At 46.6% G+C, this 72,089-nt stretch overlaps 3 protein-coding genes across 4 annotated transcripts; 1 reads left to right on the plus strand and 2 right to left on the minus strand.

Moving 5' to 3' along the window:
- The first annotated feature begins 25,946 nt into the window (after window positions 1-25,946).
- Window positions 25,947-34,821, plus strand: LOC123121936 (peroxisomal (S)-2-hydroxy-acid oxidase GLO4). 2 transcript variants are annotated; one of them, XM_044542035.1, is made up of 12 exons: window positions 25,953-26,665; window positions 27,060-27,207; window positions 27,299-27,423; window positions 27,510-27,556; window positions 27,643-27,720; window positions 27,807-27,931; window positions 28,181-28,241; window positions 28,404-28,466; window positions 28,807-28,876; window positions 29,000-29,100; window positions 34,084-34,188; window positions 34,427-34,821. In XM_044542035.1, exons 2-12 carry the CDS (start codon window positions 27,062-27,064, stop codon window positions 34,604-34,606), a joined length of 1,101 nt encoding a protein of 366 aa, XP_044397970.1. In that variant the 5' UTR covers window positions 25,953-26,665; window positions 27,060-27,061; the 3' UTR covers window positions 34,607-34,821. The 2 variants fall into 2 exon arrangements, with proteins under 2 accessions (XP_044397971.1, XP_044397970.1); XM_044542036.1 differs by lacking the exon at window positions 34,084-34,188 and having other exon boundaries at window positions 25,947-26,665.
- Window positions 34,822-35,019: 198 nt separating this feature from the next.
- LOC123121935 (neurofilament heavy polypeptide) lies at window positions 35,020-38,145 on the minus strand. The gene is made up of 3 exons (XM_044542034.1): window positions 37,594-38,145; window positions 37,062-37,416; window positions 35,020-36,208 (listed from the first exon to the last, which is right to left on the minus strand). Exons 1-3 carry the CDS (start codon window positions 37,962-37,964, stop codon window positions 35,207-35,209), a joined length of 1,728 nt encoding a protein of 575 aa, XP_044397969.1. The 5' UTR covers window positions 37,965-38,145; the 3' UTR covers window positions 35,020-35,206.
- Window positions 38,146-39,215: 1,070 nt separating this feature from the next.
- LOC123121937 (uncharacterized) lies at window positions 39,216-40,876 on the minus strand. The gene has a single exon (XM_044542037.1). It carries the CDS (start codon window positions 40,603-40,605, stop codon window positions 39,529-39,531), a length of 1,077 nt encoding a protein of 358 aa, XP_044397972.1. The 5' UTR covers window positions 40,606-40,876; the 3' UTR covers window positions 39,216-39,528.
- Window positions 40,877-72,089: the final 31,213 nt, after the last annotated feature.

The raw sequence follows: 72,089 nt of genomic DNA on the forward strand, positions 1-72,089 counted from the left end.
GTGTAGCTATTCGGTCGTGGTCATCGAGGGTGATTCCGCCTTAACCACTTCCGATACGACTCTGTCGTGCAACCCCTCAAGTGTGAACCTCGGGGGTGGTTCCTCTTACGTTCACCTTGATGATTACATCGAGTGGAATTCACCGGGGGTGATTCCTCGGGTTTTCCCCTTGATGTTTGGACACACAGTTACTATGGTTACTATGACTTTACACTGAACCCTGTTACTAAGACGGGTCGGCCCCGAGGGGTACCCGCGCGAGCATATTTGCGAGTGATGTGGAGACGGGTTGACCTGGAGGGTGCCCGCGAGATAATTACGAGGCGTGGCCGGGCATTCCTAGCCCTTGCCGCAAGTCCTCGAGATGGGGCGACGGGGTCACATCTTTCGTGAGTCTCTGCTTGTTACCGCGCGTTCCTAATCCACTACGATTTGGATATTTGATTCGAGGGGCCTCTGGCCTGATAGCACTAACCATCACGTGGGCATAGTATGGGCGTTCTGCGTCGTATGCATCAGCCGAAGCTTATTAGACGTCAGCGACAGAGCGGCGCGCGCCGGGTTGGTCTGTGTAAGCACCTGCCTTGTTGAAGGAGGTAGCTAGGTCTGCTCACCGGCCACGTACACAACGTGGAGGAGTTCCCGGGGAGATGGCCCATGACCCCTGGGGGCATAGGTTTAGTCCGGCGTGCTGACCTCTCTATTAAGCCTAGGTCGGGTTGCGGCATATTGTTTGGCCGAGGCTGGGCATGACCCAGGAAAGTGTGTCCGGCCGGAGTTAATCGAGCGTGGTAGGTAAGTTGGTGCACCCCTGCAGGGAAGAAAACATCTATCGATAGCCTGTCCTACGGTAACGGACACTTGGAGTTGTATCCCGATCGATACAACTAGAACTAGATAGTTGAGATGAGACTTGGATATGAGGTGATAAATGGATAGTATGGCTCTGGGATTGCTTTCTCGCAGGGAGTCGAGAAAGGATCTCTGGCCGAGGTTGATAACACTACTACTACTTTACTTTATGCTACTCTACTCCCTCCTGTTGCTGCAAGATGGTGATTTCCAGAAGATGCTAGTCTTTGATAGGACTAGGCCTTCTCTCTATTCTGGCATTTTTGCAGCCCAGTCCACATATACAACCTTCCTTTGATAATGTTGCATATGTAGTGTAGATCCTTGCTTGCGAGTACTTTGTATGAGTACTCACGGTTGCTTTGCCTCCCCTTTTCCCCCTTTCTTCTTCTTTCCGGTTGATGCAACCAGATGGTGGAGCCCAGGATCCAGATGACACCACCGATGACTACTACTACCCCCGAGGTTGCCTACTACTACGTGGAGACCGCCGACGATCAGGAGTAGTTAGGAGGCTCCCAGGCAGAAGGCCTTGCCTTTTCGATGGATGCTACTTTTGTGCTAGCCTTCTTAAGGCAGACTGGTCTAACTTATGTCTGTACTCAGATATTGTTGCTTCCGCTGGCTCTTGTGTATTCAAGCTTATGTATTCGAGCCCTCGAGGCCCCTGGCTTGTAATATAAAGCTTGTATTATTTTAATTTGTGTCTAGAGTTGTGTTGTGATATCTTCCCGTGAGTCCTTGACCTTGATCATACACATTTGCCTGTATGATTAGTGTACGATTGAATCGAGGGCGTCACAAGAGGTATCTCTGGGCCCTCTCGGTAATGCACATCATAATAAGCCTTGCAAGCAATGTGACTAATGAGTTAGTTGCGGGATGATGCATTACGGAACGAGTAAAGAGACTTGCCGGTAACGAGATTGAACTAGGTATGAAGATACTGACGATCGAATCTCGGGCAAGTAACATATCGATGACAAAGGGAATAACATACGTTGTCATTACGGTACGACTGATAAAGATCTTCGTAGAATATGTGGGAACCAATATGAGCATCCAGGTTCCACTGTTGGTTATTGACCGGAGAGGTGTCTCTGTCATGTCTACATAGTTCTCGAACCCGTAGGGTCCGCACGCTTAACATTCGATGACGATTTGTATTATATGAGTTATGTGATTTGGTGACCGAATGTTGTTCAGAGTCTTGGATGAGATCACGGACATGACGAGGAGTCTCAAAATGGTCGAGAGGTAAAGATTGATATATTGGATGATACTATTAGGACACCAGAAGTGTTCCGGAATGTGTCGGGTACATATCGGAGTGCCGGGGGGTTACCGGAACCCCCCGGGGGAAGATATGGGCCATAGGAGGGAGGCACACCCACCCACAAAGCCCCCGGGGGAAGATATGGGCCATAGGAGAGAGGCACACCCACCCACAAAGGGGTGGCGCACCCCCACAGGGAAGGAGGACGAATTGGACTAGGGGAGGGGGTGGCGTCCCCCTTTCCTTCTCCCCCCTCTCTCTTTCCCCCTTTCCCCCTCCGGTAAAAGGGAAGGGGAGGAATCCAACTAGGAGCCCAAGTAGGATTCCTCCTGCTTGGGTGCGCCTAGGGCCGGCCTCCTCCCCCTCCCTCCTTTATATACGTGGGGGCGCCTACAAGACACATCAAACATTGTTAGCTGTGTGCGGCGCCCCCCTCCACAGTTTACGCCTCCGGTCATATTCACATAGTGCTTAGGTGAAGCCCTACATGGATCACTTCACCATCACCATCACCATGCCATCCTGCTGATGGAACTCTCCCTCGACACTTTGTTGGATCAAGAGTTTGAGAGACGTCATCGAGCTGAACGTGTGCAGAACTCGGAGGTGCCGTACGTTCGATGCTTGATCGGTCGGAACAAGAAGAAGTTTGACTACATCAACCGCGTTAACAAACGCTTCCGCTTTCGGTCTACGAGGGTATGTGGACACACTCTCCCCCTCTCGTTGTTATGCATCTCCTGGATAGATCTTGCATGAGCGTAGGAAATTTTTGAAATTGCATGCTACGTTCCCCAACACATACCCTAAGGTGGCAATAATTGGGATTCTTTCCAGTGATTACCGTAGTTTGAGGAGTTCATGTATTCACTATGTGTTAATGCTTTGTTCTGGTTCTCTATTAAAAGGAGGCCTTAATATCCCTTAGTTTCCTTACGAACCCCGCTGCCACGGGAGGGTAGGACAAAACATGTCATGTAAGTTCTTTTCCATAAGCACATATGACTATTTGCGGAATACATGCCTACATTATATTGATGAATTGGAGCTACTTCTGTGTCGCCCTAGGTTATGACTGTTATATGATGAATATTATCCAACGTTATCACCGATCCAATGCCTACAAGTCTTTCACATATAGTTCTTGCTAAGTTACTACTGTTGTTACTACTGTTACAAGTGTTACAAACTACTGTGATTGTTGTTACTGTTACCATTGCTATCGTTACCACTACTATCGAATTGCCAACTGTGCTACTGATCATGCTATTGCAGATATTTAGTCTCCAGGTGTGGTTGAATTGACAACTCAACTGCTAATACTTACAAATATTCTTTGGCTCCCTTTGTGTCCAATCAAAAAATTTGAGTTGAATACTCTACCCTCGAAAACTGTTGCAATCCCCTATACTTGTGGGTTATCACCCTCCCTTGCTCAGTTGATGCAGTAGAACATGGCATGGAATCTTGGTCCCGGATGGGGAATTTTTTCCATGGGTGTTGGAGTTACAATAGTCACTTTTACTCTACTCCCAGGATTTGTATCCATCATAGTTTGAGCATAGTCTCTAAGCCTGGCGTATTGCTTCTTGTGTTCTCCTAATACTATATCAATAGCTAGTTTTTGTGCCCTATATGCCATGGCCTTGGGCACACACTAGTACGCGTCGGAGCTATACAAACGGTTTTTAACCCCTTTCCGCGACGGCTTTTGGAACCGTCGCCTAGTGAGTGTCGGCGATAGGGGGGTCCTTCCCACACGACCCAGAAACCGTCGGGGGTATGTCCTCCTGGCACACACGCTCGGCAAAATGAGGTCGTGTGCGACCGGCGAGCGACCAAATACGGAAATACGTACAGTAGAGCTAAAAATACAATTATGCATGCGAAATCATTTCCGGTCGTAAGTACATCCCACACAGTCAGTCACCGCTAAACGTTTCTGTTCGTATATACATCCCACACAGTCGCTCCAAGGAAAACGTTTCCGTTCACAGGTACATCACACACAATTTTTCCTGTTAAATCGTTTGTGATAGCGTTGCCATTGCACACGATATTAACAATTTTATCTTTTGCGTTATTGAATGCATCACACACGGTGCGTAGAAGAAACTGTGTGTCAAGGGCTGTCCATCACACACAGTTTTTATGTGGTAAACGTTTGCGCAAGGTGGCCTAACGCAAACAGTTTTCAAGAGGATGTCGTGTGTGATTGTTCATTAATCTAACATGGTTTATTCGTAGAAACTGTGTGCATTATTGAATGCATCGCACACGGTGTTTTCTCAATAACCGTTTGCAATAGAAAAACCCAATTAGCAGGCTAATTATCCGATTATTAATAATCCATTTATTAATCTAATTGATATTTCATATTAAGCACACAATATATTTCATTTTCATAATTGAAATACATCAGAGTACAACATCATATAGCTTCAGCACTCAGCTACCCCATTACACAACTACACCAGCACCAAGTTTCACATGCAACATCTATAACCTTTCGAAATTAGCATCATAGACGGTACATAGACAGATGTATCTCATCTGGAAAACTGCTGAAGCAGAAGGCGAATATTGAGCCTTCATTGATGTTGAAGGTCTTTGTAACTTTAGGCCAGTGCCTGTGGATGATTGACCGTCCATCCTTCGTCTTCTTCAGGAACACTTCAATATTGAACCGTGGGTGTTGTATGAATACCTTCCTCGCCTCCTGACCATACAGGTGGTTTGAGAGGTAATCATCAGTGAACTGCTTTGGAAAGGCATGAAAACAAGGATGTGCATAAATATCTTCTCTATATTGGAAAAGGGGCAAAGGAATAAAACAGGCAAGGTATAATAGTTAGTACCATCCTGTAGTGAACTGATGTCTTCTTCATTGTGCAGACAAAGATCTTGTTGTTTTTTGTCGCTAATTTCTTTATCCTAACAATCTTCCTGGGTTTCTTGACTTGACTAATATTCATGGACAACTCATTTCCCCATATGCAAAAAGAGTCGAACAGTTGGTCAAAACCTCTGACAGCAGGACCTACATGTGCAAGACCAAATTGTTAAAAACCTAAATATTAGAATGGTTCCTACAATTGCATAATAATGTGCTATTAGACAACGGACCATGCACATGCTAACCTCGATTGTAAACCTCTGTGCTTCCCATTGTTTCCCTGCAACACATATAAGGTAGTTAGTCATCAGGTTAAGTAAGGGTTCGCATGCTATCAGTAAAATATGTTGATGAAAAATAAGCACATTGCAGATTCAACAGATTAATTCAAGCCACATGGAAAACTCATTTATTCAAACCAAGCATGATTAAGAACTAGGAAATATAGCACTTGTATATGTTTCTCATGTATTAAGTGCAGCCATATTCGGTTTATTCCTCACATGCACAACAATACAAAATTCTACCCACGACAATTGGACATCGCATTGCAGAATTGAACCAAGCAGTTAACTAAACACCACAACAAATGAACCAAACATTAACTGAGCACCACATTGCACAATATAACATACTCCTAATAGAAGATCAGGCAGTTAACCAAACCAAGCATGCTTAACAACTTGGAAATATAGCAATTGTATTTGTTTCTCATGTATTTACTACAGCCAAATTCAATTTATTTCTCACATGGTACACAATAACAGAATGCACCCACAACTATTGGACATCGCATTGCAGAATTGAACCAAACAGTTAACTAAACACCACAACACAGAACCAAACATTAACTGAGCACCACATTGCACAATATATAACCAAACCAAGCATGCTTGACAACTTGGAAATATAGCAATTGTATTCGTTTCTCATGTATTTTGTAAAGATAAATTCGATTTATTTCCCACATGGAAGTCAATACAAAATTGCAGCTTGAAGAATTGAACATCACATTTGCATATATGAACCAAACAGTAAACTGAAGACGACAACTAATTAACAAAACAATTAATAAGTGAGCACCACACTGCACGACATAGAGAACGTATACACTAGAGCAACAGATTGCATGGTAAAATTAGATAGCATAATTCACTAGAATTTGTGAAGGAAAAGCAGGAGCAGCACACGCAATGGGTAAACCAAGCATGCTTAACCGGCGTAGCTAGCAAATGGCAAGGTGCTCCTCCAAGATCTGGGGTCGGCACGAATGGCAGCCATCGCGACCTCATCCACGCGTGCGGCCGCGATTTGCTTCTCCGCTGCCAAATGCTCCTTGCGAACCTGCCTATACTGCATGCACCATGGCTTAGGGCGGCGCTTATTTGGTGGAGGGGTCGGTGATTTGGGTGGAAGGTGTCGCGCTCGCTGATACGTCTCCAACGTATCTATAATTTATGAAGTATTCATGCTATTATATTATCCATCTTGGATGTTTAATGGGCGTTATTATACACTTTTATATTATTTTTGGGACTAACTTATTAACCCAGAGCCTAGTGCCAGTTTCTGTTTTTCTCCTTGTTTCAGTGTTTCGCAGAAAAGGAATATCAAACGGAGTCCAAACAGAATGAAACCTTCGGGAAAGTTATTTTTGGAACGGAAGCAATCCAGAAGACTTGGAGTATACATAAGGGAAGCAACGAGGAAGGCACGAGGCAGGGGGCGCGCCCTCCACCCTCGTGGGCCCCTCGTGGCTCCCCTGATGTATTTCTTCCACCTCCATATACCATAAAACCACCGGGGAACAGAATAGATCGGGAGTTCCGCCGCCGCAAGCCTCTGTAGCCATCAAAAACTAATCGGGACCCTTTTCTGGCACCCTGCCGGAGGGGGGATCCCTCACCGGTGGCCATCTTCATCATCCCGGCGCTCCCCATGACAAGGAGGGAGTAGTTCACCCTCGTGGCTGAGGGTATGTACCAGTAGATATGTGTTTGATCTCTCTCTCTCTCGTGTTCTTGATTTGGCACGATCTTGATGTACCGCGAGCTTTGCTATTATAGTTGGATCTTATGATGTTTCTCCCCCCTCTACTCTCTTGTAATGGATTGAGTTTTCCCTTAGAAGTTATCTTATCGGATTGAGTCTTTAAGGATTTGAGAACACTTGATGTATGTCTTGCCGTGCTTATCTATGGTGACAATGGGATATCCCATGATCCACTTGATGTATGTTTTGGTGATCAACTTGCGGGTTCCGCCCATGAACCTATGCATAGGGGTTGGCACACGTTTTCGTCTTGACTCTCCGGTAGAAACTTTGGGGCACTCTTTGAAGTACTTTGTGTTGGTTGAATAGATGAATCTGAGATTGTGTGATGCATATCGTATAATCATACCCACGGATACTTGAGGTGACATTGGAGTATCTAGGTGACATTAGGGTTTTGGTTGATTTGTGTCTTAAGGTGTTATTCTAGTACGAACTCTATGATAGATCGAACGGAAAGAATAGCTTCGTGTTATTTTACTACGGACTCTTGAATAGATCGATCAGAAAGGATAACTTTGAGGTGGTTTCGTACCCTACCATAATCTCTTCGTTTGTTCTCCGCTATTAGTGACTTTGGAGTGACTCTTTGTTGCATGTTGAGGGATAGTTATATGATCCAATTATGTTATTATTGTTGAGAGAACTTGCACTAGTGAAAGTATGAACCCTAGGCCTTGTTTCCTAGCATTGCAATACCGTTTACGCTCACTTTTATCACTTGTTACCTTGCTGTTTTTATATTTTCAGATTACAAAAACCTATATCTACCATCCATATTGCACTTGTATCACCATCTCTTCGCCGAACTAGTGCACCTATACAATTTACCATTGTATTGGGTGTGTTGGGGACACAAGAGACTCTTTGTTATTTGGTTGCAGGGTTGTTTGAGAGAGACCATCTTCATCCTACACCTCCCACGGATTGATAAACCTTAGGTCATCCCCTTGAGGGAAATTTGCTACTGTCCTACAAACCTCTGCACTTGGAGGCCCAACAACGTCTACAAGAAGAAGGTTGCGTAGTAGACATCAAGCTCTTTTCTGGCGCCGTTGCCGGGGAGGTGAGTGCTTGAAGGTATATATTTAGATCTTGAAACCGAATCTTTTTGTTTCTTGTTTTATCACTAGTTTAGTCTATAAAAGCAAACTACAAAAAAATGGAATTGAGTTTGCCTCATACGCTTCATCTTTTTAATATCTTTCGTGAGTATGATGGAAAGGAAAATTGTGCCAAAGTGTTAGAATAAGAATGCATTAAAATGTTTGGCACTAAATCTTTGAATGATGAGCATGATTGCAATGTTGTTAGTATGAACTCTTTGAATATCCATAGTACTAATGATGATTGCACTAGTCATGATGAACATGTCTCTTAGAAGCATGTTTATTTTTGTGGAGTGCATAGAGTTTGCAAATACATACCAAAAAGGGAAGATAGATTTTGCAAGAGGCATAAGTACTTAGAAACTAAATGGTTGCAAGAAAGGCTAGATGTTTGTGCTGAAAATTTAAATTTTCTCTGCCGTACTTGTGAACTTTGCAATGAACGTGGTCATTTAACTATCCGATGCAAATTGTTTCATGATCTAATCGTTTCCAAAAATTGTGATGACTTGATTTCCCTTGCACATCATAATGAACTTAGTTTGCTTATGGGTTATGAAGAAATGAAACGTATAACTAACTATCTTCCAGTATTTGCCCGTGATAAACTTCTTGATTTTGATCTAGAGGAAATTTATATGTATTGTGCAGTGAATTGCATTGAAAATCCTTATATTGCCAATTACATAAAGAAAAGAAAGCAAATAGAAGATGAAGAGAACACTAATGAAAGGGAAGAGACTTCCCAATATCCTCCTATTATTTCTTATGATGAATCAGGTAACGAGGAGGAGCTTTCTATTCAACCAATCTCATCAATAAGGAGCTGAAAAAAGAGGGATAAACCCGCACATGATGTGAAGAAGAAAAAGAAAAAACGGAGAAGCAAAGGTAAAAAGGTATCCCTCCCAAATGATGTTGCTCCTACTACTCATTGTGATGATGATAATTGCTATACTATTGGTGCTATCCATACTATTAATAATGGGAGTGATTATGCTTATGATATGAAAAGGCCCAAGCTTGGGGATGCTATGTTTGATGAGGATGACATATTTGAGAATATATTTGCTGAAATTAATGTTTGTCCCAAGCTTGGGGATGCTACTAATGAAGATGATATTTTTAGCCTCCCAAGTTTTGATATGCAAAGTTGTTATGATGATAGCATGCCTTCTACCTATGATGATTATATTGATGAAAGTGGGTTTGGAAGAGTGTCAACTTTAGGAAGTAATGATCCCACTATTTTGGAGGATGTTGAATCTTATAATATTTATGAAAGTGGATTTGGAGAGGTCATGACTTTATTTAGTGATGAGTGCACTATCTTGTAAGAGGTTTCAATTGATTATGATGAGAACAAAGTTGCTACTTATGATGATTATTGTGATGAAACTTATGCTATAAAAAGTAGTGATGATTATATTTATAAAACTTGTCATGATTATGATTACCCTTTTTCTGAACATTACTCTTTTAATGTGGAAAAAATTTATAGTATTCAAGTCTCTTATGATACTCCCACTATTCCGAACGAGAAGAATTTTGCTTATGTGGAGAGTAGTAAATTTCTATGCAAGTAGATCATGAAAAGAATGCTTTAGGTGCTGGTTATATTGTTGAATTAATTCATGATGCTACTGAAAATTATTATGAGGGAGGAATATATGCTTGTAGGAATTGCAATAATACAAGTTTCCTCTCTATGTGCTAAATTTAAGTTATGCTTGTTTTGCCTTCCTATGCTAGTTGATTATTGTTCCCATAAGTTGTTTGCTCACAAAATACCTATGCATAGGAAGTGGGTTAGACTTAAATGTGCTAGTCATATTCTTCATGATGCTCTCTTTATGTTTCAATTCTTATCTTTTATGTGAGCATCATTGAAATCATCATGCCTAGCTAGGGGCGTTAAACGTTAGCGCTGGTTGGGAGGCAACCCAATTTTTTATTTTTGTTCTTTCTTTTTGGTTCTGTTTAGTAATAAATATTTGATCTAGCCTCTGGTTAAGATGTGGTTTTATGTTTTAATTAGTGTTTGTGCCAAGTAAGATCTATAGGATCTTCTTGGATGATAGTTATTTGATCTTGCTGAAAATTCCAGAAACTTTCTGTTCACGAAAACAATTGTTTAAAATCACCAGAACGTGATAAAATACTGATTCCAATTTCAAAAGATCAATAATAAAATTATCTAGGCCGTCCTATTTTGGTAGAATTGTTTGAGTTCCAGAAGTTTGCGCTAGTTACAGATTACTACAGATTGTTCTGTTTTTGACAGATTCTGTTTTTCGTGTGTTGTTTGCTTATTTTGATGAATCTATGGCTAGTAAAATAGTTTATAAACCATATAGAAGTTGGAATACAGTAGGTTTAACACCAATACAAATAAAGAATGAGTTTATTACAGTAGCTTGAAGTGGTGTTTTGTTTTGTTTCGCTAACGGAGCTCACGAGTTTTCTGTTGAGTTTTGTGTTGTGAAGTTTTCAAGTTTAGGGTAAAGATTCGATGGACTATGGAATAAGGAGTGGCAAGAGCTTAAGCTTGGGGATGCCCAAGGCACACCAAGGTAATATTCAAGGACAACCAAGAGCCTAAGCTTGGGGATGCCCCGGATGGCATCCCATCTTTCATCTTCGTTCATCGGTAACTTTACTTGGAGCTATATTTTTATTCACCACATGATATGTGTTTTGCTTGGAGCATCATTTTATTTTCTTTAGCTTTGCTTGCTGTTTGAATAAAATACCAAGATCTGAAATTCTTAAATGAGAGAGAGTCTTCACATAGCTACATAATTATTTAACTACTCATTGATCTTCACTTATATCTTTTTGGAGTAGTTTGTCATTTACTCGTGTGCTTCACTTATATCCTATGAGTAAATGGTTGAATGAATTGAATATCATAAATCTGAAATTATATATGTTTCATATGCTTATCCCATGGGGAGTAATGACTTTACATATAAGAAGTAGAGGTGGTAAATTTATTGAAGGTTAGCAAACATTGTATTGGTCACTTGAACAATTCATGAAAGAATATTGAAGGAAGAGAGATTTCACATATAAATATACTATCTTGGACATCTTTTGTAATTGTGAGCACTCATTAAAATATGACATGCTAAAAGGTTGATGTTGGACAAGGAAGACAACGTAATGGGTTATGTTTTCTTATATCCGAAATAAAGTATATTGTCATGGATCGCCCAACACGTTGAGCTTGCCTTTCCCCCTCATGCTAGCCAAATTCCTTGCACCAAGTAGAGATACTACTTGTGCTTCCAAACATCCCTTAAACCAGTATTGCCATGAGAGTCCACCATACCTACCTATGGATTGAGTAAGATCCTTCAAGTAAGTTGTCATCGGTGCATGCAATAAAAATTGCTCTCTAAATATGTATGATCTTTTAGTGTGGAGAAAATAAGCTTTATACGATCTTGTGATATGGAAGAAATAAAAGCGACGGACTGCATAATAAAGGTCCCTATCACAAGTGGCAATATAAAGTGACGTTCCCTCGCATTAAGATTTTGTGCATCCAACTATAAAAGCGCATGGCAACCTCTGCTTCCCTCTGCGAAGGGCCTATCTTTTATTCTTGTCTTTTACCTTATGCAAGAGTCATGGTGATCTTCACCTTTCCTTTTTACATTTTATCCTTTGGCAAGCACATTGTGTTGGAAAGATTCTGATATATATATATCCAATTGGATGTAAGGCATCATGAACTATTATTGTTGACATTACCCTTGAGGTAAAAGGTTGGGAGGCGAATCTATAAGCCCCTATCTTTCTCTGTGTCTGATTAAAACTTTGAACCCATAAATATCGCGTGAGTGTTAGCAATTGTGAAAGACTAAATGATAGTTGAGTATGTGGAGTTTGCTAAATCAAAGCTCTGACATAGACTCTTCCTGAAAATAAGATGAATTGTAATAGTTTGATGACTAATAACACGGTTTGTTAGTTTTCAAGAAACTTTATGATCTATACTTTAACATGTGAATAGCTTGTTACTTGATCATGAGAAGCTTTATGAGATGAGCTACCATTATGATGATGCTAGAAAAGGTGATTGAAATTATCATTGATCAAACTTGTGCACCTGCTAGCATTCACACTTCATAAATTATTTCTTTTATCATTTACCTACTCGAGGACGAGCAAGAATTAAGCTTGGGGATGCTGATACGTCTCCAACGTATCTATAATTTATGAAGTATTCATGCTATTATATTATCCATCTTGGATGTTTAATGGGCTTTATTATACACTTTTATATTATTTTTGGGACTAACTTATTAACCCAGAGCCCACTGCCAGTTTCTGTTTTTCTCCTTTTTCAGTGTTTCGCAGAAAAGGAATATCAAACGGAGTCCAAACGGAATGAAACCTTCGGGAAAGTTATTTTTGGAACGGAAGGAATCCAGAAGACTTGGAGTATACGTAAGGGAAGCAACGAGGAAGGCACGAGGCAGGGGGCGCACCCTCCACCCTCATGGGCCCCTCGTGGCTCCCCTGATATATTTCTTCCTCCTATACATGTCCATATACCCTAAAAACATCGGGGAATAGAATAGATCGGGAGTTCCGCCGCCGCAAGCCTATGTAGCCATCAAAAACCAATCGGGACCCTGTTCCGGCACCCTGCCGGAGGGGGGATCCCTCACCGGTGGCCATCTTCATCATTCCGGCGCTCTCCATGACGAGGAGGGAGTAGTTCACCCTCGGGGCTGAGGGTATGTACCAGTAGCTATGTGTTTGATCTCTCTCTCTCTCTCTCGTGTTCTTGATTTGGCACGATCTTGATGTACCGCGAGCTTTGCTATTATAGTTGGATCTTATGATGTTTCTCCCCCTCTACTCTCTTGTAATGGATTGAGTTTTCCCTTTGAAGTTATCTTATCGGATTGAGTCTTTAAGGATTTGAGAACACTTGATGTATGTCTTGCCGTGCTTATCTGTGGTGACAATGGGATATCACGTGATCCACTTGATGTACGTTTTGGTGATCAACTTGCGGGTTCCGCCCATGAACCTATGCATAGGGGTTGGCACACGTTTTCGTCTTGACTCTCCGGTAAAAACTTTGGGGCACTCTTTGAAGTACTTTGTGTTGGTTTGAATAGATGAATCTGAGATTGTGTGATGCATATCGTATAATCATACCCACGGATACTTGAGGTGACATTGGAGTATCTAGGTGACATTAGGGTTTTGGTTGATTTGTGTCTTAAGGTGTTATTCTAGTACGAACTCTATGATAGATCGAACGGAAAGAATAGCTACGTGTTATTTTACTACGGACTCTTGAATAGATCGATTAGAAAGGATAACTTTGAGGTGGTTTCGTACCCTACCATAATCTCTTCGTTTGTTCTCCGCTATTAGTGACTTTGGAGTGACTCTTTGTTGCATGTTGAGGGATAGTTATATGATCCAATTATGTTATTATTGTTGAGAGAACTTGCACTAGTGAAAGTATGAACCCTAGGTCTTGTTTCCTAGCATTGCAATACCATTTACGCTCACTTTTATTACTTGTTACCTTGATGTTTTATATTTTCAGATTACAAAAACCTATATCTACCATCCATATTGCACTTGTATCACCATCTCTTCACCGAACTAGTGCACCTATACAATTTACCATTGTATTGGGTGTGTTGGGGACACAAGAGACTCTTTGTTATTTGGTTGCAGGGTTGTTTGAGAGAGACCATCTTCATCCTACACCTCCCACGGATTGATAAACCTTAGGTCATCCACTTGAGGGAAATTTGCTACTGTCCTACAAACCTCTGCACTTGGAGGCCCAACAACGTCTACAAGAAGAAGGTTGCGTAGTAGACATCACTCGCGCCGGCGGTCGGGGCATGTGGGATTTGGAAGGAGGAGGAGGATGGGGGTCGGGTGTGGATTACCTGCCTGGATAGGCGAGGCCAAGCAGCGTGAAGGAGGGTCGCCGACAAGGAGGCGGCGCTGCAAGCAAGGAGTGAAGGTATCAACTTGGAAAGGAAGGTGAAAACAGGGGAAATATGGCTTTTGGTAAGGGGGAGGGGGCGGGGAGGTAGATATTTCCGCGGAAGCCAAAAATTTGGAGTCGCTTCAGCGAAAAAACTGGCGCGCAAAGTTTCATCAAACACGGTCCCTTATTCAAAACTGTGTACGATGTGTGAACATCACAAACGATTCAGATAGCTTAACCCGTGTGATGAGTTTGAACGTCAAAAATTTTGGTTCGAATTTCGATGGTTACAGTGGCCATCCACGTCATTGCATAATTTGGGTACACAAAGGAGATTACAGCACACCCACACTTCTTAATCGAGCAAGTTCAGCAATTAAACAGAGCTAGTTGACCTAAACATTACTCTAACAAATTAAAGACCGGCGCTCTTAATTAAACAAAATAAAGAGTACTACTACGGCTGGTGCTCGTTGATCTCCGCCATCGCCTCCATGTCCAGCTCGCGCCCGACGGTCTCCTGGGGAAGGGGCCCCATGGCATCATTGCACCATACTCCGCAAGCATCTCACCATCCGTGTCCGCCATATATTTGGAATAGACCGCCATGAGCTGGGCGTGGGCGGCCGCGATCTGGGCTTTGGCGGGCTCCGTCGTGGCAAGGTATGCCGCGCAGGAACGGACGGCTGCTCGAACTCTCTCGGCGATTGCCAACTCTTCGGTCGTGGGTTGCCGATCATTGTCGGAGAAGCTTCGTTCAATTTGTGCGGTGACCGCCATGAGCTGGGCGTGGATGGCTCGACATGGTCGTGGGCGGCCTCCATCAGGGCTAAGACCACCGTTGCGGAACGGACAACTGTTGTGCCGCTCTCGCCAGTTGCTATCCCCGAGGCAGATGCTGCTGCCGCCGCCTGAGAAGCAACAACGACCATTTGGGCTGCCTTGGCCGCCCGGACGCAGATTGCGGTCGCCCTCACGAAGCTTGTTAGCACGCGCCTGGCGGCTGCGACCGCACTCTCGCCAAAGTGGGCCACCGAAGCTGCCCTCACGACGCGGGTCCATGTCCCCATCCTTTCACCGGCGATGATTGAACAGTGAAATGATATTTTAAGAGCGGGCTAGTGTGCTTGACACTTCGGCGGTGCTCCAAGATATTTTGTGCTGCATCTCACACGGTTGGTGATAATAAACTGTGTGCGATCTACTTGATTTTTCGTCTTGATTTGAATTACGTAATGGGGTCACAGCTGCAAAGGATGGTGTTTGAATTGCTAGAACTTTTATCTGCAGTGAACATGCAACTATAGGTGTGTCGTCAAAAAAATTGGAATTATTCAGGGTTCGTTTGGATGTTTTTATACATTAACTTGGTTTTGTAGGCATTTCATGTGCATAATTCAAATTTGAACTACATGCACATGCTCCAGTGCATATAAACGGGTTGAAAAATCAAATTTGTGTCCTTGGTTGCATGCTTAGGTCCCATGCAAGAAATGGGAATGAATGTCAAACACCCTACCACCGTCACTCGGACGCAAACATTGAGATACTTGGTTTTTAAATTCTAGTAAATCCAAAACTCATCTGAAATTCATGAAACTTGGTACGCTATCATGGAGCGACATCAACATGCCGTGGTAAATTTTTTGTCCCATTTGGGGCAGGTTTGGGTATAAGCGTCTCACAAACCAGAGCTTCTCACAACAAGCGTGATGGTTTCGGTAGGGAACGTGCCACCACCTTTGGGGACGAAACGATATCCGTTGCCTCTTATTGCTTTCAAAAAAATTCTAGTGTCAACATAGAACAAAAGGAGTGTTGTGTTTAATTTTTGAATTTTTGGGGTTCGTTGGGACATTTTTATACATTAACTTGGTTTTGTAGGCATTTCAGGTGCATAATTCAAATTTTAACTACATGCACATGCTCCAGTGCATATAAAATGGTTGAAAAACCAAATCCGTGTCCTTGGTTGCATGCTTAGGTCCCATGCAAGAAATGGGAATGAATTTCAAACACCCTGCCACCGTCACTCGACCGCAAACATTGAGATACCTGGTTTTTAAATTCTAGTAAATCCAAAACTCGTCTGAAATTCATGAAACTTGGCATGCTATCATGGAGCGGCATCAACATGCCGTGGTAAAAAATTTGTCCCATTTGGGGCAAGTTTGGGTATAAGCGTCTCACAAACCGGAGCTTCTCACAACAAGCGTGATGGTTTCGGTAGGGAATGTGCCATCTTTGGGGACGAAACAATATCCTTTGCCTCTTATTGCTTTCAAAAAATTTATAATGTCAACATAGAACAACAGGAGTGTTGTGTTTAATTTTTGAATTTTTCGGGGTTTGTTTGGACATTTTTATACATTAACTTGGTTTTGTAGGCATTTCAGGTGCATAATTAAAATTTCAACTACATGCACATGCTCCAGTGCATATAAAATGGTTGAAAATCAAATCTGTGTCCTTGGTTCCATGCTTAGGTCACATGCAAGAAATGGGAATGAATTTCAAACACCCTGCCACCGTCACTCGACCGCAAACATTGAGATACTTGGTTTTTAAATTCTAGTAAATCCAAAACTTGTCTGAAATTCATGAAACTTGGCATGCTATCATGGAGCGGCATCAACTTGCCGTGGTAAATTTTTTGTCCCATTTGGGGCAGGTTTGGGTATAAGCGCCTCACAAACCAGAGCTTCTCAGAACAAGCGTGATGGTTTCGGTAGGGAACTTGCCACCTTTGGGGACAAAACGATATTTGTTGCCTCTTATTTCTTTCAAAAAAAATTCTAGTGTCAACATAGAACAACAGGAGTGTTGTGTTTAATTTTTGAATTTTTGGGGTTCGTTTGGACATTTTCATACATTAACTTGGTTTTGTAGGCATTTCAGGTGCATAATTCAAATTTTAACTACATGCACATGCTCCAGTGCATATAAACTGGTTAAAAAACCAAATCTGTGTCCTTGGTTGCATGCTTAGGTCCGATGCAAGAAATGGGAATGAATTTCAAACACCCTGCCACCGTCACTCGGCCGCAAACATTGAGATACCTGGTTGTTAAATTCTAGTAAATCCAAAACTCGTCTGAAATTCATGAAACTTGGCATGCTATCATGGAGCGGCATCAACATGCCGTGGTAAAAAATTTCTCCCATTTGGGGCAGGTTTGGGTATAAGCGTCTCACAAACCAGAGCTTCTCAGAACAAGCGTGACGGTTTCGGTAGGGAACGTGCCACCTTTGGGGACGAAACGATATTTGGTGCCTCTTATTGCTTTCAAAAATTTTCTAGTGTCAACATAGAACAACAGGTGTTTTGTTTAATTTTTGAATTTTTCGGGGTTCATTTGGACATTTTTATACATTAACTTGGTTTTGTAGGCATTTCAGATGCATAATTCATATTTGAACTACATGCACATGCTCCAGTGCATATAAACTGGTTGAAAAATCAAATCTGTGTCCTTGGTTCCATGCTTAGGTCCCATGCAAGAAATGGGAATGAATTTCAAACACCCTGCCACCGTCACTCGGCCGCAAACATTGAGGTACTTGGTTTTTAAATTCTAGTAAACCAAAACTCGTCTGAAATTCATTAAACTCGGCATGCTATCATGGAGCGGCATCAACATGCCGTGGTAAAAAAATTATCCCATTTGGGGCAAGTTTGGGTATAAGCATCTCACAACGAGAGCTTCTCAGAACAAGCGTGATCGTTTCGGTAGGGAACGTGCCACCTTTGGGGACGAAACGATATCTGTTGCCTCTAATTGCTTTCAAAAAATTTCTAGTGTCAACATAGAACAACAGGTGTGTTGTGTTTAATTTTTGAATTTTTTGGGGTTCGTTTGGACATTTTTATACATTAACTTGGTTTTGTAGGCATTTGAGGTGCATAATTCAAATTTGAACTACATGCACATGCTCTAGTGCATATACACTGGTTGAAAAACCAAATATGTGTCCATGGTTGCATGCTTAGGTCCCATGCAAGAAATGGGAATGAATTTCAAACACCCTACCACCGTCACTCGGCCACAAACATTGAGATAGCTGGTTTTTAAATTCAAGTAAATCCAAAACTCGTCTGAAATTCATGAAACTTGGCATGCTATCATGGAGCGGCATCAGCATGCCGTGGTAAAAATTTTGTCCCATTTGGGGAAGGTTTGGGTATAAGCGTCTCACAAACCAGAGTTTCTCACCACAAGCGTGATGGTTTCGGTAGGGAACGTGCCACGTTTGGGGACGAAACGATATCCGTTGCCTCTTATTGCTTTCAAAAATTTTCTAGTGTCAACATAGAACAACAGGAGTGTTTTGTTTAATTTTGGAATTTTTCGGGGTTCGTTCATTTTTATACATTAACTGGGTTTTCTAGGCATTTTATGTGCATAATTCAAATTTGAACTACATGCGCGTGCTCCGGTGCATATAAATTGTGTGCGTTCTGTTAACCATTCACGTGACGCCATGCCTCACTCTTTTAATGGCTAGGAGGTGCCGTGCAGACAGGTGCCAAGGGAAAATGTGCCTAGCAGGATTTGTGCAGCTCTTGATCGCAAACGTTTTAGTTAGAACACTTGTATGCAAACTGACAGCTTCCCCAGGAAGCCAAGAGAAAATGTGCCGAGCAGGATTTCTGCAGCTCTTGATCACAAATGTTTTAGATAGAACACCCGTATGCAAAGTGAGAGCTATGTCTTGCCCCTTAAGTCGAGGAAAAATTCGCAGCGCAGGATTTGTGCGTCCTTTCAACGCAAACGGTTGTTTTGGATGACCCGTGTGCAACCACGTACAAACAATTTGGTAAGATTTGCATCTATCATATTGGGTATGTTGCCATTTGTCAAACTGGAAAGATTGACATTTGTTGATCTAATAACATTGCCATTTGTCAATCCTTGTAACACTGTGATTTGTCAAAATATGCAGCTAAAGATCACTAGCACCATCTAATTTTTGCAACTAAAATTCAGTAATTAAGCATAGATTTCATTCATAGATTAAGGAGTCGTTCTTAATTTATACAAACAGTTCAACTCGACAGCTGAACCGACCAAACTTTTCCCCAATTGTTGCCAACCACGTACTGAAATAGCTAGTTCAACTATATATACTAGCTAATTTTAAGTACGTTGTACAGTTCCACCACACATCTATAGTCAGATGAATTGAACAAAATAGCCCCTAAATACTACTACTACGGAGGGGCTTTGTGCTACTTCCGACAGCCTCTCCTCTGCCGAGCGCGCTCAGTAAGAGGCAGAGGAGGAGGAGGAGCCTACCGACGAGATGGAAAAATGCGATACGGTGCCTGCCTCTGCTGCATGTTCAGCGACGCTCGCCAGCTCGAACGCCTACTGCCGCTCCAGACGATCCCTCTCGAAGCGGCCGGACTGCTCGTAGATCTCCTGATTCCTTGCCTGTGCGTCGGCGTGTGCTGCGACCACGGCTGCGGTAAGGCTCTTTGCGTGCTCAGCGAGGTGCTCCTCCTCCTCCCGCAGGAACTCGATGTAGCGTGCAAGGTCACTGACGCACGTGCGGGCCTCCACCTCCGCCTCCCTCCTTCGGGCGACGGTGGCGGAGGGGTGATGATCCCGGCGGTCGACGGTGGGCTGGTAGCCACCGCGGTCGACGATAGGGTGGCGGCCACCACCACCACCTCCCGCCTTCGGGCCGCGGTGGCGGAGCGGGTGATGGCCCTGGCTTTCTATGGTGGTGTGGTGGCAATGGCGACCGGCAACAGCTGCCGACGGGCAGCGGCGGCGGAGCGTGTGGTGGGTGTTCCGCGCACACCCAACAGGGACGCCATGCGCACTACACTACGTCGGAGACTGCGCCGCCCCCGCGGTGTAGGCTCCCAGCTGGAGCTGTCCTCTGATGACGGCGGAGTGGCTGAGCGACGATGGCGGACCGGTGCCATTGGCGATTGTGGGAGAAGCAGACGAGATAAGCTACAGGGAGGGAGGGGAAAATGCGACGCAGGACTCGCCGGCCGTGAGGGTTTATATAGCAGGCCGGTAAGCATTGGGATTTTGGGGGATTTCACCGAGTCGAGCGGGAAGCATGCGCGGGAACCTGCAAGGTTGCGCGGGAACGGGCTCACCGACGATTCATTGGCGCCACCGTTTGGCCAAAAGAACGCCCCCATGCGCTGCGCAAGCTTGCGTTGTAAGCCGTCTGCGGCAGCGGGGTGACAAGACGTGCGAGAGGAGGACGAAAGGACACGTACACATACGGTTAATAAAAAAACGTTTGCGATTTAATTACCTACTATACCCCCGTCCTGGTTTATAAGTAGGATTTAACTAATAAAATACGAATGCATGTCGCCAAAGATTATATCGTTGGAGTCGTATTTGAACATAGTTTTCAGCTATACAATTTTTGTAACATGCATTAACACGTTTTTGCTTAAATTTAAGGTTATATACCAGCAAGCGTTTGCCCGCAACACACACGATTTATTCCATCACAAATAGCTCGGATGGATCAACTGTATGCCACGTATCGCACACGCAACTCTAATCTGATTCGTGCTTGATGTCTCCGACATCGCTCGCATAGTTCATCTTATTTGCCACCTATCACTGTGCTGGCCTCTGCTCGCCGTTAGGCGCCGCAGCGCGCTGTGCTCGCCGTTAGGCGCCGCGGCGCACTCTGCTCGCGTCCGTCGACGCGCTGGGCTTGTGGCCGTTGAGGCAACCGCGGAGCGCTCTGCTCGCGTCCCTCCGTTCGTGCTCTGCCAGCGGTTGGGCGTGCGCACGATCACGTCAGGGGCCCCATATGCATGCGGATGCACCGCGCGTGTTGCCACACGATGCAGTAACGTGCGGCATGGTGGAGTTACGCGCTGCAAATTAGAACTGCCATCAGGGCCTGCCGATATTCCTGGCCGTCCGACTTCCCCTTTAATTCCCGCGGCCATTATAACCTTAGTCTCTTCAACCTTTCGATCGTGCCCCACAACACAACAAGCACACCCACGACGACACATAGAGAGGGGATGTCTAGCGGCGCTCCAATGGAGTTCGGCGAGCATAGAGTGGAGACCCAGGCGAGGGAGACAGATCTCTCGGTGGTGTACACCATCGGCCCGGCCGTGGTGGACGACTACATCAACAGCGTTGAGCAGTTGCTTGCTCGAGACAAGTAAAGGTGGTTGGCATCGACCTCCAGTACACCGCCGGTCGTCCCGGCATAGATCAGAAGGTTGCCGTCGCCCAGTTGTGCGTGCGCCATCATGTCCTCATCTACCACTACTGCATGGCCACAGAGCCTTGCGACCGTTTCAATAGGTTTGTCAACAGCACCGACTACAAGTTCGCCATGGTGGAAACCACCGACGATGTAAAAGCGCTCAGTGTTACGGGCTTGGACTGCAAGAACCTTGTCGAAATTCGTGACCACTACAGGGTCTGGGGCAGCACAAAGAAGGACTCCCTAGTCGAACTCGCCTCGGCCATCATCGACCCCTACTACGAAAAGATGAAGCAGGATGCCAGAGAACCAGTACCGTATCCTGGCACAGGGCCTGGATGCGGCAACTGGATGAACCTCACCTCAGGTTCATGGCCAAGAGCGTGTACACATGCTACGAGATGCACAGGCGGATCGTTGACATGAGGAAGTGCCTCGTTACCCAAATCGATGAGCCCGGATCGAGCCACAAGCAGAGCAAGCGTCACAAGAAGTAGATGATGATCAGATGATCGTTTATGCTAGTTAATCATGCATGTAATATATAGTTTACTTTATTGGTGTGTGAAAATGTCATGTGTGTAGTAGCCACCTATGTAATTATGCATGTAATAGTTTACTTTGGTGTGTGGAAATGCCATGGTTGTAGTAGCCACCTATGTAAGTGGATGTTTAATTTGGTTATGTAACCATGTCCTTATAAGTATTATATAATGTTGTTTATGTATGCAATCCCATCGCACAACACACACGTCTTATTAGCAGCAACCGTCTGTGTTATTATCGGTCTTCGCACACATTTCTGATTACAGACCTGTTTGCCGCATATCACACACATCTTGTTATATTGAACCGTTTCTGTTCTCTTGCCTCAACACAAACAGTTCATCCGAGTGAACCGCATGCCGTATATAGCACACACCTTGATCTGGCTGACCGTTTCTTTTGTGTTGCCTAATTACAAACAATTCATCCGAGTGAACCGTATGTTGTATATCGCACACACCTTCATCTGGCTGCCCGTTTCTTTTGTTCCTCCTCATCGCAAACAGTTAATTGAACTGAACCGTATGCCCTGCATCGCACATGCAACTAAAATCTGAACCATGTTTGATGCATCCTCCATCGCAAATGTTTTGCACCTTTTTTGACGGGTTTTTTACACCACCGTTTGCGATTATGGCATCGCACACAGTTTCGTCGAAGGGTCTCTGATCGTAGTGTCGCGTTAGCAGCATCCTGCAGTAGTGACATCTACACCATACTTTTCCAAGCATGCATCAATCAAAGTCTGAATGCTAGTAGTTGGATCAGATCTGAACAGTAACTCGTAGTTCTTTGTCAGCCACTTGGCACCGATCCTGGTTGTCTCTGTACTACTAGGGAAAGTGTGGTTTATTCTCAACTTCTTAATTACAAATTTTTTTCCCCTTATATAACTGCTGCCACAATAAAGAACTTGCAATGTTCTGCTCTACACTAAACAATTATCCTTTGACCTGAGTGATATATAAGATCAACAAAGCATCTCTAAATTGACGTTGATCCCTGAAACACATGCAGACGTAGTTGCTGATGTGGTTGCTCCATTTTCTCATCGTATCATTTTCTAGCTGGCCTCTTTTTTCCCAGCCTTCCTTTTCTTTGGTAGGACAAATGGTAGTGGCTCAAACCCATCACCACCACTCTCCTTCAGCAAACCATTCTCTTATTCATCTGGTGAAGGTTTAAAATCAGGTTCCTCTTCTTCTAATACACAAGAATGTGACCTTGTTGTTGGTCATGTCCTAACTGGCAACTTTTGCTTCTTGTGTGCAGGTACAACTATAGTTTCTTCTTCTACTGAACAAAATTTGTCATCTTCTTCCAGCTCAAACAGTTTCTCAACCTCCATGTCACTCTCATAATGTAGCACTTCCTCTTTTGATTCTTCATCATCTGTTTATTTCTCTTCTAGTCCTTGCTCTCTCTGTCTCTTTCCCTCTTCTATCTCCATGTCTTCAGCAACAGTCATATAATAAGGGTTATTGTCACTGCCATATTCACCTTGAAAATCAGAGTCAGAAGCATCACTGCCAGCATATCCCTTTTCTTCTTCTTCTTGCACAACAACTTTTAACTTGGCATTTACATTCCCGATTTCTTGTGTGCAAATAGCAGGACCATGAGTTGCATTGGAGCTGCCACACTGGCTTTCAAAGACAACACCTTGTTGATCAACAACTAAAATAGTAGGCCCACCAAGATAATAAACAACAGGCTCTTGATACACAATTGGGAATAATTCTTGCCTCCGAAATTCACTCACAGGTGGTGGACATGCCCTAACTAACAAATTAAGCACTAGAGTCTCCTTATTCTGCCTCTTTATCATTTTTAATTGAGCATTACTCTCTACCAATGCTAGCCCTTGCTCTCCTAAGCCTGGAGTCTCAATGTAATACAATGAATCATATAATCCTTTGGTTTCCATCAGTGCAACTAAATTCAGAAATGTTACATCTGAACTGCATAGCTTCCTCTCCAATTTTTCCTGACATCAAAATGTATCCTAACCTCCCAAATGTCATCATACAAACTACAAATCAAAGAAAATTTCAAGTAATTAGTAGGCCTAATCCACAATTTGTCTTAACAGAACACAAGAGAATGAACAGTTAACCCTAATCCACAATTTGAATGAACAGTTAGGCCTAATCCACAATTTGAGTTGACATGCAAGGAAGAACAGTGATGCCTAACCCTAATCCCCATTTGGAGTTAACAGAAAAAAGAAGAAAGTAAACCTAACCCCCAATCCCCATTTTCAGTTAGCAAAGGAGGAAAGGATAACTTACAACACACTGCTGATTCCATGCGTCCAGTAATGGCGAGTGCTAGGGTTCACCACCCAAATATGCGCCATCCGCACCCGCTACTCCATGGACAACACCGGCTCTAAAAAATTGTCGTCGTCGTTGGAGTACGCAGAGCTAGAGTAGCCGCCGGCACCATCGATTCCTCCTGCCGTGGTGCTACCTAAGCCGGGAAGGTCTCCACCGCCATCGCCGCAGAGCAGCTGTGCGAGAGAGGTAGGGGGCGACTGGCCGAACTGGTTCGAACGAGCCAGGTTAAGAATGACCGAGTTGTACTCGTCCTAGTCAGCACGCGGGCACGCGCCGATTGGCCATCGTGGCACCTGACTGGAATTTGGAGAGCCCCACCGGTCAGTTTCAGCGTCTATACATGTTTATACGGCGTTTAGATCGTCATGTCGCCGTGCGCCCCAATATTTGTATTGACATGTAAAGATTACGTAAAGTGGTTCCAATCCTCACCCAATGCCCCAATTGTGGTTCCTCCATGCAGTGGCGGAGCTACGTGCACTGCTGCAGGTGCCGTGCCCCCCCCCCCCCCCCCCCCCGGGCCTTGGACAAAATTAGGAAGAATTTTTTTAGGGGCTGATTAGATTAGAAAAATTATAGTCTTTGGCCCCCTCAAGCATCCATGTTTTATGTTGGCCAAATCAAAGAAAATTTTAAGTAATTAGTAGGCCTAATCCACAATTTGTCTTAACAGAACACAAGAGAATGAACAGTTAACCCTAATCCATAATTTGAATGAACAGTTAGGCCTAATCCACAATTTGAGTTGACATGCAAGGAAGAACAGTGATGCCTAACCCTAATCCCCATTTGGAGTTAACAGAAAAAAGAAGAAAGTAAACCTAACCCCAATCCCCATTTTCAGTTAGCAGAGGAGGAAAGGATAACTTACAACACACTGCTGATTCCATGCGTCCAGTAATGGCTAGTGCTAGGGTTCACCACCCAAATATGCGCCATCCGCACCCGCTACTCCATGGACAACGCCGGCTCTAAAAAAAATCGTCGTCGTTGGAGTATGCAGAGCTGGAGTAGCCGCCGCCGTCGTCGATTCCTCCTGCCGTGGTGCTACCTAAGCTGGGAAGGTCTCCACCGCCATCGCCGCCTACCGGAGTCGCCAACGCCATCGCCGCAGAGCAGCCGCGCGAGAGAGGTAGGGGGCGACTGGCCGGGTTCGAACGAGCCAGGTTAAGAACGACCGAGTTGTACTCGTCCTAGTCAGCACGCGGGACGCGCCGATTGGCCATCGTGGCACCTGGCTAGAATTTGGAGGGCCCCACCGGTCAGTTTCAGCATCAATACATGTTTATACGGCGTTTAGATCGTCATGTTGCCGTGCACCCCCAATATTTGTATTGACATGTAAAGATTACGTAAAGTGGTTCCAATCCTCACCCAATGCCCCAATTGTGGTACCTCCATGCAGTGGCGGAGCTACGTGCACTGCTGCAGGTGCCGTGCCCCCCCCCCCCCCCCCCCCCCCCCAGCCTTGGACAAAATTAGGAAGAATTTTTTTAGGGGCTGATTAGATTAGAAAAATTATAGTCTTTGGCCCCCTCAAGCATCCATGTTTTATGTTTGGTCCCCCCTAGTATCTTGTCTAGCTCCGCCAGTGCCTCCATGTAATTAACTCGGTTATATGATTTTTTTTCCCCCATGATTTAAGCAAAGAGCAAAATGGGCTTAGCTCCGTTTTATTTTATTTTCATAGTTATTGACGGAGCCGCCGCTGAAATCCGCCATCGACGTGTTCAATACTGTTTGAAATTGGCATGTCCCGCTTTGTCTTGATTCTTGGTTATCTTATCCGCTCCCAGCCAGCAGCCAGCAATCATTGGTCATTTCATCCTCCAGGCATCTCCATTGCTGCCCATTCCCCCCTAAACTAATCTCTAGATCTATGTTGCTTGCTTGATTGCTGCTCCACGCCCTCCTTCAGTTGGCTGTCTCATACGGCCGCTCCGCTCTCGGTTTGCTGTATTTCTCCAGCTCTCTTTGCGTCTAGATTTCTGTTAGTGCAGATTTGTTGTAGCCACTGCTACCAGCGCTACAGGTAATACACCAGAGAGCACCGGTCTCGCTGATCTGAACATAGCTGCGTATTTTGTATTTCTGCCAGTGAAGTTTCAGATGTGTTTTGCGGTTTCTGAGCGTCGAATTTCTCTATGAATTGGTGCTAAGCCGTACCTCTGTTTATCCATTTTGGGGATGTGGTAGAGGAGTAGTTTTTTTTCGAAAAGGATGTGGTAGAGGAGTAGTACCTTTGAACAATAGGCCGACTCGCATCATTGTGTGCAGTCATGGGGCTTTGTACTTGAGTAGTTTGAGATCCTGAGTCATCCCAATTTGCATTGGTACATGCTACAGCTACAACTACATCATCTAAAACCACGCTGGAGAAGAATCCATTGCCGGTTTACCCTTGTAAGTTTTTTCTCCATCTTTGTGTGTGTACTTCTAATGGTAAACGATGCGCATTTCGCCTCATGTTCGAAAGAGAAACAAATTGGCTAAAAAAAATCAGGCAACATAAGCAGTAGGTTGTCTACTAAAAAAGAAAAGGGCAGCTCCGAAAGGCGGTTACTACTGTATTTTATAGCTCTTTCTGAAGTATAAAGAGAGATTTTCTTTGCAAGGGGGAATATAGGGACATCAATTGAAGCTCTGTATATGTTTAAAAGATGTAATGATGGGGTTCTAGCACTGAAAAGTATGCAGCTTAGTTGGTCATGTGTTAAAATTATATTCCGGGCCGATGTATGGTTGAATAGATATTTGCATCAGCTGGATGACCTATAACCACTATATGTACCAGCAGAAATGGAGAACAATCTACCAGTCAACATTCGTGAGTATCAAGAACTGGCCAAAAAAGCACTGTCAAAGATGCACTATGATTACATCAACGGAGGAGCGGAGGATGAACACACATTGAGGGACAATATCGCGGCATATGGAAGAATTTTGTACTTTCCTATAGACTTGAATCTTATAGGTAAAATCTTCATTGACCTGAAGAGTTTAGACTTGAAGATTTTCTTGGTGTGTATTCTGCAGGTTACGACCTCGGGTTCTTGTAGATGTCAGCAACATAGACATGTCGACAAGCTTGTTGGGATATAACATGCCCTCTCCCATAATTGTTGCACCAACGGGGTCACACAAAGTAGCAAACCCAGAAGGTCCCAAAATTCTAAAGTTATTTCAGAATGTTAAAATGTGGCATCTAAGCTCTGGTAATATCCCTACATCTCAATGCTTATTTCAGGGGAGGTGGCTACAGCAAAAGCTGCAGCATCATGTAATAGCCTAATGGTTGGTGACATCTGATAACAAGATCTTTCGCTCGACTTTTATTTCTGCTGTGGATTTCTATACATGTTTGTATTTTTCAAGTACAGGTGCTATCCTTCTCATCCAATTGCAGAATCGAGGAGGTTGCCGCCAGTTGTGATGCGATTCGTTTTTATCAGTTATATGTATGACATCTAGACTTCAAGCTCCAGTTATATAATTCCTTTCATGATGATGTGATTTCTGATTTTATTTTTTACTAACATCATAGGTGTTTAAGAAGAGAGCTGTTTCAGCAACATTGGTACGGCGGGCGGAGAGCAGTGGATTCAAGGCAATTGTTTTGACAGTTGATAATCCAATGCTCGGTCGTCGTGAACGTGATATTAGAAATAAGTAAAGTTATATTTTAAAATTTCTTTGTACAACATTATGTTATTTTTAGTCTACATATACTAACCCACTAAAATGACCATATGGGAATTTCAACCTTAATCTGGTAGTTCTTTTAGTACTACCTTAGATTCTTAATAATATGAGATACAATTATACCTAAAAGATATTCATGTGGCATTTCAAGATCTTAAACAATCACCATGGTGCAGACTTCTTATGTTCAGTTTGCTGATGTGATTGCTCATGCAGGATGGTTGCTCCTGACAAGCCAAACCTCGAAGGTTTAATTTCATTGGAGAATCTTGATACTGTGAGTCAATGTCTGTTCGGTAGAATTACCTAGAGTATATTTACTTGAAAATAATAATTTGTTCGTTCTGGAAAAAAATAGTTTATGATACTCAGATACTGCATGAACTCATTTTCCTTTCTGAAAGACTCAAGCACAAACTCATATATTTCGCATTTGCAGACAGACGGCTCGCAGCTTGCGAAATACGTGCGGGATACGATGGATCCATCCTTATCATGGAAGGTATTGAAAATCGGCACCTATATGCAAACTAAAATTTTAGATACTACAGTGTATGCTTCAGTATTTCATAAGTATATTCTTTTTTTTTGCGGGGTGTGGACATTTCACAAGTATATTCAACTGTAGTTTCAAGCACAATTAGGCACACTCAGTAGTAGGACATGCTGATATAACATGTAGTCCTGCCCTGTATGTATATATAGGGAGACAGTAACCTTGAACTGCTCCAGTACTAACTAGGCTGCTGCACTGATGTCTGAAAACGAGGCAATCATCCAGGAGTATATTGGAAATTGGCACATGGATTCTGACATTCTGTCTCCGGTAACCCTCTGTGCAGGATGTGGAGTGGCTGAAATCCATAACCAGCCTGCCGATTCTAGTGAAGGGCATCCTCACGGCTGAGGACGGTAAGTCTGTGGCCACTGTAAAACATCCTCACTGTAATTGAGAGGATAAATTTGTGTTAATCTTGCAACTTGTTAATCATCATTTATTTCTGCGTGACACTGAACGCCGTGGGGAACAAACAGCTAGAAAAGCAGTGGAGGCTGGGGCGGCCGGTGTGATCGTCTCCAACCACGGCGGTCGGCAGCTTGACTATGCGCCTGCCACCATATCCGTGCTCGAAGAGGTATACTGAAGCGTGCTCATCGTTCTTCTCGTCTTCCATTTTGATCAGCAGAGACAATCAAGTAGATTTTATGTCATATTCCCTCCGTTCTAAATATTTGTCTTTCTAGAGATTTCAACAAGTGACTACATACGGAGCAAAATGAGTGAATCTACACTTTAAAATATGTCTAAATACATCCATATGTGGTAGTCCATTTAAAATCTCTAAAAAGACAAATATAAAGGAACGGAAGGAGTATATCCTTAAAAAGGGGTGTGCATTAGTCCATGCAAAGGGCCAGAGAGGCAATGAAGCTTTCCTATACATAAAAGACATTCTTAAGGCGGCGCATCTACCAGCGCGGCCGTCCCCATGCTGACAAGGATTGCGCCTTGCAAGAGGACGACGCAACCTAAAGTTACACTTTTGATCTAGAGTGTGGTGTCGTTATTTATATGGGCCATGTTGGGATGGGAGTGGGTGAGCTGTTAAGGCCCGTGGTACACTCGTCCAAATCTGGTAGCGAATTAATGAACATTGAATCCTCTCCTCCTCTGTTCTTCTTCCTCCTTTCCTGCTCTTTCATGATCCCCGGTTCTCTCCAAGATCCCATTGTATCGTGATTGCTTGGAGTTCAGGATATCACAAGTTGGTACCAGAGCCAGTGTTGATGTGGCATACTTCATATCATTGCGATCGTACTAGTAAATTCTTAGGAATGTTGTTGGAGGCCTTAGGGCCCGATCTGCGTAAATCCCGAATCGGGTTGGATGATTTAGAGCTGAAATTGCGACGGGTCGTCCAAGGCTAGCGTGCAGTGTGTTGAGTTTTCTCGACAATAGAAGCGCTCAAGACCAGGGTGATGTCCGAATTGGACAAATTAGAATGGATATGAGAGAAATAGGGAAAAATCAATTTTATTTTTGCTCATCTGGATGAACTAGGTCAGGCGTTTGGGGAGCAAGTTGAATGGATCGATCTGATTTACATTGAAGCCAATTTATCCATTATGTCGCTAGGCATGTGCGCTAGGAGGCGGCAATCGCCGCGCCATGAAGGGCATGCAGACCCTCTTGCCGCCATCTAAGGAGGGCAGCATCCTGCGACCACCACTGCAGCCAAATTTCCTAACTCCACACTAGTGACTGGTGTCCATGGATGCCCAAGATGAACTCCCCGCGTTCGACGTCACTGATGTACGAACCTAGTTGGATGGGTAAACATCTTACTTCGCTTTGTATTTCCTTGACGGGTTCGAGGCCACATCGTCTGCACGACATATGATTGGCAATGTGGCTCACTAGTACCATGTCAAAAGACAAGTCATCGTGGCCAATGTGGGCTCAATTTCAGGAGGCGGTGCTGTAGGAATTCGATCATAATATACACCAAGACAATATATGCACGTTAATAGTGCTCATGTGGACCAGCTCCATGGGGGGATACAAAACGGAGTTCTAACAGTTTGTGTAGCAGTTGCATTTGTATGAATGTGGTAAGTGACACATTCTTGTGACACGTTTTGTGTTAGCGTTTGAAGGATGAACAAAAGGGCATTTTCAAAATTCTGTTACGTGCAATGGCTAGCGAGATAGAGGCTTGCAACAGTTCAAGAGGACATCCTGAGCATAGCGAAACCATCATGTGATCCATTGCACAAGCGTGTCTATGAGAAGTCTGATGCTAAATCAACAACAACACATCATAGCAATATGTGGAAGGCCAGGAAACTAAAAGACTGCATGTGTGTGCAGGGTGTAGGATCGATTAAGTACGTATAGAGGGGGGTGACTACTAAGCCAAAAGGGGACTCTTTTTCCCAAATTTTAGTTCCATTGGAAATTTTAGGCTTTTCTAGCAATCTATCAAGCACCGTACACATGCAAGTTTATGAAAGTATGAGCTGCAGAAAGTAAAGACATGCAAGTGAAAGTAACAGGTAGAATTAGAGATATGCAAACACGAACTAGATCAGTGAAGATTTTTCGTGTGGTTCGGATAGTTGCGCTATTTTACATCCACGTTGATGGAGTCTTCAATCCACAAGGACCTAAGATCACAAGGATAACGATTGCGAGATCCCACTAAGGTACATTCCACGTAGGGAACTCACCCACGAAGGGTCCATGAAGGAGCAACCAACTTATTCCACCATGTCGTACGCCCACAAAGGACTAGCCTCACTAAAGGTAGATCTTCACCAAGTAGGCGATCTCCAAGCCCTTACAAACTTCTTGGTTTCTTCACAACTTCAAGGCTTCCAAGCACCTAGCTGATCTAGGAGGTGCACACCCTCCAAAACCTCGAAAAGTGATTGGTGATGAATCCCTTGCTCTTGTGCTTCAAAAGATAATCTCATCAACACTCAAACTCTCTCAAGATTTGGCTTTTGGATTTGAGAAATAGGAGTGGAAAGCAAGAGGGGATTAGGTCTCAAAGGATTATCTTGGATTGTTGGAGTAGACAGCCCTTTAAAATCATCACAAGGAGGTGGAGTTCTCCCTTAGAACATATTACGGGTTTGGAATTTGTTTCGAGTGAACAGGTGGGATAGGTGAGAGTATAAATAGGAGATACTAGAAATCTTGCTGTTACCAACTTTATTGCACAACTAGGAAGCTCTGGAGTGATCAGCTCGGAGACTCCACGTGAATAAAAGAGGTGACTTTCAAATGACTCAAACGGTTCGACCAGGGATCATTCGGAGGCTCCCAAGGGAACACTTCAGTAGTTGCACACTCTTGTTGTTGCTTCAAAAATTCTGAAAAGGCAACAAGTTAAAAGGTTTGCCAAGAGCTTCGGTGATTCTGAATGGAATGATTAGCAGCTCCGAATTAGAAGGGGTTTTGCAACGGCATATATCTGGTGTATTGCTCGGCGGTTCCGACTGGAAGAGCTCGACAACTCTGAAGTGTGAAAGTTGGGTAGATATAGTGGAGGAACTTTGAAGGATTTTGAGGGCTCTGGAGTTTGATCATTAAGCGCATGGGGAAAGAAACTCATCACAGGATCCTCATCCCCTTTTGATAGTAATGCCATGCTTATGGACTCAATGTGATCTTACATCACTAGAATAAAAAAGAAGAACCCTTTGGCTTGACCACCACTTGTCTTCATGTAAATTTGTGGGGGGTCACCTTCCATTCCTTTGTTGCACCCAAAGGAACTTTCTTGAAATAATCTTGCAGTAGGCATTAATTCCTTGAGATCTTGGACTCACTACCAAAATTCACCAAGGGGATTAGATGCAGTTTCACACGACCTTTATTTTAGTTGTGGAGAGAAAGTAGGCCCAAGGCATGCTTCTAGAAAACGATAACCTGCTTAGCTATAAGCCATGGAGACAGGTGAGCTTCTTTTTGATGAAATGCTAGATGCTATGGTTTCTCAAGAAGCATCAGTGGATGAGCTTCAACTTCAGTTAATGCACAATCAGGAGGTGATCAAGCTCTCATTAGTAGTCAAGTGGTACTCATTCTTCTTGACTCGGGTAGTTCACATGGTTTATTTGATTCAGCTTTGTTGCCCAAATTTGTAGTTGAACCACAATCTCTACCGAGCTTGATAGTAGACAATAGTGAAGTACTCTCTTGTATACCGAAGTTCAGAACCTTAGCTAGTGAGCCCAAGATCGCACACTCACTTTCTCGGCAAAGGTGGTGGGCTTAGGAGGCTATTACATGACCTTAGGCATAGATTGTCTGCAGTAGTGGGTGGCTCTGACCTAAAATGGGCGCAATTTCCTCATACTGGTGTTTTGATCACTCTACATGGAGTGAACAACGAATCTCCTTCTGAAATTCATGTGTTATTCCTAGAACAAGTATTTTGGTGGAGTATACAACAAAAGATTCACATATGATGATTCAACCTCTTCTATAGCATTGTGTTGACATTTTCAAGAACCAACTACATTGCCTCCATTGATTGTTCTTGATGATGATATACATCTACTTCCTGGTGTCTTTCATATCAATTCAAGACCATACATGTATTCTCCTTTATAAAAGGATGAAACATAACGACATGTAGCTTAGATCATCATTGCAAGCATCATTACACCCAGTCTTAGTCCATTTGCTTCACCCGTATGCTAGTTAACAAGATGGCTCTTGAAGGTTTTGTGTAAATTACAGGAACTTAAACAACATCACGGTTAAAAATAAGTTTTCTATGGTAACATTAGATGAATTGGTTAGCACTAGTTGGTTTTCTCAACTGGATCTACAAGCTCGGTATCACCAAATAAGAATGGCTCCCCTAGATGAAATGAAACAACTTTTAAGACACACCTGGGCCTTTCTAGTTCAGGGCGATGCCCTTTTGGGCTTGCCAATGCTCCTTTAATATTAAAGTGCCCAATGAATTCCTATTTGATCATATTAGTTTGTCTTAATTTTTATGGGTGATATATTAGTGTACAACAAAAACATGGAACCGCACTTAGAACATCTGCAAACAAGGTTCACGATTTTGGGGAAACGCCAATTGTTTGGCAGTAGAAGTAAGTGCACGTTTGCTTAGCCTGACAGCCTAAACTTGAACACTTGAGCCACATTATCTCTGATTACGGTGTGGCAACTGATCCTAAGAACACCATAGCGATGCTTTATTAAATTGGGAGGATTGGGCCTCACCTCTATTATAGGGAATTTTTAGAAGTAAACCTGAAGTTACGCCTTCAACAGTGTGTAGTGTGCATTATTTATATGGGCAATGTTGGAGCGGGAGTGGACCGACCGTTTTGGCCCGTGGTGCCTTGTTATAACATGTCAGTTCGAATCCCCCTAAAAAAAGAACCCCCCTTCCGCTAAAAAAAAGAACCCCCCTAAAAAAACATGTCAGTTCGAAGGTGGTAAACTTATGGCTAATGAAAGAGAGCACGGCTGTCATACCCCTTCCTCCTCTCCTGCTCTTCCCGGTACCCAATTCTCTCCAACTCCCAGTTGTATATTGTGAACTCTCGGAGTCCAGGACATCACGGTGCCGTCGTGTGTGCAGGTAGTAAAGGCGGTGGCGGGGGCGGTGCCGGTGCTGGTGGACGGTGGAATCCAGCGGGGGACCGACGTGCTCAAGGCGCTGGCGCTCGGTGCCCGGGCAGTCATGGTACGTACGTATTCCCTCTATTTCTAAATATTTGTCTTTCTAGTCATTTCAAATGAACTACCACATACGGATGTATGTAGACATTTTAGAATGTAGATTCACTCATTTTGCTTCGTATGTAGTCACTTGTTGAAATATCTAAAAAGATAAATATTTAGGAACGGAGGGAGTACATACGCATCGTGCATGCAGAACCGAAAAGGTTTTGAATTCAAGTGTTGTGTGCGTGTGGTTTCAGGTGGGGAGGCCGGTGATGTACGGGCTGGCGGCGCGGGGCGAGGCCGGGGCCAAGCACGTGATCGAGATGCTGAACCGGGAGCTGGAGCTGGCCATGACGCTCTGCGGCTGCCGGAGCGTCGCCGAGATCACCCGGGACCGTGTCCAGACCGAGGGCGACCGGATGAGGTCGCTGCTGTGAGCCATTCGTGCGTGCTGGTATGTGGCAAGGGCGAGTTGTTACCTCCCAGACGTGCCCTTTGTATTCGCGCTTGAAAAATAAGGAGCTTGGTGAATCCCGGCTATGCCATTTCTCATTGGATACACCTCACACCAGTGGGGACGAACGAGTGTGAGGTTTTGTAGTAGTAGTAGAACTAAAACATGAGATGATTTATTTATGTTTGATCCACTGGATGACCGGCCTTGCTCTTTGCGTGTCGCGGAGTAGCGTGACGTCGCCAAACTACGTTTCTTCACTAGACTAGAAGAAAAAAAAGAGTTGCGTTTGCTTATTTCAGAGGTCGTCGCGTGAACCATCCGCTCTATCCTTTGCTCCTGACCCGGCGCCGTTACCGGATGCAGCTCGCCGCTCACCGTCACTTCGCCCGCATCTTCTGCGCTATGCACGACATTCGATCTGTTAGTCCGATTACAACATGTCGTCAGTTCAGTGGTGAGTGTCTAGGACGCCCTAACAGTGCAAGCACACTACATGATTTACACACAGCTATCACTTCCTCCTAATGCTAGTACACGTAAATCTCTACCGGCTACATCTACTAAGCTACTCCAATGGCGACTACTTCCTCCCTCCTCGCCTCGACGACGAGGAGGACCTCTCCGACCTGTTCACCTTGGCCCTCTTTGCCGGCGGCGGAGTCGCCGGAGCAGCGCCCCGTTTCTGTGGCCGCCCGACACTTTTCTTCGTCGCGCTAGACTTGGCTCCTGCCTTGGAGCCACCGCGGCCGGTGTTCTTCCTGCCTGGCCCCCTCCTGGCCTTGGGCTGCTGCTCCTCCTCCTCCTCCGGCGCCGGCGCCGACCGCTTCCGCTTCGTCAGCGGCGACCCTCTCTTCTTCGGGGGCGACGACTTGCCCTGGTTCAGCCGCTTCAGGAAGTCCACGGCGATCCGCTTCTTGGGCAGCCCACCGGCGGCCGCCCCGTCGGAGTCCCCGTTGTCCTTCTTCTCAGCCGCCGCCGAAGCCGCTTCTTCCGCAGCTGCCGCCGCCTTCTTGCGGCTCAGAGCCGAGTTCTTGCCGGGGCCGCGGGTCTTCTTCGTCCCCGTACCCCACGCCTTGCCCTTGGCCGCCGCGGCCACGGCGGCCTTCTTCTCGCCGTCGCTCTCAGCCTCCTCCTCAACGTCCCGCTTCTCCGCGGCCTCCTCCTTCCTAGCGACGGCCGCCGCCGCGGCAGCCTTGGCGATGGAGCTCCTCTTGCGGCAGAAGATGAGCGGCTTGGCAGCTTTCTGGATGAGCGGCCCGACGATGTCGGCCTCGGCCCTCCGAGGGTCCAGCCCCACCGCCGGCGCCGGTGGGGGGTTGGCGCCGCTCGGCGGCTCCCGCTTGGTCGGGGACTCGCGGAGCGAGGCGGAGACCTGCGCGGAGACGAGGCGGAGGGCGTTGAGCGCGGCGGCGGCGTGGTCGGGCGCGTGGCGCGGGAGGTAGACGGCGGCGTTGGCGCAGAGCAGCAGCAGGTCGCGGTAGAGCTCGGCGCTGCTGGCGTAGCCCGCCGCGCCGTCCAGCTTCCGGCGCATGGCCTCCAGGTCCACGTGCCGCCTGATCGTGCCCCGGTACGACTCGCTCTCCTGCACAGCAGACCAAAGCAAAGCGGACCCACCAGCACGTGAATAAACAGCGAAAAATAATTAAAAAATCACAAATGAAAGCGTAGACGAAAAAAAAATCTGCCAAGCATCTCGGGTCCTCGATCGAGTGCTGTTGAGGCGGCATGCACCCACGGACGGCCGCCCATGTGGTGGTGACCGCAACGCGGCACCCGACTGGCCCGTGCGACAAGGAATCGAATCGCCGGATGGATCATCATCCGACCCGCAGAAAGCAGCAACTTTTCTCTCTTCTCTTGCGCGAGAGACACGAGCTCGAACGAACAGGCGTTAGCGCTCGGCTAGAGATGACACTCGATGGCTTGAACGGCAAAGAATTTCTCCCGCATCATCACCCAACCCGTTCGGCCGGCGATGGTCCATGACCATACGCAGCACTGCAGCAGCTGCTACACACCCACCTGGCCACCTACCACTACCACAGCAACAAACATGGGGTCCGTCCGTCATGGGTGCCGAGGCGTGCGTGCGGGCACCGCGATGACGCGCTGGCTTTGCTCCGGTCACGTAGATCGGGCGGCCGGCCGGCCGGTCAGTGCTCCTAATCGCAGGCCATCATGCCGCGTGCGTGCGTGCGTGCGTGCGCGCCAGCCTAACCATATCCGTATCATGAGACGGACGAACACCTAGCATCTGACATGCTTCGTGCTCTTTGGTTTCCACCGTGTACGTCTACGTTCTCTCCTCGTTTTTACCCCTAGTAACAGTAAACAGAAAGTTTTGACATGGCGGGTAGCGGCCGACGGCGAAGGGAAGGGAAGGGACAGGACGGGCAGCGCAGGGCGGGGGCGGTAACTCTGATGGAGATTTTTACCTGGCTCTCCTGCAGCTGCTCGAACACGGGGCCGAACCTGGCGGCGACCCTGTCGAGCAGGGCGGCCAGCGGCTCGTCGGCCTCCTCCTCGGCGCTCGCCTTCCGCCGCCGGCACTGCAGGCTCACGGCGCTCTCCTTGGACTCCCCGGACAGCTCCTCCTTGGCCGCCTCCTCAGCCGCCTTGGCGGCGGCGCCGGGGCGCTTCAGATCTGTGGAGTTGGACTCCCGGCACGACCGCCCGGGCTCCTCGCTCGACACGTTCTCGTCGCCGGTCACCCCCTCCGGCTTCGCCTCGCCGCTCGACAGGCTCCGCTCCCGCTCCTCCTTCATCAGCTCCACCTTGCTCTGCAACGTCCTGCGACAAGTAAAAACAAAACGAACAAGTAAATAAATAAACATCGTGCTCTGCAAAAATGGCGGCCGCAGGATTCGCCATCGGACGGGCCACGAGGCGCGCGGTGAAAGGTTTTCCTTCAATTCAAACGGTGGTTTTATCGGTTCGGATATACAGTACTACTATAATCGTTTTTACCCGATGGAGAGATCGCATCGCTCGACCTCGCGCCGGAGCTCGGCGACGCGGAGGCGCCGGAGCTCGTCCAGCCACCCGTCGGCGGCGGAGGCCTCGGCCTCAGGGCCGACCTCCCCATCCTCCTGCTCCTCCTCCTCCGCCCCGCCGCCGGCGGAGAAGCGTCGGTGGAGCTGGTGGAAGCGGAGGCGGCAGCTGCCGGGCGTGAGGCGGGGGCGGGCGGCCAGCGGGCACCGCGCCTGCACCTCCGTGGCCACCGAGTCCCAGCTGGCCGTGCCGTGCCGGCACACGGCGAACGCCAGCAGCAGCTCCTCCAGCGTGCCCCAGATCTCGCCGCCGGCCGGCACGTCGGTGCCGTCTGATCCGCCCGCCATGCGCCGCCTCAGCCCTCTCCGTGCCGTGCCGTGCTCTCTCCGCCGGTAGTGGTGGTGCCGTCTCAGGCTGGTAGGTTCCCTCCCCCTCGCCCTCCTCCGTCAATTTTTTTCCCGTCGTCAGCCTTTTCCTTTTCCTCCTCGTCCCTCCCTCGCCTCCGATTTGATTTTTATCGGAAGGACGGATACGGCCCAGAGTTCATAGCCGCGCGCGCGGGCAATTTCTCCGTTCCACAGGGGCGTTTTCGCCATTTGGGCAAATAGAAAAGAGGTGGGTGGAGCCGTAGAGGGAGGGCCATTTTCAAACCGGGGCCCACCACGGGCCAATTCCTGCGTGATGCCCATACTGCCCCCCTGATCACTGATCGGCCTACGGCACTACCGTTAGCCTGACGTGCGAAAGCGCGCAAGGTTACAAAGCACAGTTGAACTGTTGCAGCGCGTCACTGAGCTAAACTGTCTAAAAATTTCAGCGTCATGGCTAGATCCAAAGCAGTAGTATCTGACCATCGGAACGCCTGAGGCTCAGAGTATGGAAACTATTTGAATTTGGCAAGCGGTGTCTCTTTGGTTAGCTGACTGACAGGTGGGGCCTGACTGGGTTGCAACCTCCTGTTTTATGGCCAATGAATCTACGAATGTGCATATCTACGGTCAATCTTTGTTCTGGGTGAAGGAGTGAAGACGAAATTGTATTTTTTTCGTAAGTAGTGAATTCAGGATTCTAGTACACCGAGTTTTAAACCAACTGTTCCTAAAATCAAAAGTTTTAAACCAGCCGCCCATGTCAGACCAATATTTGCATCAATTTTATATTTCAGGAGGAACCTTCATTACTGGAGGAACTCTTTGGATGCCGGATGCAAAGGTTAGCTTCAGATTTTACCAGCAAGCAGACGAAGGCGACAGGAGCATCGACTCCTTAAATACTGCAGGTATCTAGTGAGTATTTGATCAAAGCATAGCAGCACACAAAGAAGCATCTTACTGTGTTGATTAAAGACTGGTACATATTCTACCTTCTACTGTACCTCTGAGGACCATTCCTTATGTAATTAAAAGGTTATTTACGGAATTTAATATATGCGGAGTCAGATCATTCATTTTCCCTGTTCTCGCTTTCAGGGTCCATGATTCCTGCACTTTCTGAGGCAAATGCAAAAGTTGGCCCCAGATTTAACTGCAACTAGGCACACTTGCACATAGATACCGCATCAAGATTACCAAAATGCCTCCACTTGCACAAAGCAATCATAGCAACCAGGTTTACCAAAATGCCTCCAGAATAGCATCTGGCCAACAGAAGAATTTTGAACATCACAACAGAAGTTGAAACTTCTACTACTAACAGGAACTTGCAAAGACGAAAACGCAGGTTTATACATAATGACATATCCTAACACGACGATCGACATGGAAAACATGGAAAATTACTGAATCACCTTATGAGAATGTCGTTTGCTTCCACTCAAGGACGCAAACTGCCTACCAACCTATATTATTAAGCACAGAATAGATGTAAAATTGCAGAGCTTGCAATGTCAGCAAGCACTAATGCGGTAATGGCTCACTTCCTCCGGGCCTCGAGTGCCTTCTTCAGCTCCTCGCTGGCATCATTCGGTCCACTGGCCACCAGCTCCTTCCCATTTCCATGGAGATCAGGCTTCACGGGGAAAGGATTTTGCAGAGGCGGCGACGTTGCCGGCATCCTTCGAGCGTCGCCCTTGCTGGGAACTGAGATAGCTCGGCTGACCCCGATCTCAGCGCGCAGGCCCTCCACAGTGTGCCGCAGCATGATGCTCTCATCGTTCAGGGCCTCCAGCTGCCTCTTCATCAATGAGAATTCCTCTCCCTGGGCTACAGGCGCGCTCTTCCCCTTCTTGTCCTCTTCAGACTTGGGATGCCGGCGTGGTGTGTGCTCAATTGTGATCTTGTTCATGACGAGCAGCGGCAGCTTGCTGACAGCCAGGCTCCCCGCCTTCCGCCCGTATCCATCGTCAGCGAGCGCGGCCTTCAGCTCTGGTGGCACACGCAGCCCCCACTGGAACCTCAGGCTCGCCCTGTTCCACAGCGGCAGCATGCTCCTGGTCGTGAGGCGCATCCCGGACAGCAGCATGCCCACCCCTCCGCCGGTGGTCCCGGCGGCCGTGACGTCCGCCGCGAACCCGTTCCCGTTGAGGGAGAACTCCTTGTGGCCCTCATGGTCGTGGTCGTCGCCGTTGGCGAGGTCGGCCAGCTTGTGGGGCGGCGGCAGCGCGGGGGTGTCGGGGAAGGGCGGCGAGCGGACGGAGTTGGCGAGGGAGAAGTCGCCGAGCCGGGGCTTGAAGAGGAGCGAGAAGGCGGGCGGGTTGGAGGAGAGGAGGTTGAACTCGGCGGAGAGCGCCAAGGGGGCGCGGACGGGAGAGCCGAGCGCGCCGAGGCCCGTGCGGATGGAGAGCGCGAAGGGCTGGAGCGGGTCGTTGGGGCGGTACGAGAGGCGGAGCCCCGGGCCGGAGGGGAAGGCGGTGGAGAGATCGAAGCGGAGGTCCTCGGCGTCGCCGCCGGCCGAGACGCCCGAGAGGAACGGCAGCCCGAGCACGCCGATGGGCACCTTGGCGCGCAGCAGCGGCCGGTCGTCGTCGCGGAACTTGATGGAGGCCTTCATGGTGGGTGGTGGTGGTGGCTAGGGTTAGGGTTCGGGGGCGCCGGGATCTCCGCGATTCGGGGATGGGGAGGGAGGGGTCGCGGTGGACGGGAGGTATTTGAACGGCGGGGGGCGAGGGGAATCGGGGGCAGGGATCACGCCATTTCGGGTGCCGGAGGGGGAGTCGTCGGCGGCGGCGGTCGCGGCTGGTCTTAATTGGGGAGAGGACCGGAGGAGGATGAATGGAACTGAAACGAAATGGGTGGAGGCGGAACAGGATTGGGTTGGAGCTGGGACGGGCCGTTATTTTCTCTCCGTTTTACTCACCCACACGTTTTTACCGCTGATTACGTCCATTTTTCTTTTCCTTTCTCAGTCAGGTAAATCGGTGGGGCCAGTACTTTGTCTTTGCGAGAAATGTACGAAATCAGTACTGCTCAGCATGGCTTGAAATTGAATGTGTAACTGATCGTCCTCGATCTCCTGGAATGAGAGCTCCAATGTCTTTTTTCGACCTATGTCAAAACTGGTTGTCTAGCTATACCGACAAAGATAGGATAGTTGTTTTATTGGGTACTGCTGCTCTCTTGTGGTCTATATGAAAAATAAGGAACAAATCCTGTTTTTAAAGTGTTATGCCTAGAGATCCTATTGGCATTATCTTTCTTGTTTGTTCCCTACTTGACTCTTAAAAAAATCTGCAGAAAAGAGGGGTGCAAAGCATGCTTCATCAGGTGTCTAGACGTATCGTGAGGGTGACTCGTGATATCTTCAGAGGAGGGCATGGTTTGGCGCCGCATGTGAGAAGGATTTTGTGAAGCTAGCCGCTGGAAATGCTTGCTGGCTTCGAAGCCTTTATGTTAATTTGGTTGTCGTCCTTTAGTCCGTTGATACCTTTGTAGCTAGCATAGCACTAGGCCCTTTCATGGCTAGTTTTGGACAGATTGAAGCATCCTGATGTGGTGATATATATATCAGTGGTGTGATGGTTAGGCTTGATAGGCTGGAGCATCCTGGTGTGGCTTCTAGATCAGTGATGTAATGGTTGGTTTGATGCCTTGTAAACAACTCCATTTTCATAAATGAAAATGGGGGCCACGGGCTGTGTGGCCCTTCGATCAAAAAAATTCTCCTTGAATCCAACCTTCTGGGATGCAATTGACCTAACATTCACTAGCTCGACCAACCCAAACGGTTCTTGTTGATACATTATGATCGTGATGAATTATTTGAAGAAAAAGAAAGTCTGTAGAGGAAAGATGATGCTTTAGGACCTGTATGGGACTGCTCCACTTCCTAAAATTCAGCTCCGCTCTAGAAAATGCAAGTCAAACGAGGTAGCTTCAGGATATGCCATGGACATGTTGGTACATACGGGATGAGATATGATGTAGGGTGGAACCCTAAACGACCGATCTTTCACGAAAGGAGCGGATCCCGTCCAAGAACACGAGGGGGAAACGAGGGAAAACACAAGAGGAAACACTAAACCAACAAGATATAGTCACACATATGCTAGATCCTCGAAACACAAGTGCGGATACACGATCCAAAGTCAACAACGGACGATACAAAGGGTAACCGGTTCTTCTCCTAGAGGAGGTCTTGAGGGGGGCGCCCAAGAGGGGGGTCTTGAATCCACGTGGATCTTCTCCGAAGAGGGGCCGCGGTCACTCTCGAGGAGATGATCCGTATGGATGAGCAAAAGCTATCCTCACATATGAGCTACTACTTTGCTAACCCTCAAATGGAGGAGGAGGGGGTCTATATATAGTGCTAAGCCACGAAGGGGTAAGTGAGGGGCGAAGGGGTACACGGGCCTCGGGCCAAGTCATGCGCGCAGACATGGTCCGGATGATCCGGATGGTGGCCCGGATGATCCGGGTGTCGGGGTCCGGATGATCCGGGTAGCCGTCCGGATGATCCGGCTTCATCGAGCAGGCTTCGGGTGTCTTCGGGCACATTACCCGGATCGTCCGGGTGGGGGTCCGGATCATCCGGGCTCGGTCCGGATCGTCCGGCTGGGGATCCGGATGATCCGGGCAAGTCCAGTCTTGCTCTGATCTTCTTCTTCCTTCTCCTCTTCCATGCTTGGCCTTGGTCCTTGGATCCTCCATGGTCATCTCGGTTGTACCTGAGTATATGCAAGGTCCATGCATGAGGTAGTAGCCATGTCTCATATGTGGAAAGTGACGGTTCGAAGAGGAGTGAGTTCACCTTGTGTCCAATGGCGTATGGTCGAGGTCTCATCGTATGTCCTCTTGGGGCTTGGGGAGTAGTCGAAGTGTACATGGGGATGATCGTAGGATGCACCGCATCATCTCCGCCCCCTTGGGAAAGATCCAACCTCGGATCATGATCCTCATCACCATGGAAACGGTTGTTGTGGACGAACTTGTAGTTGGACAGAGTTGAAGACATTGCGCAATCCAAGTACTCCAAGGTGTCGCCGGAGTAGTATACATGCAAAGAGAGCAAACACAAACAACACTCGGAAATACAATGGTTAGCTCACACAAAGTGTCCATCATGTAAGAATGAGTTCGTGCGGTAAGATTATTCGTGACAAAGCACATGAAGCTTAGCGAGATGATATGGAATGAGATGTAAAGCATTCATGGGAGAAAAAGCATTCATTGTGCACACAAATGTGTTGTGAATATGATCAATGCAACCATGGTGCAAAATGATGTCATAGTGAGACGGTTTATCAATAGCATGAATATGGTAATGGATGTTCAATATGAAAAAGTTATCATGCAATTGGTGGTAGGCAATATGATCATGATGTATGAATATGTCATCAAGAAAGATCACAACAAATTTGCTAAGGAAATGCACAAGCTCATATATCATGGATGACATAGAAATACAAGATGCAACAAGGCAGTCATAAGGTGAGTTAATCCATGCATAAGATGCAAATTTGCTATGGGTATGATATGTCCATCGAGCATGACATATGGGAACACAATCAACAAATATGTATGTGTTGGTGCAATGTGTCAAAGGAGTGTTGATGTACCAATGCTCGATGTCGTGGCACTCCTCAACGTGAAGGTCCATAGGGTCCATCTCCAATGTTGGTCCTCCATCCAATATATGTAGCATGTAGACAAGAAGAAGGAGATAACAATGAAAGCATGGCCCATCCAATATGCATATTTGAAGATGGCTCAAAGGGAAGGAATTCACCTTTTAGGAGTTTCTCAAGGATGATGGAGTTGTGCATCTTGTATGCCTTCACATAACCAATATGTCTCGTCATGGTACCGCCTTGTGAATCCTTCAAAATGAAAGAACATGACAAACACTCGGAAAAACAAATGAGGTTGGTGCAAACGCAACACCTATCATTCGTGTGGTAAGATACCCAACAAGTGTATGCATCATGCTCATCATAAGAAAGGACAAGGGAGCATTTCATAGTATGAAAGCATATGATGCGAGAACAACCAAATACAATAGGCTCAATCAAACAAGCATGCTTCACAAGTAATATGTCCAAGTATCCAAGATCAATAAGCATAGAGGCAACTATTGGAGGCAAGCGACAATGAACAAGATACATCATGTGAGAGGCATGAACGTATATGTCATCAACCCAAGAAAGCGAGTAAGAATGGAACATGGGTGATGCGACAAAGCAAGCAATCATATTGATCAAGTTAAGCAAGCTAGTAGTGCGAAGATGCAACGTACTAGAAGGAATCATGGCAAGCATGTCATGTGTGCAAATAGTGGGCATGGATAATGCACATGACATATCCCAAGCATGAAAACAAGATATGAGCAAAATATCATCAATGTATTGGCGAGAGGCCATATGTAAATAGCAATGGGTCATCATGACTCTCCCAACACAACAAGCATCAATAGTATGAGGCACATGATAAACATGGCAATAGCAACAAGGATCTCCACCAAGCATGCAAATACACATAGGAGTATTATAATGGTGAAGCATGTGTAAATGCAAACAAGGGTCACAATTGCATGGCAAAGGCATAGAAGCAAGCATAACATGCAAAGTGAACACGGTAAAATGGGCATAATGTAACAAGTGATATATAGCCCAAAGCCGTGTGAGAGCCATGTAGAAGAGATGTGTGTAGTCCTTCCGCGAAGGGAATGGTGGTAAGGATAGTCCACGAGATCCCAAGTCATCGTTGCTCTCAAGAGCTCGTTTCGTCAACTCTTCGGATTGAGAGGTTGACGAGTATACGTGAGTACCTACACAAAACAAAGACAAAGGAAAAATTGTGTGTGCGTGGTATATGTACACATCATCCATCATGATGCGCGCGTGCATGTGTTGGTTAGCACAAAATATCCAATGCTCAAATAAATGAGATGCGTGATATAGAAACATGTCATCCATCATGATAGGTTTTTTGTCATGTATAGCATAATGGAGACTCAAATTATATAATGCATCACGAGCAATAGGTGGAGCATTGTTATTCATGGAATGCATATGGTGCAAGCAATTATGGGAATCATGCAAAGTATGGAACACATCAAAATCTCCTAATATGGATGAGGAAACTATGGGGGTCTCCTCATGAGTATTTGTAGAAACATCACATGGAGAATATTGACAACATCCAAAACAAAGCATATTTGGAACAATGTGATCATGGCATGGCATAGTAGATGAATTGCGCAAATCATGTAAAGGAAGCATAGCAATATCATCACATGAAAAACAAAAGCCAATGACCATCATCTCGTCATCTATGCCATAAGTGCAAATGTGATTTATCTTAATGGGGCATGCATAGTTACTATGTTGAGATTGAAATGAAGCAATATGGGAGATCTCATTCATAGCATATGACAAGTTCAATGGATTGTCAAACATGATGTGACCAATAGAATTTTCACATGATATCCTATGGAGCATAGCGTCACAACTAGGCAACTCAAGATGCTCATCATTATATTCATCATAAATTGGTAAGTCATGACATGAGGAAGTCGCACTAGCATGAAGCATGGTAATAGGTGTGTCAACATAATGCAAGCAATCATTTGTGGGATAGTCCGCTAGTGGGACAAGAGAAGCACCATCACCTATGTTACCGTTGGAGCGTCGCTCATGTGTTGTAGGTGAGGTTGCAACGTGATGGTACCATGTGGGGGGTGCATCTTCTTCCACCATGGCCATCGGTTTTCCCATTGGAGGTATGGAATCGTCAAGGATAGGCATGTCGTCATGTAGGAGACCTAGCACCAAAGAAGAAAACACACTAGGAGTAGAGGTTAAGTCATTAGAAATCATAGTGGCTTCACATGCCGTGTCAACTACCTCACTCACTAAGTGTTGTGGCTCACTCACTCCCAATATGATGCTCTCACTCGTATGGTTGGTGGAGTCACTCAAATGGCTCTCAACCTCACATAGGATGTGTGGCATGCTCTCTTGTGTGGGGGTAGTGGTGGTCACACTCATCCTCTCATAGGAAATGCTCTCGATGTCACGTATGGTGGAGTCACTCATGTCACTCATGGTGGGATGGCTCTCCTCACATGGGAATTGGGGCATCTCTTCGTATGTGGGTGTCAGAGATATGTTGGTGCAAATGTCTCCATGCTCAATCATGTCGTAGTCGTAGCCGTGGATGAAGGCCGAAGATGGCACGTCATCACTCTCCTCTAAGACCAAAGATAAGGTCTCATGTGCGCTCGCGTAGCTTGACTCGGAGTATGAGTCCAATATGGGCGTCATCTTCATGTTGTTGAAGAGGTTCATGCTCGTCGCCGTGGTCGAAGGGGATGGCCCTTGCTCGACCTACTTTTCACCGTCTTGTTGTTGGAGGCCCATATGATGTGGCACCCCGTAGCTCATTGTTGGAAATATGCCCTAGAGGCAATAATAAATTGGTTATTATCATATTTCCTTGTTCATGATAATCATTTATTATCCATGCTAAAATTGTATTGATAGGAAACTCAGATACATGTGTGGATACATAGACAACACCATGTCCCTAGTAAGCCTCTAGTTGACTAGCTCATTGATCAATAGATGGTTATGGTTTCCTGACCATGGACATTGGATGTCGTTGATAATGGGATCACATCATTAGGAGAATGATGTGATGGACAAGACCCAATCCTAAGCCTAGCACAAGATCGTGTAGTTCATTTGCTAAGAGCTTTTCTAATGTCAAGTATCATTTCCTTAGACCATGAGATTGTGCAACTCCCGGATACCGTAGGAATGCTTTGGGTGTACCAAACGTCACAACATAACTGGGTGGCTATAAATGTGCACTACAGGTATCTCCGAAAGTGTCTGTTGGGTTGGCACGAATCGATATTGGGATTTGTCACTCCGTGTAAACGGAGAGGTATGTCTGGGCCCACTCGGTAGGACATCATCATAATGTGCACAATGTGACCAAGGAGTTGATCACGGGATGATGTGAGTTACGGAACGAGTAAAGAGACTTGCCGGTAACGAGATTGAACAAGGTATCGGGATACCGACGATCGAATCTCGGGCAAGTAACATACTGATAGACAAAGGGAATTGTATACGGGATTGATTGAATCCTTGACATCGTGGTTCATCCGATGAGATCATCGAGGAGCATGTGGGAGCCAACATGGGTATCCAGATCCCGCTGTTGGTTATTGACCGGAGAGTCGTCTCGGTCATGTCTGCATGTCTCCCGAACCCGTAGGGTCTACACACTTAAGGTTCGGTGACGCTAGGGTTATAGAGATATTAGTATGCGGTAACCCGAAAGTTGTTCGGAGTCCCGGATGAGATCCTGGATGTCACGAGGAGTTCCGGAATGGTCCGGAGGTAAAGATTTATATATGGGAAGTCTTATTTTGGTCGCCGGAAAAGTTTCGCACTTTATCGGTATTGTACCGGGAGTGCCGAAAGGGGTCCGGGGGTCCACCAAGGGGGTCCACCAGCCCCGGGGGCCACATGGGCTGTAGGGGTGTGCGCCTTGGCCTATATGGGCCAAGGGCACCAGCCCCAAGAGGCCCATGCGCCAAGAGATAAGGGAAAGGGAGAGTCCTAAAGGGGGAAGGCACCTCCGAGGTGCCTTGGGGAGGATGGACTCCTCCCTGGCCGCACCCTTCCTTGGAGGAAGGGCCAAGGCTGCCCCCCCTCTCCCTTGGCCCTATATATAGTGGGGAGGAGGGAGGGCAGCAATATCTAAGCCCTGGCGCCTCCCTCTCCCTCCCGTGACACCTCCTCCTCCCGCAGCGCTTGGCGAAGCCCTGCCGGGATCCCGCTACTTCCACCACCACGCCGTCGTGCTGCTGGATCTCCATCAACCTCTCCTCCCCCCTTGCTGGATCAAGAAGGAGGAGACGTCGCTGCTCCGTACGTGTGTTGAATGCGGAGGTGCCGTCCGTTCGGCGCTAGGATCATCGGTGATTTGGATCACGACGAGTACGACTCCATCAACCCCGTTCTCTTGAACGCTTCCGCTCGCGATCTACAAGGGTATGTAGATGCACTCCTCTCTCTCGTTGCTAGATGACTCCATAGATTGATCTTGGTGATGCGTAGGAAAATTTTGAATTATTGCTACGTTCCCCAAAAGTGGCATCATGAGCTAGGTCTATGCGTAGTTTCTATGCACGAGTAGAACACAAAGTAGTTGTGGGCGTCGATTTTGTCAATTTACTTGCCGTTACTAGTCTTATCTTGATTCGGCGGCATCGTGGGATGAAGCGGCCCGGACCGACCTTACACGTACACTTACGTGAGACAGGTTCCACCGACTGACATGCACTAGTTGCATAAGGTGGCTAGCGGGTGTCTGTCTCTCCCACTTTAGTCGGATCGGATTCGATGAAAAGGGTCCTTATGAAGGGTAAATAGAAATTGGCATATCACGTTGTGGCTTTTGCGTAGGTAAGAAACGTTCTTACTAGAATCCCATAGCAGCCACGTAAAACATGCAACAACAATTAGAGGACGTCTAACTTGTTTTTGCAGGGTATGCTATGTGATGTGATATGGCCAAAAGGATGCGATGAATGATATATGTGATGTATGAGATTGATCATGTTCTTGTAATAGGAATCACGACTTGCATGTCGATGAGTATGACAACCGGCAGGAGCCATAGGAGTTGTCTTAATTTATTGTATGACCTGCGTGTCAATGAATAACGCCATGTAATTACTTTACTTTATTGCTAACCGTTAGCCATAGTAGTAGAAGTAATAGTTGGCGAGACAACTTCATGAAGACACGATGATGGAGATCATGATGATGGAGATCATGATGATGGAGATCATGGTGTCATGCCGGTGACGAAGGTGATCATGCCGCGCCTCGAAGATGGAGATCTAAGGCGCAAGATGATATTGGCCATATCACGTCACTTTATGATTTGCATGTGATGTTTATCATGTTTACATCTTATTTGCTTAGAACGACGGTAGCATAAATAAGATGATCCCTCACTAAAATTTCAAGAGACGTGTTCCCCCTAACTGTGCACCGTTGCGAAGGTTCGTTGTTTCGAAGCACCACGTGATGATCGGGTGTGATAGATTCTAACGTTCGAATACAACGGGTGTTGACGAGCCTAGCATGTACAGACATGGCCTCGGAACACATGCGAAACACTTAGGTTGACTTGACGAGCCTAGCATGTACAGACATGGCCTCGGAACACAAGAGATCGAAAGGTCGAACATGAGTCGTATAGTAGATGCGATCAACATGGAGATGTTCACCGATGATGACTAGTCCGTCTCACGTGATGATCGGACACGGCCTAGTTTGACTCGGATCATGTATCACTTAGATGACTAGAGGGATGTCTATCTGAGTGGGAGTTCATTAATCAGATGAACTCAATTATCATGAACATAGTCAAAAGGTCTTTGCAAATTATGTCATAGCTTACGCAATAGTTCTACTGTTTAAGATATGTTCCTAGAGAAAATTTAGTTGAAAGTTGATGGTAGCAATTATGCGGACTGGGTCCGTAAACTGAGGATTGTCCTCATTGCTGCACAGAAGGCTTATGTCCTTAATGCACCGCTCGGTGTGCTGAACCTCAACATTGTCTGTAGATGTTGCGAAACATCTGACATACACGTTTTGATGACTACGTGATAGTTCGGTGCGTAATGTTAACGGTTTAGAATTGTGGCACCAAAGACGGTTTTGAAACGTCGCAGAACATATGAGATGTTTCGAAGACTGAAATTGGGATTTCAGACTAGTGCCCACGTCAAGAGGTATGAGACCTCTGACAAGTTTCTAAAGCCTGCAAACTAAGGGAGAAAAGCTCAATCGTTGAGCATGTGCTCAGAATATCTGAGTACTACAATCACTTGAATCGAGTGGGAGTTAATCTTCCAGATGAGAGAGTGATGGTTCTCCATAGTCACTGCCACCAAGCTATTAGAGCTTCGTGATGAACTATAACATATCAGGGATAGATATGATGATCCTTGAGCTATTCACGATGTTTGACACCGCGAAAGTAGAAATCAAGAAGGAGCATCAATTGTTGATGGTTAGTAAAACCACTAGTTTCTAGAAGGGCAAGGGCAAAAGGGATACTTCATGAAACAGCAAATCATTTGCTGCTCTAGTAAAGACTCCCAAGGTTGAACCCAAACCCGAGACTAAGTGCTTCTGTAATGAGGGGAACGGTCACTGAAGCAGAACTACCCTAGATACTTGGTAGATGAGAAGGCAGGCAAGGTCGACAGAAGTATATTGGATATACATTATATGAATGTGTACTTTACTAGTACTCCTAGCAGCACCATGGTATTAGATACCGTTTTGGTTGCTAAGTGTTAGTAACTCGAAATAAAAGCTGCGGAATAAACGGAGACTAGCTAAAGGTGAGATGATGATATGTGTTGGAAGTGTTTCCAAGGTTGATGTGATCAAGCATCGCATGCTCCCTCTACCATCGAGATTGGTGTTAAACCTAAATAATTGTTATTTGGTGTTTACATAGACATGATTGGATTATGTTGTTCATTTAAGAAGAATAATGGTTACTCTTTTTATTTGAATAATACCTTCAATGGTCTTGCACCTAAAATGAATGGTTCATTGAATCTCGATCGTAGTGATACACATGTTCATGCCAAAAGATATAAGATAGTAATGATAGTACCACATACTTGTGGCACTGCCATTTGAGTCATATTGGTATAGAACGCATGAAGAAGCTCCATGTAGATGGATCTTTGGACTCACTCGTTTTTGAAAAGATTGAGACATGCGAACCATGTCTATTGGTATATATGCATGAAGAAACTCCATGCAGATGGATCGTTTGGACTCACTTGATTTTGAATCACTTGAGACATGCAAATCATACCACATGGGAAAGATGACTGAAAGGCCTCGTTTTCAGTAAGATGGAACAAGAGAGCAACTTGTTGGAAGTAATACATTTGATGTGTGCAGTCCAATGAGTGCTGAGGCACGCAGTGGATATCGATATGTTCTTACTGTTGGAAATATGCCCTAGAGGAAATAATAAATGGTTATTATTATATTTCTTTGTTCATGGTAATTGTCTATTGTTCATGCTATAATTGTATTGTCCGGAAATCGTGATACATGTGTGAATACATAGACCACAAAGTGTCCCTAGTAAGCCTCTAGTTGACTAGCTCGTTGATCAACAGATAGTCATGGTTTCCTGACTATGGACATTGGATGTCATTGATAACGGGATCACATCATTAGGAGAATGATGTGATGGACAAGACCCAATCCTAAGCATAGCATAAAAGATCGTGTAGTTTCGTTTGCTAGAGCTTTTCCAATGTCAAGTATCTTTTCCTTAGACCATGAGATCGTGCAACTCCCGGATACCGTAGGAGTGCTTTGGGTGTGCCAAACGTCACAACGTAACTGGGTGACTATAAAGGTGCACTACGGGTATCTCCGAAAGTGTCTGTTGGGTTGGCACGGATCGAGACTGGGATTTGTCACTCCGTGTGACGGAGAGGTATCTCTGGGCCCACTCGGTAATGCATCATCATAATGAGCTCAATGTGACTAAGGCGTTAGTCACGGGATCATGCATTGCGGTACGAGTAAAGAGACTTGCCGGTAACGAGATTGAACAAGGTATTGGGATACCGACGATCGAATCTCGGGCAAGTAACATACCGATTGACAAAGGGAATTGCATACGGATTGATTGAATCCTCGACACCGTGGTTCATCCGATGAGATCATCGTGGAACATGTGGGAGCCAACATGGGTATCCAGATCCCGCTGTTGGTTATTGACCGGAGAGGCGTCTCGGTCATGTCTGCATGTCTCCCGAACCCGTAGGGTCTACACACTTAAGGTTCGGTGACGCTAGGGTTGTAGAGATATATGTATGCGGAAACCCGAAAGTTGTTCGAAGTCCTAGATGAGATCCCGGACGTCACGAGAGGTTCCGGAATGGTCCGGAGGTGAAGAATTATATATAGGAAGTCAAGTTTCGGCCACCGGGAAAGTTTCGGGGGTTACCGGTATTGTACCGGGACCACCGGAAGGGTCCCGGGGGTCCACCGGGTGGGGCCACCTATCCCGGAGGGCCCCGTGGGCTGAAAGTGGAAGGGAACCAGCCCTTAGTGGGCTGGGGCGCCCCCCTTGGGCCTCCCCCCATGCGCCTAGGGTTGGGAACCCTAGGGGGGAGCTTCCCCCTTGCCTTGGGGGGCAAGGCACCCCTTCCCCCCTTTGGCCGCCCCCCCCTTGGAGATCCCATCTCCCTGGGCCGGCGCCCCCCCAGGGGGCCTATATAAAGGGGGGGAGGGAGGGCAGCAACCTACAGCCTTGGGCGCCTCCCTCCTCCCCTGCAACACCTCTCTCTCTCGCAGAAGCTTGGCGAAGCCCTGCCGAGACCCGCTACATCCACCACCACGCCGTCGTGCTGCTGGATCTCCATCAACCTCTCCTTCCCCCTTGCTGGATCAAGAAGGAGGAGACGTCGCTGCACCGTACGTGTGTTGAACGCGGAGGTGCCGTCCGTTCGGCACTCGGTCATCGGTGATTTGGATCACGGCGAGTACGACTCCGTCATCCACGTTCATTGGAACGCTTCCGCTCGCGATCTACAAGGGTATGTAGATGCACTCCTTTCCCCTCGTTGCTAGTAGACTCCATAGATGCATCTTGGTGAGCGTAGGAAATTTTTAAAATTATGCTACGATTCCCAACAGTGGCATCATGAGCCAGGCCTATGCGTAGTTACTATGCACGAGTAGAACACAAAGCAGTTGTGGGCGTTGAGTTTGCCAATTCTTCTTGCCGCTACTAGTCGTTTCTTGTTTCGGCGGCATTGTAGGATGAAGCGGCCCGGACCGACCTTACACGTACGCTTACGTGAGACAGGTTCCACCGACTGACATGCACTAGTTGCATAAGGTGGCTAGCGGGTGTCTGTCTCTCCTACTTTAGTCGGAACGGATTCGATGAAAAGGGTCCTTATGAAGGGTAAATAGAAATTGGCAAATCACGTTGTGGTCATACGTAGGTAAGAAAACGTTCTTGCTAGAAACCTACAAACCACGTAAAAACTTGCAACAACAATTAGAGGACGTCTAACTTGTTTTTGCAGCAAGTGCTATGTGATGTGATATGGCCAGAAGATGTGATGAATGATATATGTGATGTATGAGATTGATCATATTCTTGTAATAGGAATCACGACTTGCATGTCGATGAGTATGACAACCGGCAGGAGCCATAGGAGTTGTCTTTATTATTTTGCATGACCTGCGTGTCATTGAATAACGCCATGTAATTTACTTTACTTTGTTGCTAAACGCGTTAGCCATAGAAGTAGAAGTAATCGTTGGCGTGACGACTTCATGAAGACACAATGATGGAGATCATGGTGATCATGCCGGTGACGAAGATGATCATGGTGCCCCGAAGATGGAGATCAAAGGAGCATAATGATATTGGCCATATCATGTCACTATTTGATTGCATGTGATGTTTATCATGTTTTTGCATCTTATTTGCTTAGAACGACGGTAGTAAGTAAGATGATCCCTTATAATAATTTCAAGAAAGTGTTCACCCTAACTGTGCACCGTTGCGAAGGTTCGTTGTTTCGAAGCACCACGTGATGATCGGGTGTGATAGATTCTAACGTTCGAATACAACGGGTGTTGACGAGCCTAGCATGTACAGACATGGCCTCGGAACACACGCAATACACTTAGGTTGACTTGACGAGCCTAGCATGTACAGACATGGCCTCGGAACACGGAGGACCGAAAGGTCGAGCATGAGTCGTATAGAAGATACGATCAACATGGAGATGTTCACCGATCTTGACTAGTCCGTCTCACGTGATGATCGGACACGGCCTAGTTAAAGTCGGATCATGTTTCACTTAGATGACTAGAGGGATGTCTATCTGAGTGGGAGTTCATTAAATAATTTGATTATATGAACTTAATTATCATGAACTTAGTCTAAAATCTTTACACTATGTATTGTAGATCAAATGGCCAACGTTGTCCTCAATTTCAACGCGTTCCTAGAGAAAACCAAGCTGAAAGATGATGGCAGCAACTATACGGACTGGGTCCGGAACCTGAGGCTCATCCTCATAGTAGCCAAGAAAGATTATGTCTTAGAAGCACCGCTAGGTGAAGCACCAATCCCAGAGAACCAAGACGTTATGAACGCTTGGCAATCACGTGCTGATGATTACTCCCTCGTTCAGTGCGGCATGCTTTACAGCTTAGAACCGGGTCTCCAAAAGCGTTTTGAGAAACATGGAGCATATGAGATGTTCGAGGAGCTGAAATTGGTTTTTCAAGCTCATGCCCGGGTCGAGAGATATGATGTCTCCGACAAGTTCTTCAGCTGTAAAATGGAGGAGAACAGTTCTGTTAGTGAGCACATACTCAGAATGTCTGGGTTGCACAACCGCTTGTCTCAGCTGGGAGTTAATCTCCCGGATGACGCGGTCATTGACAGAATCCTCCAGTCGCTTCCACCAAGCTACAAGAGCTTTGTGATGAACTACAATATGCAGGGGATGGAAAAGACCATTCCCGAGGTATATTCAATGCTGAAATCAGCGGAAGGGGAGATCAGAAAAGAACATCAAGTGTTGATGGTGAATAAAACCACTAAGTTCAAGAAGGGCAAGGGTAAGAAGAACTTCAAGAAGGACGGCAAGGGAGTTGCCGCGCCCGGTAAACCAGTTACTGGGAAGAAGTCAAAGAATGGACCCAAGCCCGAGACTGAGTGCTTTTATTGCAAGGGAAGTGGTCACTGGAAGCGGAACTGCCCCAAATACTTAGCGGACAAGAAGAAGGCCGGCAACACCAAAGGTATATGTGATATACATGTAATTGATGTGTACCTTACCAGTACTCGTAGTAGCTCCTGGGTATTTGATACCGGTGCGGTTGCTCATATTTGTAACTCAAAACAGGAACTACGGAATAAACGGAGACTGGCGAAGGACGAGGTGACGATGCGCGTCGGGAATGGTTCCAAGGTCGATGTGATCGCCGTCGGCACGCTACCTCTGCATCTACCCACGGGATTAGTTTTAAACCTCAATAATTGTTATTTAGTGCCAGCTTTGAGCATGAACATTGTATCTGGATCTCGTTTAATTCGAGATGGCTACTCATTTAAATCCGAGAATAATGGTTGTTCTATTTATTTGAGAGATATGTTTTATGGTCATGCCCCGCTGGTCAATGGTTTATTTTTGATGAATCTCGAACGTGATGTTACACATGTTCATAGTGTGAATACCAAAAGATGTAAAGTTGATAACGATAGTCCCACATACTTGTGGCACTGCCGCCTTGGTCACATTGGTGTCAAGCGCATGAAGAAGCTCCATGCAGATGGACTTTTGGAGTCTCTTGATTACGAATCATTTGACACGTGCGAACCATGCCTCATGGGTAAGATGACCAAGACTCCGTTCTCCGGAACAATGGAGCGAGCAACCAACTTATTGGAAATCATACATACCGATGTGTGCGGTCCAATGAGTGTTGAGGCTCGCGGAGGATATCGTTATGTTCTCACTCTCACTGATGATTTAAGTAGATATGGGTATGTCTACCTAATGAAACACAAGTCTGAAACCTTTGAAAAGTTCAAGGAATTTCAGAGTGAAGTCGAGAATCAACGTGACAGGAAAATAAAATTCTTACGATCAGATCGTGGTGGAGAATATTTAAGTCACGAATTTGGTACACACTTAAGGAAATGTGGAATAGTTTCACAACTCACGCCGCCTGGAACACCTCAGAGAAACGGTGTGTCCGAACGTCGTAATCGCACTCTATTGGATATGGTGCGATCTATGATGTCTCTTACCGATTTACCGCTCTCATTTTGGGGCTATGCTTTAGAGACTGCCGCATTCACTTTAAATAGGGCTCCGTCGAAATCCGTTGAGACGACACCGTATGAATTATGGTTTGGGAAGAAACCTAAGCTGTCGTTTCTAAAAGTTTGGGGATGCGATGCTTATGTCAAGAAACTTCAACCTGAAAAGCTCGAACCCAAGTCGGAAAAATGCGTCTTCATAGGATACCCTAAGGAAACTATTGGGTATACCTTCTACCTCAGATCCGAGGGCAAGATCTTCGTTGCCAAGAACGGGTCCTTTCTAGAGAAGGAGTTTCTCTCGAAAGAATTGAGTGGGAGGAAAGTGGAACTTGATGAGGTGATAGTCACCCCTTCCGAACCGGAAAGTAGCGCAGCGCGGGAAAATGTTCCTGTGGTGCCTACACCGACTGGGGAGGAAGTTAATGATGATGATCATGAAGCTTCGGATCAAGTTACTGAACTTCGTAGGTCCACAAGGACACGTTCCGCACCAGAGTGGTACGGCAACCCTGTCCTGGAAATCATGTTGTTAGACAACGGTGAACCTTCGAACTATGAAGAAGCGATGGCGGGCCCGGATTCCGACAAATGGCTAGAAGCCATGAAATCCGAGATAGAATCCATGTATGAAAACAAAGTATGGACTTTGACTGACTTGCCCGATGAGCGGCGAGCCATAGAAAACAAATGGATCTTTAAGAAGAAGACGGACGCAGATGGTAATGTGACCATCTACAAAGCTCGACTTGTCGCTAAGGGTTATCGACAAGTTCAAGGGGTTGACTACGATGAGACTTTCTCACCCGTAGCGAAGCTGAAGTCCGTCCGAATCATGTTAGCAATTGCCGCATACTATGATTATGAGATATGGCAGATGGACGTCAAAACGGCATTCCTTAACGGCTTCCTTAAGGAAGAGTTGTATATGATGCAGCCGGAAGGTTTTGTCGATCCTAAGAATGCTAACAAAGTATGCAAGCTCCAGCGCTCAATCTATGGGCTGGTGCAAGCATCTCGGAGTTGGAACATTCGCTTTGATGAGATGATCAAAGCGTTTGGGTTTACACAGACTTATGGAGAAGCCTGTGTTTACAAGAAAGTGAGTGGGAGCTCTGTAGCATTTCTCATATTATATGTGGATGACATACTATTGATGGGAAATGATATAGAATTCTTGGAAAGTATAAAGGCCTATTTGAATAAGTGTTTTTCAATGAAGGACCTTGGAGAAGCTGCTTATATATTAGGCATCAAGATCTATAGAGATAGATCAAGACGCCTCATTGGTCTTTCACAGAGTACATACCTTGACAAGATATTGAAGAAGTTCAATATGGATCAGTCCAAGAAGGGGTTCTTGCCTGTATTGCAAGGTGTGCAATTGAGCACGGCTCAATGCCCGACCACGGCAGAAGATATAGAAAAGATGAGTGTCATCCCCTATGCCTCGGCCATAGGGTCTATTATGTATGCCATGCTGTGTACCAGACCTGATGTAAACCTTGCCGTAAGTTTGGTAGGAAGGTACCAAAGTAATCCCGGCATGGAACACTGGACAGCGGTCAAGAATATCCTGAAGTACCTGAAGAGGACTAAGGATATGTTTCTCGTTTATGGAGGTGACGAAGAGCTCGTCGTAAAGGGTTACGTCGACGCTAGCTTCGACACAGATCTGGATGACTCGAAGTCACAAACCGGATACGTGTATATTTTGAATGGAGGAGCAGTAAGCTGGTGCAGTTGCAAGCAAAGCGTCGTGGCGGGATCTACATGTGAAGCGGAGTACATGGCAGCCTCGGAGGCAGCACAGGAAGCAGTCTGGATGAAGGAGTTCATTACCGACCTAGGGGTGATTCCCAATGCGTCGGGCCCGATGACTCTCTTCTGTGACAACACTGGAGCCATTGCCCTTGCGAAGGAGCCCAGGTTTCACAGGAAGACCAGGCATATCAAGCGTCGCTTCAACTCCATTCGTGAAAGTGTTCAAAATGGAGACATAGATATTTGTAAAGTACATACGGACCTGAATGTAGCAGATCCGTTGACTAAACCTCTCCCTAGGGCAAAACATGATCAACACCAGGACGCAATGGGTGTTCGATTCATCACAATGTAACTAGATTATTGACTCTAGTGCAAGTGGGAGACTGTTGGAAATATGCCCTAGAGGCAATAATAAATGGTTATTATTATATTTCTTTGTTCATGGTAATTGTCTATTGTTCATGCTATAATTGTATTGTCCGGAAATCGTAATACATGTGTGAATACATAGACCACAACGTGTCCCTAGTAAGCCTCTAGTTGACTAGCTCGTTGATCAACAGATAGTCATGGTTTCCTGACTATGGACATTGGATGTCATTGATAACGGGATCACATCATTAGGAGAATGATGTGATGGACAAGACCCAATCCTAAGCATAGCATAAAAGATCGTGTAGTTTCGTTTGCTAGAGCTTTTCCAATGTCAAGTATCTTTTCCTTAGACCATGAGATCGTGCAACTCCCGGATACCGTAGGAGTGCTTTGGGTGTGCCAAACGTCACAACGTAACTGGGTGACTATAAAGGTGCACTACGGGTATCTCCGAAAGTGTCTGTTGGGTTGGCACGGATCGAGACTGGGATTTGTCACTCCGTGTGACGGAGAGGTATCTCTGGGCCCACTCGGTAATGCATCATCATAATGAGCTCAATGTGACTAAGGCGTTAGTCACGGGATCATGCATTGCGGTACGAGTAAAGAGACTTGCCGGTAACGAGATTGAACAAGGTATTGGGATACCGACGATCGAATCTCGGGCAAGTAACATACCGATTGACAAAGGGAATTGCATACGGATTGATTGAATCCTCGACACCGTGGTTCATCCGATGAGATCATCGTGGAACATGTGGGAGCCAACATGGGTATCCAGATCCCGCTGTTGGTTATTGACCGGAGAGGCGTCTCGGTCATGTCTGCATGTCTCCCAAACCCGTAGGGTCTACACACTTAAGGTTCGGTGACGCTAGGGTTGTAGAGATATATGTATGCGGAAACCCGAAAGTTGTTCGGAGTCCCGGATGAGATCCCGGACGTCACGAGAGGTTCCGGAATGGTCCGGAGGTGAATAATTATATATAGGAAGTCAAGTTTCGGCCACCGGGAAAGTTTCGGGGGTTACCGGTATTGTACCGGGACCACCGGAAGGGTCCCGGGGGTCCACCGGGTGGGGCCACCTATCCCGGAGGGCCCCGTGGGCTGAAAGTGGAAGGGAACCAGCCCTTAGTGGGCTGGGGCACCCCCCATGCGCCTAGGGTTGGGAACCCTAGGGGGGAGCTTCCCCCTTGCCTTGGGGGGCAAGGCACCCCTTCCCCCCTTTGGCCGCCGCCCCCCCCCCCCTTGGAGATCCCATCTCCCTGGGCCGCCCCCCCCCAGGGGGCCTATATAAAGGGGGGGAGGGAGGGCAGCAACCTACAGCCTTGGGCGCCTCCCTCCTCCCCTGCAACACCTCTCTCTCTCTCGTAGAAGCTTGGCAAAGCCCTGCCGAGACCCGCTACATCCACCACCACGCCGTCGTGCTGCTGGATCTCCATCAACCTCTCCTTCCCCCTTGCTGGATCAAGAAGGAGGAGACGTTGCTGCACCGTACGTGTGTTGAACGCGGAGGTGCCGTCCGTTCGGCACTCGGTCATCGGTGATTTGGATCACGGCGAGTACGACTCCGTCATCCACGTTCATTGGAACGCTTCCGCTAGCGATCTACAAGGGTATGTAGATGCACTCCTTTCCCCTCGTTGCTAGTAGACTCCATAGATGCATCTTGGTGAGCGTAGAATTTTTTTAAAATTATGCTACGATTCCCAACACTTACTTCACAGATGATTTGAGTAGATGCTGAGAATATTTACTTGACGAAACACAAGTCTGAATTATTGAAAGGTTCAAGAAATTTCAGAGTGAAGTTGAAGATCGTCGTGACAAGAGGATAAAATGTCTATGATATGATCATAGAGATATCTGAGTTACGAGTTTGGCACACAATTAAGACATTGTGGAAAGTGTTTCACAATTAATACCGCCTGGAACACCACAGTGTGATGGTGTGTCCGAACATCATAACTGCACCCTATTGGATATGGTGCATACCATGATGTCTCTTATCGAATTACCACTATTGTTTATGGGTTAGGCAACCGCATTCACTTTAATAGGGCACCACGCAATTCCGTTGAGACGACACCGTTTAGAGAAACCTAAGTTGTCGTTTCTTAAAAGTTTGGGGCTGCGACGCTTATGTGGAAAAGTTTCAGGCTGATAAGCTCGAACCCAAAGCGGATAAATGCATCTTTATAAGAATACCCAAAACAGTTGGGTATACCTCCTATTTCAGATCTGGAAGCAAAAGTAATTGCTTCTAGAAACGGTTCCTTTCTCGAGGAAAAGTTTCTCTCGAAAGAATTGAGTGGGTGGATGGTGGAAACTTGATGAGGTTATTGAACCATAACTTCAACTAGTGTGTAGCAGGGCACAGGAAGTTGTTCCTGTGGCACCTACACCAATTGAAGTGGAAGCTCATGATAGTGATCATGAAACTTCGGATCAAGTCACTACCAAACCTCGTAGGACGACGAGGATGCTAGAAGCCATGAAATCCAAGATAGGATCCATGTATCAGAACAAAGCATGGACTTTGGTGAACTTGCCCGATGATCGGCAAGACATTGAGATAAATGAAGAAGACGGACGTGGATGGTAATGTTACCGTCTATGAAGCTCGACTTGTGGAAAAGAGTATTTTCACAAGTTCAAGGAGTTGACTACGATGAGATTTTCTTATCCGTAGCGATGCTTAAGTCCGTCGGAATCATGTTAGCATTAGCTGCATTTATGAAATCTGGCAGATGGATGTCAAAACAAGTTTCCTTACCAGTTTTCGTAAGGAAAGGTTGTATGTGATACAATCAGAAAGGTTTTGTCAATCCTAAGGATGCTAAAAGGTATGCTAGCTCCAGCGATCCTTCCATGGACTAGAGCAAGCATCTCGGAGTCAGAATATTTGCTTTGATGGAGTGATCAAAGTTTTTGGGTTTATACAAAGTTTGTTAGAAACTTGTATTTACAATAAAGTGAGTGGGAGCGCTACAACATTTCTGATAAGTATATGTGAATGACATATTGTTGATCCGAAATGATGTAGAATTTCTGGAAAGCATAAAGGGTTGTTTGAAAGGAGTTTTTCAAAGGAAGACCTGGATAAAGCTGCTTACATATTGGGCATCAAGATCTATAGAGATAGATCAAGACGCCTGATGATACTTTCAAAGAACGCACACCTTGACATGATTTTGAAAGAGTTCAAAATAGATCAGCAAAGAAGGAGTTCTTGGCTGTGTTACAAGGTGTGAGTATTGAGTAAGACTCAAGACTTGACCACAGCAGAAGAGAGAGAAAGGACGAAGGTCGTCCCCTATGCTTTAGACGTAGGCTCTACAGTATGCTATGCTGTGTACCGCACATGAAGTGTGCCTTGCCATGAGTTGGTCAAGAGGTACAATAGTGATCCGAGAATGGATCACATGACAGCGGTCGAACTTATCCTTAGTATCTAGTGGACTAAGGAATTTTCTCGATTATGGAGGTGAAAAGGAGTTCGTCGTAAAGGGTTACGTCGATGCGAACTTTGACACTAATCCGGATGACTCTGAGTAGTAGACCGGATTCGTATAGTAGAGCAGTTATTTGAAATGGCTCCAAGTAGCGCGTGGTAGCATCCACAAGATGACATAGATAATCGTAAAGCACACACGGATCTGAAAGGTTCAGACCCGTTGACTAATAACCTCTCTCACAAGCATAACATGATCAAACCAGAACTCATTGAGTGTTAATCACATAGTGATGTGAACTAGATTGTTGACTCTAGTAAACTCTTTGGATGTTGGTCACATGGTGATATGACCTATGAGTGTTAATCACATGGTGATGTGAACTATATTATTGACTCTAGTGCAAGTGGGAGACTGTTGGAAATATGCCCTAGAGGCAATAATAAATTGGTTATTATCATATTTCCTTGTTCATGATAATCGTTTATTATCCATGCTAAAATTGTATTGATAGGAAACTCATATACATGTGTGGATACATAGACAACACCATGTCCCTAGTAAGCCTCTAGTTGACTAGCTCATTGATCAATAGATGGTTACGGTTTCCTGACCATGGACATTGGATGTCGTTGATAACGGGATCACATTATTAGGAGAATGATGTGATGGACAAGACCCAATCCTAAGCCTAGCACAAGATCGTGTAGTTCGTTTGCTAAGAGCTTTTCTAATGTCAAGTATCATTTCCTTAGACCATGAGATTGTGCAACTCCCGGATACCGTAGGAATGCTTTGGTTGTACCAAACGTCACAACGTAACTGGGTGGCTATAAAGGTGCACTACCGGTATCTCCGAAAGTGTCTGTTGGGTTGGCACGAATCGAGACTGGGATTTGTCACTCCGTGTAAACGGAGAGGTATCTCTGGGCCCACTCGGTAGGACATCATCATAATGTGCACAATGTGACCAAGGAGTTGATCACGGGATGATGTGAGTTACGGAACGAGTAAAGAGACTTGCCGGTAACGAGATTGAACAAGGTATCGGGATACCGACGATCGAATCTCGGGCAAGTAACATACCGATAGACAAAGGGAATTGTATACGGGATTGATTGAATCCTCGACATCGTGGTTCATCCGATGAGATCATCAAGGAGCATGTGGGAGCCAACATGGGTATCCAGATCCCGCTGTTGGTTATTGACCGGAGAGTCGTCTCGGTCATGTCTGCATGTCTCCCGAACCCGTAGGGTCTACACACTTAAGGTTCGGTGACGCTAGGGTTATAGAGATATTAGTATGCGGTAACCCGAAAGTTGTTCGGAGTCCCGGATGAGATCCCGGACGTCACGAGGAGTTCCGGAATGGTCCGGAGGTAAAGATTTATATTTGGGAAGTCTTATTTTGGTCGCCGGAAAAGTTTCGCACTTTATCGGTATTGTACCGGGAGTGCCGAAAGGGGTCCGGGGGTCCACCAGCCCCGGGGGGCCACATGGGCTGTAGGGGTGTGCGCCTGGGCCTATATGGGCCAAGGGAACCAGCCCCAAGAGGCCCATGCGCCAAGAGATAAGGGAAAGGGAGAGTCCTAAAGGGGGAAGGCACCTCCGAGGTGCCTTGGGGAGGATGGACTCCTCCCTGGCCGCACCCTTCCTTGGAGGAAGGGCCAAGGCTGCGCCCCCCTCTCCCTTGGCCCTATATATAGTGGGGGGGAGGGAGGGCAGCAATATCTAAGCCCTGTCGCCTCCCTCTCGCTCCCGTGACACCTCCTCCTCCCGCAGCGCTTGGCGAAGCCCTGCCGGGATCCCGCTACTTCCACCACCACGCCGTCGTGCTGCTGGATCTCCATCAACCTCTCCTCCCCCCTTGCTGGATCAAGAAGGAGGAGACGTTGCTGCTCCGTACGTGTGTTGAACGCGGAGGTGCCGTCCATTCGGCGCTAGGATCATCGGTGATTTGGATCACGACGAGTATGACTCCATCAACCCCGTTCTCTTGAACGCTTCCACTCGCGATCTACAAGGGTATGTAGATGCACTCCTCTCTCTCGTTGCTAGATGACTCCATAGATTGATCTTGGTGATGCGTAGGAAAATTTTGAATTATTGCTACGTTCCCCAACACTCATCTCCATGACCGAAGGGAATTTCCCATGCTCGGCCATCTTTCTTGAGGGGCTTCCGAAGATGGAAGTGTCGCCCTTGCTCATAGGTGGTCGCCTCGTTGTTGAATATGTCGATGTAGGCGAACTCACGGGAAGTAGGCGAAGATGCCGTACGTCCAAAGGCGAAGATGCCTTGATAGCACTTGGCGAAGATGCCGAAGTGGTTGGTGTAGCCATAGCTCCGTCTTGGTGGTGCTCGTCTCGCGGTCTTCTCTTGTGCTCATGAAGTTTGGACTTGGCGTGTAGTAGAGCTTGTTGGGACTTGTAGGTTTGCGTGTGTTGAGCATCTTCATGATGATGGTGTCGTTGTCGTACTTGAGCTCGTAGTAGATGTCGTTCGTCGTCGTCGTGCACATGATGCTTGGAGGTGACTTGCTCTTCATGACGATGTGGATCACGAATGTGATGATGGTCGCCATGTAGATGTGGACGTGGACGACTTGCCCTTGCATCGCTTGGGCGCCCCGAAGATGATCGACTTGGTCGCCGCCGCCTTGAAGATGACGAATTGGAAGTAGACTTGATCAAGGCCCGAATCTCCTCCATCCTTGCATCTTGCTCCTCCTTTTGTGCAGAAAGCTTGTTGTCGATGTAGTCCCTTTTCCTTGCGTCAGAGTGATGAATGTCGATGGAGAGGTTCTCGATGCGCTCTTGCAAGGTAGAATGTGCGGCTTTCGATGCTCGTTGTAGTTCGAAGATGGACGCTTTGGTGATGTAGTTGCTCACGCCGTCGTTCTTGTCGAAGACCGGAGATGAAAGGCCTTGCCTATCCATCACAAGACTCGAGCAAATATGAGTGGGAGAAAGAGAAGAACTTATACCAAATGTACCTTGACCAAAGTTGAAGATGGATCAATGATCACTCAATGATGTAACAAGGAAATAGCACTATTGGTACCAATTCTTGTCGGTTTCTCACACCTACACAAATAAGGCTTATGGTGGAGCTCAGTGAGGATAGTGGCACAAAAAATTTGATGCAAAATGTTAGCAAGAGTCGATAATCTTGAAAGAGATTCACAAATTCGCAAGTGAAACAAGTAGACCAATAGCAAAGAATGGCACACGGAAACGCACACACGGATAGATAAATGGGGTCGTGCAACCAAGGAATGAGCACAAAATGTAGAATCCACGGAAAACGCTCGTGTTGCACAACTCAAGAGAGACGCTAGCACGATTGCTCAATAGGCGGATACAACACTTGTGCACAACCTATAAGATGCAAAATGCATCGACTTTCTATCCCAAGTATGCTATTATGTATAGTTCCCGGTGTTTTCTCAAGATGATCCAAGATGATCAGATATGACAATCTTATATGCAATGTGGTACGATGCTATGACTCTTGTTTACAAGCTGCTTTGCTCTTTCTCTTTTGCTTAAAAGCTTATTCTTTTTTTATATGGCCACAATGCGAAATGCACAAACCAAGATAGCAATTGTGTATATGCGGGAACAATCTTGTGACACAAGGGATGATATGATGATACCAAGATGATATGGTATGTATGCAATGGAAGGTATGGATCACTAATGTGCACAAGTAGCGTGGCCCGGCAATACTCAAATGGCTAGTCTCGATAGGCAAGTGGCGCAAAATGGGCTAGGGGTTAACAATGCAATTACTAGGGGAATATACAATGGTGTTGTCGAGGTTACCGTCCGTGTCGATGATGAGAGGCGGTGTTGTTGATGTCAACCCGTTCCTAATTAGCCGAAACACCTTAGGAAACGGAAAAACCACAACTCAAAATGTCAAGGACAAAAGTCAAATGGTGGTAGCGGAAATGCAATGATGGTTTTTGGAGTAGGCGGAAGTGGAAGTTATGGTGGTGGACTATATACGGTGTCGGAGTTGAAAGCACGGTCCCTAAGTAGCCGAAACACCTTAGGAGACACAACTCACAACACAAACAAAAATGGGTTAAGTTGGTGTGGCGGAAGTGTATGGTGGGCAAGCCTATGCGGAAGTGGTGGTGGTGGTTGATGAAGAAGCAACTGTCCCTAAGTAGCCGAAACACCTTAGGAGACTCGAATCACTACTCAAGCAACCACATATGTGATGGGAATCAAAAAGGGTTAGGTTGCGGAAGTCGGCGGTGGTAATGCGGATGATATGGTGGTGGCCCTAGGCAAAGATGCCAAAATTCAGAAAATTTGGTGGAGTCAAAAGATGTTGGTGGTATTTTTGTGGGAAGGGGGATGTCAATAGCTTCAAAACGAGCTAAAGAACGTCAAAAACGGACTCCGGATGAATTAGTTATGGCCGTGTGACGCCCGGATAATTATGCTACAGTAAACCTACGCTAATGATGCCACGTCACCTCTGTTAGTGTTGATAATCTCGCGTTAGTTCAAAAACCAATTCAAATTCAAAATTGAATAAAAGGCAAACAACAAAAGTTTTCAAACTTTAAAACTAAAATGTTCGGGTTGTGCCAAATAATGCGTAGGTAATTATGGTGGAGAACCACACTTTTATAAAATGTTCAAATATTCAAATGGCAATAAAACAGTAGCAAAACTATTATTTAAATACTTTAAATACTCAACAATTACAAAATATTTTATTTAGGTGCCAAGTTAATTGTGGCAATGGACTAATTAGTAATATTAATTTAGGTGCTCATTTGGCATTTTACAAAACTAAAATAAAATGTAACTAAAATAAAATAGAAAAGAAACACAAAAAAAATGAAAAGAAAACCCCCCGGCCAATTGGGCTTTGGCCCACCAGGCCGCAACCCACCGGGCCGCCAGGCCGGCCCACCCTGCCGCGCACTCCCCCCACTCCTCTTATCCACTCACCCGAAACCCTAACCTACCCCACGCACCCACTTCCCCTCCCCCCCAGATCGGCCACTCCTCGATCTGGATCGGGATCGCCCCGATCCCGCGCCCCCCCCCCCCGCGACCTCGACGACGGCGCCCGTCGTCGGCGCCACCTCGCCCCGACGCCGCCCCTTCGCCGTCCCCCTTCCCGAGTACCCCACGCCCGATCCCTTGCCGCGCCGGAGCCCCACCTCGCCCGCGCGACCGCGCCCGAGGAACCGTCGCCTGCCGCCGACCCCCAGCGCCCGAGGACGACCCCGTCGTCGCTTCTCGCCGCCACCCGGAGCTCCTCCGCCTCGACTCCATCGACGCACGCGTCCCCGACCTCATCCCCGACCGGCCTCCTCGAGCCACGCCGCCCCCGCTTCCCTCCATCGCTGGTGAGGCCCACGGCCTCCCCTTTCCCTCTGCCAGCGCCTCGCACCTGCCGTGCTGCTACTGCTAGCGACGCGCCCGCGTAGGCTCGCCTCGTCGCCACGCCCATGGCCCCGCTCGACGGCCCCGAAATCGCCGTCCACGCCGTGCCCAGTGCGCGCTGGCGCTGTCCCGCTCCTCTCGCCCAGGCGCGGTCCCTTCCCCTGCCCCGACCGGCCGTAGCCCGCCCGGAGCCCCACGCCGCACGAACTCCTTCGCCCGGAGATGCCCGCGCCCGTGCGCCGCGCGCGGCCGCGCCCCCTGGCTGCGTCTAGCGCTCCGTGCCCGGCGCCCGTCCGCGCGGCCCCACTCCGACACCACCTCCTGCTGCCGTCACGACCACCCCCTCGCCGCGCCGCCCCGGCGCCATGCCGTCGCCGATGCCCCTCTGGCGGTTGAGGCGTGCGCCCGAATGAACGGGTGCTGGGCACCCGTTGCGCCCATTCGCCCAGTGCCCGCTAGGCTCCCCTAGAGCCTATGACATGTGGCCCCTCCCAGAACGTGTTTAAAAAAAAGATGAATTAAAAAAATAATAAAAAAATAAAATAAAAAATAATAATAATAAATAAAATAATAATTAATTAATTAATTAACTAAATTAATTAAGTTAATTAATCCTACTTAATTAATCTAATTAATTAGTTAACTTAATTAAACAGTAATTAATTAGCTAAACCCTAATTAACCTAAGCAGTGTATGACATGCGGGACCCACACGTAGTTGACCCAGTCAACTGCACTGTTGACTGCTGACGTCAGCATGACATCATGCTAATGTCATAAATCCATTTTCGAATTAAATTAAATAATTAATTAAATTCCAGAAATTATTAAAATATTTAGAAAATCATATCTTTTAATCCGTAACTCGGAGTAAATTATTTTCAACATGAAAGTTGCTCAGAACGACGAGACGAATCCGGATACGCAGCCCGTATGTCCGCCACGCGTCCCTAGCATAGTGAACCTGCAACATTTCACCTCTGGCACCTCTGCCCGAAAACGCGAAACACCGGGAACACTTTCCCGGATGTTTACCCCCTTCGTCGGTATCACCTCCTACCACGTTAGAGCATACCTAGCACCGCGTTTTGCCTCCTTATGTTTTGTGATGCTTTGTTTGCTCCGTATTTACTGTTTCTCCCCCCTCTCCTTCTCTGGTAGACTACGAGATCGACGCTGCTGCTACCCAGTTCGACTACGGAGTTGACGACCCCTCCTTCTTGCCAGAACAACCAGGCAAGCCCCCCTGATCACCAGATATCACCTATTCTTCTCTATACTGCTTGCATTAGAGTAGTGTAGCATGTTACTGCATTCCGTTAATCCTATCCTGATGCATAGCCTGTCATTGTTGCTACAGTTGTTACCCTTACCTGCTATCCTACTGCTTAGTATAGGATGCTAGTGTTCCATCAGTGGCCCTACACTCTTGTCCGTCTGCCATGCTATACTACTGGGCCGTGATCACTTCGGGAGGTGATCACGGGTATATACTATATACATTATATACATGACACATGTGGTGACTAAAGTCGGCTCGACTCGTTGAGTACCCGCAAATGATTCTGATGAGGGGGCTGAAAGGACAGGTGGCTCCATCCCGGTAGAGGTGGGCCTGGGTTCCTGACGGCCCCCGACTGTTACTTTATGGCGGAGCGACAGGGCAGGTTGAGACCACCTAGGAGAGAGGTGGGCCTGGCCCTGGTCGGCGTTCGCGGATACTTAACACGCTTAACGAGATCTTGGTATTTGATCTGAGTCTGGCCATTTGGTCTATACGCACTAACCATCTACGCGGGAGTAGTTATGGGTATCCCGGCATCGTGGTATCAGCCGAAGCCTTCGTGACGTCAGCGACTGAGTGGCGCGCGCCATGTTGGACCGCTTTGACGTAACCGCCGTGATCGTGTGGGTTGCTAGGTCTGCTCGCGGCCGCGTTCGCAACGTGCAGGTGTGCATAGGGCGATGGGCCCAGACCCCTGCGCGCATAGGGTTAGACCGGCGTGCTGACCTCTCTGTTGTGCTTAGGTGGGGCTGCGACGCGTTGATCTTACGAGGCCGGACATGACCCAGAAAAGTGTGTCCGGCCAAATGGGATCGAGCGTGTTGGGTTATGTGGTGCACCCCTGCAGGGAAGTTTATCTATTCGAATAGCCGTGTCCCTCGGTAAAAGGACGACCCGGAGTTGTACCTTGACCTTATGACAACTAGAACTGGATACTTAATAAAACACACCCTTCCAAGTGCCAGATATAACCCGGTGATCGCTCTCTAACAGGGCGACGAGGAGGGGATCGCCGGGTAGGTTTACGCTATACGATGCTACTTGGAGGACTTCAATCTACTCTCTTCTACATGCTGCAAGATGGAGGCTGCCAGAAGCGTAGTCTTCGACAGGATTAGCTATCCCCCTCTTATTCTGGCATTCTGCAGTTCAGTCCACTGAGATGGCCCTTTACACATATACCCATGCATATGTAGTGTAGCTCCTTGCTTGCGAGTACTTTGGATGAGTACTCACGGTTGCTTTTCTCCTTCTTTTCCCCTTTCTATACCGGATTGTCGCAACCAGATGCTGGAGTCCAGGAGCTAGAGATCCCGAGGATGATTCTACGTGGAGTTCGGCTTCGAGGAGTAGTTAGGAGGTCCCAGGCAGGAGGCCTTGCCTTTTCGATCGTTGCTACTTTTGTGCTAGCCTTCTTAAGGCAAACTTGTTTAACTTATGTCTGTACTCAGATATTGTTGCTTCCCCTGACTCGTCTATGATCGAGCACTTGTATTCGAGCCCTCGAGGCCCCTGGCTTGTATTATAATGCTTGTATGACTTATTTATGTTTTAGAGTTGTGTTGTGATATCTTCCCGTGAGTCCCTGATCTTTATCGTACACATTTGCGTGCATGATTAGTGTACGGTCAAATCGGGGGCGTCACAGGCCGAAACAAGAATTCAGCCGAGTCAGTGTCAGGGTTAGCCGGACATCCGGGAGGAGGTCCGGATGATCCGGGCTTGGTCCGGATGGTCCGGGTGTACTTCCGGATGATCCGGGTTCGTCAGCTCCGGTTCGGGTATTCGGGTGCGTGGGTTATCCGGACGTCCGCGCGGGGGGGGGGGGGGGGGGGGGGCGTCCAGCTGATCCGGGCAAGTCAAACTGCTCGGGATTTCCTCTCGGGGACGAATTTTTGGGCGGAAATGGATGATTTCGGGGGGAAATTGAGGAGATTTCGTGGATGGAAGGTGGGGAAACTTGGGGAGATGCTATATCCACTCGAAACCAAGCAAATCCATGGATCAAAATCAACAAAACATCATCAAACCAACAAATCACAAAAAAAATTGGGGCTATTTTTGGTGTGGATTTTCGAATTTATGACGAAATCAAGCAAAACAAGGCTAGAAAAAGAGGGGTAGGGGCTCCAAATTCATAATCAACCTTGCTCTGATCCAAGATGATCATGAGCACGCTGGCTTTGATCCAAGATGATGTAGGGTGGAATCCTAAACGGCCGATCTTTCACGAAAGGAGCGGATCCCGTCCAAGAACACGAAGAACACGAGGGGGAAACGAGGGAAAACACAAGAGGAAACACTAAACCAACAAGATATAGTCACACATATGCTAGATCCTCGAAACACAAGTGCGGATACACGATCCAAAGTCAACAACGAACGATACAAAGGGTAACCGGTTCTTCTCCTAGAGGAGGTCTTGAGGGTGCCGCCCAAGAGGGGGGCCTTGAATCCACGTGGATCTTCTCCGAAAAGGGGCCGCGGTCACTCTCGAGGAGATGATCGGTATGGATGAGCAAAAGCTATCCTCACATATGAGTTACTACTTTGCTAACCCTCAAATGGAGGAGGAGGGGGTCTATATATAGTGCTAAGCCACGAAGGGGTAAGTGAGGGGCGAAGGGGTACACGGGCCTCGGCCCAAGTCATGTGCGCAGGCATGGTCCGGATGATCCGGATGGTGGCCCGGATGATCCGGGTGTCGGGGTCCGGATGATCCGGCTTCATCGAGCAGGCTTCGGCTGTCTTCGGGCACATTACCCGGATCGTCCGGGTGGGGGTCCAGATCATCCGGGCTCGGTCCGGATCGTCCGGCTGGGGATCCGGATGATCCGGGCAAGTCCAGTCTTGCTCCGATCTTCTTCTTCCTTCTCCTCTTCCATGCTTGGCCTTGGTCCTTGGATCCTCCATGGTCATCTGGGTTGTACCTGAGTATATGCAAGGTCCATGCATGAGGTAGTAGCCATGTCTCATATGTGGAAAGTGACGGTTCAAAGAGGAGTGAGTTCACCTTGTGTCCAATGGCGTATGGTCGAGGTCTCATCGTATGTCCTCTTGGGGCTTGGGGAGTAGTCGAAGTGTACGTGGGGATGATCGTAGGATGCACCGCATCAAGATAGTTCATGATAAGGTACCTCCACCCATTAATGTATCTCAACAGTTCTTTTGCAGTTACCGTAGCCCGCTCATGATGATTGATCGACATCCAGAAGAAGGTGTGTTAAAAAGGAAGGTTGTTTTATCATGTGTGTCATGCTTGTCCATCACAAAGAATCTCCACAAGAGAGATATTGTGAATGCACAAGTCCGATGGAAGCCTCCTTTTGTATGCTTGGTCAAAGCTTAATGTAGACGTCTCATTTGTTCTTGCTGATGGAGTTCATGGAATGGGTATGTTTTGAGGGTCGCCATGTTGGGGGGGGTATCTTTAGCTCGTGCCGGTACTTACGCATTTGCTCAACCGCACTTGAATCATAAATTGCCACGTGTCTTGAAAGTTTATCCTTGGCCCTACAATGCTGCACCACTTTGATTTTGATTGAAGCAGATTGTCTGAAATCAGTTAACAAGGTTACCAACAATGATGGTATGATTCATGAAGTCAAATCTTTTATGCACAGTAGAGAATCTTGTATTACTCATATTAGGAAATGTCGGAACAATGTAAGTGGGTGCCCATAAAGGGGAATGACTAGATTGATCCATACTTCCCCACTTTTAAGGGTGTTACACTGGGTGATAAATTATCCCCTTTATTGTTTAATATCATTGCTGATGGGCTTGCCATGTTGGTTAAGAAAACACGAAGGCAGAGTTTGATTAGTGCTATGGTTCCCAACTTGGTGGATGACAGTTTA

Source organism: Triticum aestivum, chromosome 5D (assembly GCF_018294505.1).
Source record: "Triticum aestivum cultivar Chinese Spring chromosome 5D, IWGSC CS RefSeq v2.1, whole genome shotgun sequence".
Taxonomy (NCBI): domain Eukaryota; kingdom Viridiplantae; phylum Streptophyta; class Magnoliopsida; order Poales; family Poaceae; genus Triticum; species Triticum aestivum.

Excerpts from the sequence above, each read along its gene's own strand:
- LOC123121935 (XM_044542034.1), bottom strand. The coding sequence starts at position 37,964 with ATGGCGGGCGGATCAGACGGCACCGACGTGCCGGCCGGCGGCGAGATC. Across the intron at positions 37,417-37,593 it reads CGATGCGATCTCTCCATCGG|GACGTTGCAGAGCAAGGTGG; the intron begins GTAAAAACGATT and ends TACTTGTCGCAG. Across the intron at positions 36,209-37,061 it reads AGCAGCTGCAGGAGAGCCAG|GAGAGCGAGTCGTACCGGGG; the intron begins GTAAAAATCTCC and ends TCTGCTGTGCAG.
- LOC123121936 (XM_044542035.1), top strand. The coding sequence starts at position 27,062 with ATGGAGAACAATCTACCAGTCAACATTCGTGAGTATCAAGAACTGGCC. Across the intron at positions 27,208-27,298 it reads GCGGCATATGGAAGAATTTT|GTTACGACCTCGGGTTCTTG; the intron begins GTACTTTCCTAT and ends TGTATTCTGCAG. Across the intron at positions 27,424-27,509 it reads CAAAGTAGCAAACCCAGAAG|GGGAGGTGGCTACAGCAAAA; the intron begins GTCCCAAAATTC and ends TGCTTATTTCAG.
- LOC123121937 (XM_044542037.1), bottom strand. The coding sequence starts at position 40,605 with ATGAAGGCCTCCATCAAGTTCCGCGACGACGACCGGCCGCTGCTGCGC.